Genomic DNA, 51,855 nt, shown 5'->3' on the forward strand with positions numbered 1-51,855 from the left:
TTGTCCAGACATTTATCAAGTTATTACACTCACATTGATTCACTTTTTCTATTGTAATCAAAAGAGCTCACATCATGTAAGTCAATAAACTGGGACAATTGTCTGCCATTACAGCTTGAAAGGTTATCTGTAATCTAATGCTAGTTCTGTTTTTTAAAAGAGTAAAAATGTTTGCTCGAAGTAACTAATGTTTGCTGCGATCTTGCCGATTTAAACCCCTACAGCGAGTGTCATCGCGTGAAATTTGGGGTGGACACGTTCAAAGAGAGAAGATTTGAAAGAGAAAAGTTTGCAGAATACGCTCATTGGACAACTTCATGGAGGAAAATGTTCCACTGACTCAACAGACTTTTAGTTTCCATCACTACCACACCATCAAATTTCAAGGGGATCTGAGAGCAACTAAATGAACACATTCCCACTGGTCAGTGCTTGTTGATTGATCTTAACTCTACAATTGTCTCATTTAACCTTTAAGAGATTAATAGAACATTTAATAAATGTGGAAGCATAACTGAAAGCATTTCTTTCTCTACTTTCCTACTGTTCTATACTGGGAACAAGGGTCATCTGCAAATACAAATACTGTTAGTAATGTGTTATTTGTTGAAAAATCTGTACAGAAAGACAGTTATACAAGTACCTTTATGTCCCTTAAAACAACTTTGATCTTCTTCCCAGTTGGAAAAGAACAAGGTCAGACTATGACATCTTCAGGGGGCAGTTTCAGTTATCCATCTATGTTGGAATACTCCAATTGGATTGGAAAAATGCATCAGATTAAATTGAATAGAACAGAACTCTGCAATCAAGTGAAATATTCCTCTGTTTTATGAATGATATTTATATGCATCCCAAAAGGTTTATCAAGGTGCGAAACTTTAAAAAAAACGGCCCTATCTCGGAAAATCGGATCTGAATGCTACGTTCATGGAAACTGGATATTGAGAAGTCTGAGGTGCTATTTGGGATAACTCCGACCGATGACGTAGAAGTGTTTTAAAATAATCTAGGAAATCGGAACAAATAAGCTTCGATTGTGAAAAATAGGTTTTCAACAGACATCCACGTAGCAATATGAATTCGGAAATTCAGGCAACATTCTTGAACTCCCACTTTACGAAATTATAATCAATGACGTCATGATTTGACGTCATGATTTGTCCTTTCCCAATTCTCGAATGATATCAAACGCGGCACAAGGGTGTTGCTAAAGTTTCTGAATTGTAATTCAGAGTTGGAAGACGGTTCGAAATGATTACCCAAGTCGAAGCTCAATCGCGAGTTTTCTGTCTTTAACACTGAAGTCGGTTTTCGATCTTCGAGTTGCTAATTCCGAGGTGTCTTGAATGTGGCAAGTGACAACCTGTCACTTCCGACGAAATATTTCTGTCAAGACCACTGTTATCAAGATGGCGTTACGGCCGGGATCTGGGGGAGGTGGCAGGTACTCCTCCTATTTCTTGACAGTATATGACAAACGAGTGCATTGGTTGTCGCACGGTATTCTGTAACTGCTTGAAACCCTGTGGTTTTAATGTTGGCAATGATAGGATTTATACGCTGAATGGCGAGAGGGGAATAAGCCTTGCTGTAAGGCGAGGAGGCAGGATTACTGTGTACCAGCTAACTACAGTACCAGACACAGACCGACAGCTAGCTAGCGATCTAGCTGTCTGTAATGACTGTGTCTCTACATACATTCTTTGGTTAGTGTTAACTTCGGTTGGGTGTATTATATCACACTTGCTGGTTATTGCCAATAATGTATTATAACTTGTATATACAGACGTATTAGTACAGCACCTAAACACAATAGCTATTGCGTTAGCTAGCTATGTAGTTAGCTAGCTAACGTTAGTTTGCTATCTAGCGAGTTGGTCAGTTGAGTTGTCATTGACACTGTATCTATTACTCGAAGTTAAATAGTTTGAAAACTGCCTGCTATGTTTGTACTAAGGGGATTAGTTACATTTTAGTACTTTCCTATTAGTACTCTCACCCGTTCTCCACAACTTCCTTGAATGAGTTTAGAATTGCTAGCCAGTTAGCCAGCCAGCTAGTATGGTACTAAGCTAGCTACTATTAGGGATGTGCATCGCTCTTGTCTTACACGAATCGATGCGTTGGCCCCCATATGATAAATGAAAAGTACTTTTAATTGTTAATCATACTCTGCGACTCAGTCTGATTAGTGGAATTAATTATTTCTATTCTATTTCATATTTATTTGTTGCAGTAACACATTCAGTCCATCAAAATGTAAATGTATTCCTGATTGAGCTCAATCAGCGGCTCTGCCTTTTTGAGATGGATCTCTAGAAACATAGAGAGGAGCCAGGCTCTGCGGGGTGGCCAGCACTGAACTGTTATTGTGGTTAACTAAGGGTTTGCACCTTGCAGTGTGCATTTTCTATTTAAGACATTGAGGTATACACAGAGCACTGTGTATTTCTTTGTTAATGTTGTTGACCAAAGTTATTTACAATGCTCAAGTTAGAGCAGGTGCCATCCTAATCACAGGAGTGCATAGCCTTGACTTCATGAAAAAGAGCACTGGCACAACTGTCAGCTCTACTGGCAATATAGTGTTGCTTTAATGAATAACCTGCTACAGAGCTTGCTTGTTAGCTTTCCACCACCACTCAGTTCATACTTTCCACTCTATGAAACCAGCGACTTAATACCTTTCTGTAGATTAGAAAAACGTAACGTGACCAAATCAGCCTTCATTGCCATGTCTTTGTTACTGTGACAACTGTGTAGCTAAACAGGTACTCTGCTGAAAGCTTGACATATGCGCGCACACAGGTTAATAAAGACATCTCCAGCTGATCAGTGACAAGACTGTTTACTAGGAAGTAAGTGTATGTCTTATTGACAGAACATGCTTGCACTATAATTTATGTAAACTAAGTTCATCAGTCAGATGTGTATTATATGAAATGGATTGTTCATTATTTCAGTGAAATACAAAACAATTCTCAATTTTACAGAAAGGGTGGCAACCCTTTCCATTATGGCTGTGAAATTTGTATTGGATATTGAAATTCTATTGTTTATGTTGTTTAGGTGTTGGTTATGCAACCAAGTTTGGCTAACATCATTTATTCTTCTGCTTCAGGTGTCATTGTATGAATTAATTTGCCTGAGACTGCAAAGTCAGTGTTTTGGTCAGCCCAGAGTGTTTTGCAAGCCAACATTAACGCAGCTGGAATGCTATTAATAAACATGCACGTGGTCATAGAAAATAGAACCTGCGTAGAACCAGGTCATAGAAAAAAAAGCCACATTGGTTTGTAACTATGTAATGTGGAATTTAACAATCATTTGACATCGACTGACTTAAGTGCATATTGCCTATACTAACCTACCTAGCTGAGTATACCCGTATGTTAAGAATTTGGGTCCCCGGCCAAACAGCCTTGTTTGACAGAATACGTTTTTCCACAACAGGACACTGTAAATAGGCACTTTACCAGTCAAACAACAAATAGAAAGCACCTTTTATTGGCCAGGACAGATTATTGGGGGCATTGATTGAATTCCACATATGGAATTACACTTGTTTGGACAACTTCAAATTTTTTCATGTATAGACTACTGTATTAATTACAAAATATTGATTATTCCAAATTAATAATATATTGGGACAGATATAGTTTTGGGTGCATTTTGACTGCCCTACTATCCACTGCTGATTTTAAGATTTCAAATCTGATGAAAATGGGCACTGTGATGTAGAAAGTAATTTATGCCAAATATCCTTTAAATTGTTACTTAATTGTTGTAGATTAAAGTGGGTGTGTTAATAGTGTTAAATAAAGAGTTTGTTGATTTTCCTGCCTCTATTCTGTCCATTCTGTCATAAATGGGCTTTTGGCTGAATCTAGTTGCCTTATCCCCAGGCTAGAATAACAATGTGTTAACTCCTCTTTCTAAGCTTGGTCATGATTCCCAGATATCTGTTTATCACCTAGCATAGATCTATTTCTTACCTCCACCAAAAAAAATCTTAAATCCTCCTGTCTCATACTAAAACCTATGTTTGTTTTTTTTTGGTCTGTCTTGAGTTCAACCCTCTGCTGTGTGGTGATTTTAAGCCCTGGGTTTCTGTCTCCCATCAGTTTATTTGGGACCTTGATGTAAAAGGCAATAAGAAATGATACATAGTTAGTGAAAAGTTGAGTCATGCTTACTCCTGCATAAGCTTGTTGATTGATCACAGCAACAATGGAGATGAAGTCTAGCCTCATGACCTTTTCATCAGTTACTTAGGCCTGAGCACAGCGATGTGAATAATGAATGTCTGCCTACTTCATGCCTTTGAAAAAGACCAGTCAGGTAACACTGATACTGCTCTTGCTGAAACCAAAGAGCCTTCGATTTGGTTTCAGAGTAGCCTAATGTTTTGTGTTGATGAAGATAGTTATTTCCCAGGATTTGGTGTAGTTTAGGACCATGCAGCAGTGAGATTTAGGGAATTTGTATGAATACACCCCCTATATAGAAAAAGGACAGTAGAGAATAATATTTACGTGTGTGTGAAACAAATTTGAAACCATACCACTGACCCTGCTGACTGGCATAACACTCATACTATAGTACGTTACCAGAAACAGTCCAGCCTGCAACTGGCTGAAGCGTTGCCGGGCTACAGGCTGATATTTTAGTGTAGTCAGGTGTCTGCCCTACACTCCGGTTCCAGTGGAGGGGTCTCGAAGGATGACTGTGGCATCTTAGGTTTCCTGTTTTGTACAAGGACCAGAAGGTAGTTGTGCATATGAACGTCTTGTGGATGCCAGTATGTACCTACTCTCAGAAATCCCAGTTTTGTTCTGTCTTTTTGGCCATACAGCTTTAGGGTATACTTTTGCTGACAAACTAACAAAGATTAAATGCAAACAGACAGTCAAGAAATGTTCAGTGGTTTGAGCTCATTCACATGGGTCTTCAGTTTAGTGGATGCTCTTGTGTACTGTAGACTTCAATTTGTGATACAGCCTGTACATGTGTAATATGCTAGGTTTCTGAGAGTTGCTGCATATGGGAGCAAATCATCAGTCTGCGAGGCATGTATACTAACCATGATTTAACATTTCTTTCATTGCTTAGAAAACAAAGAGCACCACTGCATCTGTATCATAAAGTGAAATAACAATAGGAGACAGTGGTACAGCAAGGTGAATCACATGTAACACACGACTGGTATCAGACACTGTCCCTGGTCACTTTGACTCCTAACTAGCTGATGAACTTCACTTCCTTACCACCTGCCTGTGGAATTGAATTATCTCCAGACATTCTCGGTGGCTTTGTATTGGGAATGGGGACACTGGCCAAGCTACAAAGATCATCTTTGCTCCCTCTATTTTTTGGATGCCTCCTATAGTATGGATCGTTTGTCTGTGATGATGTGTCTGTCTGCTGTATTGGATGGTGTCTTTTAAGGTCTTGGGAATGTTTCAACATTTTTGACCATCCTTCCTGTCAAATACTTTTTCTACCCAATGCTTTGCATTGTGTTTAATTGCATTATGACTATGCTAACAGTGGTTCATATTCATGGGATGGCACTTCTGCTGAAAACATTGACATGTGTTTTGCCTAGTTGGCCCATAGTGGGTGAAGGCCCAATTACACAAGTCCTGTGAAGTTCAAAGTCACCTTCACACTTCCATTGGAGAACCCTCTGTAAATGATTTGCACATTTCATGAAAATCAACCGAGCTTGTGCACCTAACCCATGCATACAGCCTAGACTCGAGACTGGGCATTGACAGCTCTTATGCTTGCACAAAAGATGTGAAGAACCATAAACTGAATTATATTTTATTTGTGTTTTATAGTGGTATCATTTGTTCAACCTGTCTTTATTATATTTGTACAAATCATGCTTTATAGTGTGCAGGCTACTGTACTGGTAGTCCATTGTACAGCTATTCCACTTAATCTGTGCATAGGCTATCCAAATCATTATAATGACCTATTATACTTTACCCTTTGTTTGAAGACAATTTAATATACATGTTAAGGCATCTTTTAATTTTCTTTTGCTTGGGACACATGATCATTTTGCATTATGAATCCTTAACCCAATCCTATATTACACTTATATTATTATGTTAGGCAGGACCATCAATGCGTTATATACACATTTTTAGTTGTTAATGTAAAGCTTACCATCATCATACAAATGCATAGTTTCTTTCCCAGCTAGAGTCCTTCCTGTTTTTGGTAACATTGCTGCACAATGGCGATACCCTTCATGTTGGAGGCAGAATACAGGGACGTCTCATATAGCGCCATATCATTGCATTCGTACGTTCCACACTGCTTTGGGATTTCAAGAAATTCTTTGTGCTGGTATGAGTGCCTGTGTAAATACTGGGCATGAGTTTGTGGCCCAACCCTACTTAGGTCAGACATTTTTGCTTGATGGGATGTCACTATTTACTTAATTTCTTTTGCAGTAAAATTATTTTCATATAACCATCCATTCCATATAAGGGAGAAATTGTACCTTAGGTCTCAGAATTGCAAGCCACCTTATGATACTTATGTGCCGATACGATATGTAGGGTCTATTTCGATTCTGACGATTCTATATTTATATATTGCTATTAACTGCATTATGTTTATTTAATTCTACCATGCCAAACAATTAAATTCAGTTGATTTAAACAAATACATATAAATATCAAAGATTTACAGATGTGTGGCTTGCATGAGGTTACAGTGCAACACATATTGCAATAACAAAAAACATTGCCTAGTAGTTTAAGGACTTAATTATTGTTAAATGATCAGTGCTTTTCTTTCTTTTTTTTACCTGAGTTTATCGGAGAAATCACAATAATGACGTTGCTAATGCATGAATCTAATTGGCTGGACCAGGTACTGTGTGAACACCTGCAGGCAGTTGCAGGGCCCAGGTATGCAAATAGCCCTGCTGTGTTGGTTGTATTAGTGAACCCTGTGAAAGGCTACAGCCTATACAGAACCCACAGCTGGTATCACTGCTAAACTCTGGGTTAATCCCTGTAAAGCTGTAGGATCTATCTGAGGGATAACTGGCGTGAGTCATAATGTCCCACACATTGCCTATGGTCAGATGGTCCAGGAAAACATTCTGTACACAAAATGAGGCCATTTGACATACAGCAATGCAGTCCACGAGAAGTTCTTGTCCATGGAGAGCATCCTGGTCATTTTAATGCACTAGATTATTTAACTTAAAATAAAACGAAGAGCATTATATGATTGTAGGAGATTAACCTATGAAAGCAACGTTTCCTGTCTTGAATGGCAAATTGATATTATTGTGCAAGGTTTATCTTTGACACGGTGGATAAAGTAACTTCTTGCTGTCGCCAATAGGACCCCATGTTCCTGTGCACTGCTCTGTGGGATAACTGGTTGTTAGAAATCTCTCCGGGGAGTCGGTAGTTATGTTGGGCAGTAGGTAGACTAACATCCTCTCCTCCTGCATCAGTATGACCACCGAGCCAGTGAGTCAGAGAACAGGCAAACTGCGTCATAGTGCCAAGTTGGCCGCATTCACTCTTTAGCCCCGTGTCTTGGCTCTGACGCAGTCTGTTTGAAAGTAGCCAATCTTTTTGTATTTCAGAACATGTTTTTAAAGATCTGCACAAGCTCAATCAAGACACATTTTCTATCAAATACAGCAAATAGACCACAGATGGTCATAACCATTAAAGGCATGGCGTCTGACTGTTATTAGCTTACTACTATGACAAATTACAGAGCAAGGACACCCTGGGAGAAGCGTTCCGGAACGGCTCTTGTCAGTGAAGCTCCTTGATCGATAAATGTTGTTTTGAGCAACAGCAACGTTTTATTGGATGAATTTTTCTTCCCGCTTGTCAGGTTTAGTGCTCATGGTCGATGCAATATTTATTCACGCATTCCCTGGAGATCAGTGAACTAGAACAATAAGGACGAGCACCACAGCATGGAAATGGGGTGAAGGCAGGGCGATAGAGATTCCTGACGGAAAACGACTTGACTAGGTTGTCACAACATCATACAGTTGCATTATTATTCTTTAGTGAATTTCAGTATTATCTGGACTGTGACAAATTCTGAATTTTTTTTGCTTGAGGTTTATTTTGATATGTTTCATTGACACTTCTTTGGTCTTCGTGTTGTCCAACACCACCAGCAGACTCCAAATTCAAACTTTAGAATCAAGATTAGAAACAGGCAACAATCTTGTGTATCCTCTAATGATGCAAATAAGCAAATCTAACAATGTCTAACAATGAATAACTGTGAACCCAATTGTCCAAATTCTTTTGGTAGATTAAAATGGGATGACTGAGTTTGAAAATGTGTAGGAATTCAAGAACATAAAATCCTTTCAACATTTTTGGAATTCCCTTTACATTTTTAGAAATGGGTTCATGAATAGTCCAATCTTCCTTTGTTAATGTGATTTATGGCCTACCATGAGTGGCAGTTGAATTATTTCTGCCAAATTTTTCCCATTATGCTGGTCTCTATGATAATTGACTTGTTTTTCCCCTTCTCTTCTGTCCTGCAGTTTCATTTACCCAGTTGGAGGGAGCCTGGGACCACCACAAGGTGAGTCATCCTTTGTTACCTAAGACCTTGTGTTCTACATGTGTGAATTGGAAATGTGCGCGTCCCAGTTAAGGGTATTCCACCCCTGACTTTCACTAGTCCACTATTTAGGGAGTAATGTTCTGTTTGAGGCTTGTCATTCAGTGAAAGAGACATTGGCTTGTTAGAGACCGCTACCGTGTCCATGCCATAAAACTAGTACTGTGATAGGCTGACCCTGACAGTACAGGAATCAGGAAGATAATACACTTTGATGTTGGAGCGAAATCCTGATCTGAGCCTCCTAAAAAAAAAGTAGGTTTTGTTTGGTGTTCGGTATGTATGAAACTGCATCTCACCCCAAGTGATCTAATAAAAATGGAACTTAAAAAACAGTTCAGTGAAAAGGTTGCACAGTCTGGCTAAATGGTGGCAATCTGGAGCCCAATTATGTTGGAGCTGTTGTATGTTTAGCATTGAGTTTAAAGTGATGCTTCTCAACACTTAACGCCCTTGTGTCAGTGGCTGTGTTGGGGGTCGTTAGATGCACCGCTGTTAAAGCAAATACTCATCGCAATGAATGGGACATTTGGTTTGGATGAGCCATAATAGCCCAGTATTGTGCCTGGTTAGAGCGTAATGTGCTAAATCATGGGGACCCTCCAGAAGGAGCATAACGTGCAAACACTCTCTTTCTATTCCCTTGTTCTCCTCGGTTTTGTTAGGTGCTGTCATGATACGTACCTCGCACGAATCTAACTTGTTTCAGGGGGGACTTTCAACAACACACTACAGTCCATTTAAGTTGTCCTTGATGTAGTACGTTATGTGTGGGCTTAGTTGCTACATGTTAGCCTTATGGTCCATGTCAAGTTTTGAACAATACCGGGGGGGCTGTTTGCAGAGCTTGTGATTGATTTAGCTGATTAAAGTCAAATGCATTAGTTACAATGGGTTTGAGTGGTGATCAGCACTGGCAGACTGATGCTCTGTTCCTGTGTAAACCTGGCTGTCTTTTGGTGCTGAAATGCATTGTTTTTGCTATTCTGGGAGCGTCAGTCCGCTGGCAGTAATCACAGCTCAACTACATGTTAATTGGTGGAGGTTTTTGGACTACTGATTGACTGTGTTCTGTCCAGGCATGATGCCTATTCAGCAGCCACAACAGCAGCCTTTCCCTGGGATGGTCCAAGTCCCAATGCAGCCCAGCATGCAAGGGATGATGGGAATGAACTTCAGAGGCCAGATTCCGCCAGGTGCCATCCCTATGCAGGTGTGTGTGTGTGTGTGTGTGTACTGGGATGGCATGGGCACAACATGTTACCCAACAATAAAAGGTTTGCAGTGTTATTATGAGCCAAAAGATGGCTAGACACAATCTCTCCGGTAATGCTACACGATAAGAGCGCATGCTACCGTAAGCTACTTCTGGCATTTAGACTAGACATTTAGGAGGAGGAGCACTTTTCAAGGCATTGCATCATCCCTGCTAATCCTCTGCCTTTATCTAGGTCTCTTTCCTGTATCAAATCACACTTTCCCGCTGCTGTTTTCCTTCTGGATTGCCTAGGAGCACGCCTTTCCAGTCCAAGCAATTGTAGTTATTTATTCACACTGTTATCCAGCTCTGTAGTTAAGAGAGTGTTTTTTCTAACTTGACCTGCTTTTCAATCTGTTTTTCTGTGCGTCACTGTCCCTGTGCGTCACTGTCCCTGTGCGTCACTGTCCCTGTGCGTCACTGTCCCTGTGCGTCACTGTCCCTGTGCGTCACTGTCCCTGTGCGTCACTGTCCCTGTGCGTCACTGTCCCTGTGCGTCCCTGTGCGTCCCTGTGCGTCCCTGTGCGTCCCTGTCTCTGTGCGTCCCTGTGCGTCCCTGTCCCTGTGTAGGGTGGGATGACCATGGGGATGCAGGCCCCTGGGATACAGTTCATGGGTCAGCCACAGTTCATGGGCATGAGGGCCCCCGGGCCCCAGTACACTGCTGACATGCAGAAACAGATGGCTGAAGAGCACCAGTAAGTGTCTGTCTCTCTCACTCTCTACCTGTCTTACTCTTTGCCTGTCTCATTCGGCCTGTCTCTCTTTCTCTGTGTCTCTCTACATGCTCTGTCTGTGGTTGGTTGTCGATGCTGTCTGTTGTTATAAAGCCCCTGTCTGTGGTTGGTTGTCGATGCTGTCTGTCTCTCTACATGCTTTGTCTGTTTGGTTGTCGATGCTGTCTGTTGTTATAAACCCCCTGTCTGTGGTTGATTGTCGATGCTGTCTGTTGTTATGAACCCCCTGTCTGTGGTTGGTTGTCGATGCTGTCTGTTGTTATGAACCCCCTGTCTGTGGTTGGTTGTCGATGCTGTCTGTTGTTATGAACCCCCTGTCTGTGGTTGGTTGTCGATGCTGTCGTTATAAACCCCCTGTCTGTGGTTGGTTGTCGATGCTGTCTGTTGTTATAAACCCCCTGTCTGTGGTTGGTTGTCGATGCTGTCTGTCCTCTAGGAAGCGTGTGGAGCAGCAGCAGCGGATGCTGGAGGAGGACAGGAAGAGGAGGCAGTTTGAGGAGCAGAAACAGAAGCTGAGGTTGCTGAGCAGTGTCAAACCCAAGGTGAGCCTCCCCCTCCTCCCCCAGAGTTGTGCCTGACCCCTAGACACCCCCTCCCTCCTGACCCTGCACCGTCCCTTCCACAGGGACCGATGGGGGCGAGTCGAGATGACGCCCTGGAGGCCATCAAAGGAAACCTCGATGGGTTCAGCAGAGACGCCAAGATGCACCCAACGCCATCTTCCCACCCCAAGAAGCCAGGTACACTCACCAGACCAGTCGTTTACCTCAGCCCCCTGTCTGGACCAAGCTTGACACTCCTGATTGACGGACTGGACAGCTTTGTCAGGGAGAGGCTGTGGCCACCATACTATGTCAGTAGCTGTTACACAGGACAGATCTGCCTGTATTTGTCTCACTCAGATGATATACCTAAAGACCAATGGGATGTTGTTGTCATTTATTATTTTTTTCTCTTCAACTTTACTTCCTGTGTCAAATGTTTCTTGTGCATTACAGAAGGTTGTATCTCCGCAGTTTCACACTAACCACTTTATTTTGTGCCGGTTCATCTTAAGATTCTGAATGTCTATTAACTGTGGACAATGTCATACGTATATTCATGTTATATTTATTGACCAATTTGCTTGGGAATCTGTAGTACATTTTCTGGTCGTGCACAGTGTTTTGGTTTCACTACTGTAGTTGTGCTCATGTTGTCCATGTCCCATCAATGTAGCCTGTTTCTTCTTGTTCTATTACCATCATCATGTCTCCATTTTTACAGACTCATCGCCATCCCACTCTTCTGTCACCTCTCACTCCCCCCCCCCTGCTTTCCCTGATGACCATGACGACTTTACTGACTTCATGCAGGGGCCTGTAGACGCTTCTTCCTCCTCCGCCTCCCTCTTCCCCTCGTCCCCCCAGGCCCATCCCCTGTCTATAGACCCAGGTGCTGGTCGGAGACCCTCCTCTGCCCCCCTCCCCCAGTCCCTTCCTGTCTCTGTGTCCATTCCCACTGCCACCCAACACTCTACTGTCAACTCAAGCTCCCAATCTGCATTTCAAGGTAACATTGTTTATTTTGCATTGACGTCATCCGTAGCCTTGCAGTAACACAATCTAAATGTGTTTATCACCAGTGCTACTATGATAGGCGGTACTGTATCTGAAGGTGTTGTTATGAACCCCCTTGCTTTAGGCCTGCTTCTAGTTCTGTGCTGTTTGTGAACGATGTTAAAACCACGTAGACCTTTAAATTAATGCACAGTACAAAGTAAACTACATACCAGAGAGCCAGTTCTGCCTTTAGAAAATATAAATGTTTTTCAAAATACCCCGCCATGTGTGTCTGTTCCGTCCATGTGAGGAACAGTGAGGAAGGCCTGGAAGAGTCTTGACAGATAAGTAAACACCAATAGGAGAGGACATTTTTGTTCTGCACCAAACAGCATCCCCCATTTCCTCTATAGAACTGTATCCAGAGCCTTTCCCCTTTCCTAGTGCTCTACACAGGGAATGGTGGGCTGTTTGAGATGCAGCCGGGTTGACTTGGGATCTCCTGGATCAGCCCTTGTTTTCAGTGTCCTGTGATGGTCCTGAAGGGTGCTCAGACAGGCCTGTAGGAAGGGAAACCGCTGAAAGCTGACACACACACATGCCGAAATCAGTTTAATCTCAAAACCTTTTAGTAGTTATTTGACCTAATTGTTTCTTATCAGTAATGAGCTGAATAAATGTAACGAAGATGCTCTGCTCTTTAATACTCCGTTACGGACACAACCTGAAAAGTGATAACTAACAGTAGCTCCACCAAGTTGTAATCATTTACAATATGTACAATTGAATGTGTGAAGCTAATAAAGCACTATATTTCTACCGTCCTAACTTGTTCTGAGTTTAGATTGGCACGCTAATTTCCAACTGGGAAGTAGTGAGTAATTCTGTTGGATACTAACTCCATCTACCCTCTCTACTGAGGAGGAGCCAGTAGATATGTGAACCGGCCGAATGAATAGTTGTGATATCAGACCACTGTGTTACTCCTTACTCACTCCTCTAGGCCCGTCCTTGGAAGAGAAACTGTTCTCCTCGTGTGATTTAACAGCTGAAAAGAAGGCCCAGGTTAGCTTTAAGCCCCAGAGGCTCCATGTACCCAACCAGGCTCCAGTCTCTGCCCAGTATCAAACCAGCACCAAGGCCCGGAACTGGGCTGAGGCTCCCGGGGATCTGAGTTCTGCCTTCACCGTGGAAAGGCCACCTGAAGCTCCAACACAAGCACCCGCAGCCCAACCCCCTCCTACCCAGACCAGTAGGGATGGTGGTGAGAGAAGCAACTGTTTATCGCTCTCACTTTCTGCTGCGGAATTAACACGCAATAACTGCTAAGCAGAGGGTCTGTTCATTTCCTACTAATCTTTTGGAAACGTTCTTACTCTTCATTAAAGCTGACGGTCGATGGCCCCTTGATACGTCTTTTCAGCAAGCTTGTTGCGTTATCACGACTTCAGACAATGTGATTCAACTGTCTCTGTCCTCTTTTAATTCTTCTACCTTTAAAGAAAATCATACTAGCCCTCCTCTGGTCTCTCAGATTGTGGTTGCAAACCATAGAGTTCTGATTATTTTGATCTAGCCGACAGATCTTCCTCTGGCTCTCTTGAGTGTCTTGTCTTCCAGACAGATTTAATTAGGCCTGTCATGCTGGACCCTAACTAGCCTGCAGTGCAGGGAAACTCTGTGATCTGTCCGGACATTAGTCAGAGTCTACAAACTCCTCGCGCCGTTTTCAGATACATGCTTGTAAAAAGGATCATTTTCCTACAGCTCTACACAATCCTACTCCACATTTTTTAAGTTTATGATGGATAGGCATTATTCCAGATTTCCAAGAGATTATTTCTGGATCTTTGGATTGTGTCTTCATACCCTGGTTATACAATGTGGAAGCACTTATGTCGTCCATTACAGTTGCAAATAATTTTCTATCAAACTTCTGGCAACATACCAGTTCCCTCCAGAATGCAGAATATGGACCTAGCTTGTAGACATACTGCATTTACCTCATCCCATGGGTTTTTAGTAGTGTATAGGTCAGGGGACTGGGATGGCCATTGCAAAAGCTTGATTCTGTGGTGTGTGAGACATTTTGGTGTGGATCTGGAAGAGTGCTTTACATCATTGTTCTGCTGGAAGCTCTAATGACCCAATATTATCTGACCATACAACCCGTAGTCTCATCTGGCCATAGAACCCTGTATTTGGCTGCCTTGTCATTGGCAGGGACATGATCAAATAATGAAAGGAACAAAGATGAAGTAACAAGTTTAAGTAAAATGTTGTCCACACGACGTTTAAATATGGATGTCCATCAGTGATTACTGACCAAATTTAAATAGCTTCAATTTTCACAAAAGCAATGTTGGCCCTGACAGTTATGCAAGGTTTTAGAATATTATCCAAACACTTTCATAGCTTTAGTGGCAGCCAAATGTGCTTCTATGAACAGTTAAGTCTTTGGTGTGAAGAGATACTTAAAAATATGCCCTGCGTAGACTCTGACCATCCAGTGCATCTCTGGAGGACTCCTGGGGGATTACCTGGCTACTGGTAGTTATCTTACTGAAGAACACTCATCCCTCCATTGATCCCTTGGTTTGCTTCCCTAATGGCTACTTATTCCCTATGTAGTGTAATGATGTAGACCAGGGCCCTAGGGCTCTGTCGGAAATGGACGCTGCGTGGACACAGTCTGAGACTGTCTCATTCTGCTGAGTGCTCGGGTTTAATGTGGATGAAATGCTATGCTTGAATTTACCCCTACCTACTGGGGCTTTAGAGCACTGTTATTCTGCATGCCACTGCTGCCTCTGCTGCCTGCTGTAATTGCTTTCATTTCTTTGTATTTCCCCTCAGTTGCTCACTGTTTGTCTTTCAGGCTAGAACTTCCTCATCATGAAGAGCGGGTTCATTTTATTAAGTCATTTTTATGGTCCCAGGCAATTGTGCAGGACTGTTGAGAACAAAGTAACCATTGCTGCTTTAGCGAACTGCCTCTCCGAGTGCACCTTGTTAAAGACGTAGTTACATTTTGACACTGCGTGACTTGATCTTCTTCCCCAGTCACTTTAAATTGTGGCTCCCATATTCATGACGTTGTTATTCCATCAAAATAATATCTTGCAGTTCATCTGACTAGGGAAGTAGGTTCATTAATAAAATGCAGAACAAACGCTTACCGAAAAAAGAACCTAGTGGTTACACAGACAATTAAAGTCATTTATTTGTTTTATAATAACCCAAATCCCATCGCTCTTTTCCCACTCAAAGTGTGTCAGAGTAGTTAGTTCTGGTCCAAGGATGTATACATAGCTCTATGAAGCTGTAGGACCCCTAGGATGTGATGTCCCCAGGTCAGCCTAACCCTACTTTTACCAGATCCCTCTGAGCCTAAAGCAAAGGTAATACACTAAGGGGACTATCGGACACATCCGTAGTGGATCCATGCACAGCTTAGATAACTGGATGGCAGGTGGGGAGAACAATCCTTTTTGTAGTCAGAAGTTTAATAAAAGCCGTCTCTGGGCTGTACCTGGCACTAACTGCCTGTTCAGGCCCTGACCTCGATTTCTGTGTCTGTGTTGCTGATGGCAGGTGTTGGTGGGTACCCTCAAGAGCACATCCAACCCATGGTTCCAGGCTGGCTCTACAATGACAGCCTCATCCCAGGTAAACGTCTAGGTTTTACGCTGATGACTACCTGTTATGCCCATGGTCTCTATTCAGTCTGAGTAAAAACGTATCTAAAAGTCTCAGGCAAGGTGGAAGATCGTTGCTCTCTTGAGCATGGCACCCTGTTTGCTCCTGTATGCTTCTATGGTAGTGTTTTCTAAATGACTGAAATACAAATGTCCATCAGAAAAAGGTTCCAGTTTCTACCCAATCGTTCTCTAAATGTCCCCACCAGAGATGTTCAAGAAGGTCCTTGAGTTCACCATGACCCCTGGGGGCATAGACACAGCCAAGTTGTACCCCATCCTGATGTCGTCAGGCCTGCCTAGGGAAGCACTGGGCCAGATCTGGGCCTCGGCTAATCGCACCACGCCAGGAATGCTGACCAAGGAGGAGCTCTACACAGTCCTGGCTCTGATTGGTGTGGCACAAGTACGCATTTTAATATCCCCCTTCCAATGTTACAAAGGGTTACAGTTTTTTATTTTATTTTATTAATACTTATTCATTAACAGTCAGAATCTTCCTGTCAGCAGGAACCATCCTTTGCTCTTATAGTTTCTTCAGGTAACGTAAAAGGGTTAGACCTAAAATCATAATTTATAGCACCTTACTTTATCTCTGTAGTTGCCACATGATCCTTAAAGGTAGTCAGTCTCGGCATGCAACGAGAGGGAGATTCTGCGTGAGTGACAGCGCTTACCCTATGCTCTGGTTGCTTGGTAGGACAGCGATGATGGCGTGACTGTGTGTTTGAGCTCAGGCAGCCAGGTGAAAGTTCCTTCTCTGCAGACCTCCCATGGAACAGCCTAGTTGCCCTGGGAATCTCATCTCCCCTGGAACGGCCAGTTCCCCTTTAAAATCCTCCTGCTTTTTGCCACACCGCCAATAATAACACTCCCTTATGTAAATACCAATGTTCAGGGTAGCAGCACTACTACGAGCTGGGTCCTCTATAGGGTGTTGAAAAGGTTTTTGAAGCCACCGGTGATGATGGTTAAAATGGAACTTTAATAAGCAAAACATCTCTGGCTCTTCCCGGATGGAATGGAATAGATATTGGGTTGGATGAAAAGAAAACAATATTTCCCACCTCGGTTTCTCTGTAATTACACACACACACACACAGCACTGTTGATTCACCGCGCTTCACCTAGGAGGCCCGCGTTTATGAAACTCTCTAGATGTCGCTCTGTATTTACACATAAAGCCCTAACTCAAATGTGACTTAGTGGTGTGCCAAAACCAATCCCTGACTCCCGAGACGCTGTCTGATGACTGATCCCCGTTCTTCCGTCCCCTGCAGAGTGGTCTCCCCGCTATGAATGTGGAGATCTTGAGCCAGTTCCCGTCCCCGCCGGTGCCCAACCTGCCGGCCCTTGCCATGGCTCTGGCTCCAGTCTTGCCCCAGCAGCCCATGATGACCCAGCCCCCAGTTCCTGTCACCATGGCCATGCCTAGCACCGCCCCATCGGTCATGACCATGGTTCCTCTCGCCTCCACCCAGCCCAACACTAACTTCGTCACCAACTTCCCACCCATCCAGGTACCTCGGCGAGCTGCTGTGCCAACCAGTCCTCTCTGTAATACATGTAAAAGTCGGTGACACTCTATGGCGTTTTTTTTAAACATTAGAAGGTTCTAGACCTGGTGGCGTGGCAACCTATGCTGCTAAGCTGATGGCACCAGTGCACATTTTGGTCATGCCAAATGTAACCTTAGTGCCAGAGTGTCCCAGAACTCTGTAGAATACCAGGTTAAGAATGACTGGCCATCTTTCATGTCTCATTCCTTTTCTGTACTGATGTGTTTTTGGATACATTTATTAAGACGGAATTTCATTCTTTTTTAAATGCGTTGGGGATTTGCATGCTTTCCTTGTTTATTCTGCTAATGAAGGGTTACAATTAGTTATTAAGGGATGTGGGTCAGGGACAGATAAAATGGGGGAAAGCGGGTTTATTTTAAATGCTAATTTAAGCTCTGTCTTCATTAGAATTTTGTGGATTCTGTGTAATAGAGGTTTTATTTACCAGAAATCACATTAATTTATTTAATTATGAATTACATGATTTTTTCAGTAAAAAATTTAATTAGATTTAACAGTAGTACATTTTTGTATTTATATTTTTTTTACCCATTTTAGCATCCAGTTTCTTTTAATAGATGTTCTTAATTTGATCAGAACATGTACTGCACTGATGTAGACTAGCGTGACTGTGTTACTGGCTTCAACCGACATGTACTGCACTGATGTAGACTAGCGTGACTGTGTTACTGGCTTCAACCGACATGTACTGCACTGATGTAGACTAGCGTGACTGTGTTACTGGCTTCAACCGACATGTACTGCACTGATGTAGACTAGCGTGACTGTGTTACTGGCTTCAACCGACATGTACTGCACTGATGTAGACTAGCGTGACTGTGTTACTGGCTTCAACCGACATGTACTGCACTGATGTAGACTAGCGTGACTGTGTTACTGGCTTCAACCGACATGTACTGCACTGATGTAGACTAGCGTGACTGTGTTACTGGCTTCAACCGACATGTACTGCACTGATGTAGACTAGCGTGACTGTGTTACTGGCTTCAACCGACATGTACTGCACTGATGTAGACTAGCGTGACTGTGTTACTGGCTTCAACCGACATGTACTGCACTGATGTAGACTAGCGTGACTGTGTTACTGGCTTCAACCGACATGTTGTTATTTATTACCCCAACCCTTATGCTAAACTGATTTGAGCTTGTTAACTCTTACTATTATCACTATGCAAAATGTATCCATAAATGAAACAATGTCTTATAAAAATGTCCCATCGCCTGGCATTTATAGGCCAAATGCAGCTAACACACCTGGCACAGCTCCATGGGCACATTAAAGCTGTGTATTGCCTAGACTACCTCCTCTTGTAAGGTCCTGCCATGGGGCCATTTACTAGATTATTTGATTTAAAAGCTTTCTGCTTATCCATTCTGTTTTCGTCTTTGATCACTTGTCCGTTGTCTATTTAGGGGACCAAAGCAGACGACGATGACTTCCAGGACTTCCAGGAGGCCCCCAAGGCTGGAGGAGGCGACCAGTCCTTCTCTGAGTTTCAGGGGGAGTCTGGAGGAAGCAGCTTCCCTACCACTACACCCTCTCAGCAAAAGAACAGGTACATTACAGCCTGGAGTGACTGATGCCTCATCTCTATTTACCTCTAGTTCAGACTACAAATTCTACATGGAAGTGGAGCTAAATACAACATCTCATTCAGGTATTGTATTCTACCGCTGATATTGGCTTATGTTGGGGTTGTATAACAGCTAACCCCTATGAGACCTACTGTAGGTTTTAGGGACCGTAACAATAACATGGTCTCTTAGTAGCTTGTCTTCAACACAACAATATGCCTCGCCATCTTTTAATGAATCCCTTTTCTGGACAGGGTTTATTTCTATTTCTTCTCAATCCCTTGGTGGGGACTGTGTCTCCCAGAGAGATGCCGCCCAAAGCCAATTATCTTGAAAGACAAAGCGAATAAGGATGAAAAGGATCTCACTACTGAGTGGCATTGTCCCATTCCTCTCCCCCAAAAATGCTTTGTTTCTTCCCTTATGTCTCCAGTTCCCCCGGGTCTCAGATCTCCGTCTAATTAAAAGGAGGACTTAAAAACCCTGGTCTGAATTGTCAGCTGGTCAGGATTGGCAGGTATATAAGCCGATAGCAGCGGTAGAAGTGCTCTTATAAACTATAATGATCACAGCAAGGTGGTGGGCAATATTCCACCTTCCCCACAGGCTGTTGATGCCTGTGTCTTATCAGGGGTCCAGTACTGTGGACAACCAGCATTAAATGGAACCATTGTAAATGTCCAATGAGGCAGCTTGACAGGTTTTACGGTAGAGGAAGAGGGTGCAGCCTTGACCCAGACTGCGTCTCCAATGTACTCTATTCCCTCTATGGTGCACTTCTATTGAATAGGGTTTTGGTCAGACGTATTGCGGACTACTGGCCTTTTGGGAAGGAGCAGTAGACTGAACATGGTTTCTATGTGTCTGCAGTGTTCCTTCCATGCTGACCCCAGTCACTGGTTCCTCGTCGGCATACTCTGATAAATACGCCGTCTTCAAGCAGCTGACTGTGGAGCCGCCCCCGGAGCCCACGCAACCCGCCTCAGGTACACACCCAGGAGTCACACCCCTCCTCTGGACACACCTTCACCACCAATCATCGCCGGCGAGTCCATACCACAGCTGACCTAGAAATTGCGTCTTGCCTGTGGTATTGTAGCACTGCACTTCTGCCTTCCTGCTTGCCAAATACGCTGCATTTTTACCGTACATGTCAAAAGCTTACCTGTTTTGTTGATGTTTTTTACGCAGATTTCGGCAGAGACAAATACAGCGTGTTTCGACAGCTAGAGCCACCAGCGGACAGGAAACCTGTAGGTGAGTAGAGCTCTCCTTCCTTCCTGTGTATTGGGGTGGCACCAATCATTTATTGGTCTGCTTGGGAGTTGACAGGGCCTGGGGACAGGGTCAGGATCAGAAGAAAAATGACAGGAACTGAGCCTGTGTCACAGGTCTCACAAACACACACGTATCCAAGCCAAACCCCATGTCTCCCAAGTCTCCTGACAGAGAGGGCCTGTGGGACTGGGCTGTGAAATGGTCCTGCACAGATGACGAAGGGGAAGAAGCAGACAGATCTTCAAAAACAGTCACTGCTGCCTTGTAGTAGAATATAGCTTTGATGACTTGTTTTTGTGGGAAGACAGAAATAGCAGTGTATTGTACCTACAGTGCTGTCACAAAGTAGGTAAACTCACTGAAAGGTATTTCGTGACATATTTGGACATTTGATGTTCGATTCCAGCAATATCGTCAGGGAAAGGAAACCTAACAAAAAACACTGGAAAATGCGATGTCCTTGTGCCTTAAAAGATTGTTCAGCCTTGTTATAAATAGCTTGTGTTACTGAACCAATACCTTCATGTTACCATGTTTCTTATAGCTGTCTATCATTCTGTTACATTGTCTAAGAGGAATGTATGCCCATTTGAACTTATAGAATTTCTTCAACTGTGTGATTTTGAAGATTGTCGCAAGATACACTACTTTGCAAAAGTCTGAGAAAGTTGTTTAGAACTAATTGTCTGAGGATAGTGCTTATATCCTAATAAAAGCACTATAACATTAGAGTTAATACAAATGAACATGAATACAATAAAGTAATAAGAAAGGTCTAGTCCATAAAAAAGAAACAGTTGAAGGAAATACAGGAGTCGAACATTTAAAAACAACGTGGAAGACCCAAAAGGTACCACAGGACTACTTGAAAACAAAGCCACCAAAGCTAATTTCTTCAGTGTGTCATGGTGATGGAAGCCAATGAACACACTGACTTTTTTTGAAGTATCCCTGATACAAGCCTGTTTCCCGCTGTTCCCTGTTCAGAACAGTTTCCGATGGGGACGGCGGCTCTCACGACTCCAGTAAGTTGTGCCTGAGTCTGATTGCGGTGACCTTTCTGTGTGCTGCCTGCCTGCCTGGCTCACTCTCCATAATGTCCCTGTTATTTCTCCCACAAAACGGCAGCGGGGTAACCAGCCACACCTCTGCACTGTCACTGCAGAGGTGTCGTAGCCCCTACAACCACACCTCTCCGTACACGCTTCTCCATTTGGTTTTCCGTAGCCCCTTTGTTGTGATTGAATCCAAATGGGATTTGAGAAGATGATTCGGTTAAAAAAAATGAACTAGTTGGAAGTAATTGCACATTGTTGGGAGGGCTGTCCTCTGACGTTCTCTGTCATGTCCTGCCCCAGCTGGGGCCTGACAGACAGGGTTGTGTGTGTGTGCGCGTGTGTGCTCTCTAGGATGTCCAGCTGTGTTTGTGCTCCTGCTGTTCTCTCACAGCGCTGTGTCTCTGGACAACGTTGCGGAGCATTTTACTGGACTTGCACCACAAGACTCCGCTCTGTATCCACGTCGTGACTAATCGGCCCCTCTGTGTGTTGTAGGATTGTCACGTGACCAAGTCCCCTGCTTACGGTGCCTGGTGTAACGGTGATGCCAGTGTCCTCTTTGGCTGGTGGCGCTGTTGAATTGTTTCTCAATGCCCTTCAGTTGCTCTGTTTGTTTTCACAGGGGAAGGATTTGCCGATTTCAAGTCTGTCAGCGTGGATGATGGCTTCACAGACTTTAAAACCGCCGACAGCATCTCTCCACTAGACCCTCCAGACCAGGCCAAGATGTTTCAGCCAGCCTTCCCACCTGCTTTTCCTATCTCTCAGTCTCTACCACAACTACAGCATCAACCGGCAGTCTCTCTCTCACAGCCTAAAAACCCGTTGAACATGGCTGACCTGGATCTGTTCTCCATGGTTCCGTCAGCCCCCGCCCACGCTCCTGCTGACACCAAGCCCGGCCCCTTCCCCTCCGTGGTGCTGCCACCTGGTGGGGCCAAGCCCACCGGCGGAGGGCCTGATGACTTTGGTGACTTTGCCCTCTTCGGCCCCGCCTCCTCCGCCGAGGCTGGCCCCGGCGGCTCTGCCGGGGGAGGGGACGTGGCAGCGTCCCAGGATGACTTTGCGGACTTCATGGCTTTTGCCAGCTCTGTGGGGGAGGCCAAAGCAGAGGACGCGAGGTCTGGGGATGGTGGCACTGGTGTGAGAGGAGAGGCCAACACCGCCTCACAGCTCCTCCAGCAGGGCTCTGACAAGTACTATGTGTTTAAGCAGATGTCTTTGGAGGGAGGCCTGACGTTTGACGACAACAAGGAAAGCACCGGGGGCTCCTTCTCTTCCCTGAAGAGTGAGGCCGACGACTTCGCCGACTTCCAGTCGTCCAAGTTCTGCTCAGCGCTGGGGTCCTCTGATAAGAGCCTGGTTGACAAGGTGGCCATGTTCAAACACGGAGGCAAGGAGGACTCTTCCTCCGTTAAGTCCCTAGACCTCCCGTCCATCGGGGGCAGCAGTGTGGGCAAGGAGGACTCTGAGGACACTCTCTCAGTGCAGCTGGACATGAAGCTGTCGGACATGGGTGGGGACCTGAAGCATGTGATGTCAGACAGCTCTCTGGACCTGCCGGGCCTCTCGGCCCACCAACCCCCTGCTGCAGGTGAGGAACTAGTGCGCCTCCTCTGGTGAGGCCACGCCCAGTCACTCATAGAGAGCCAATCATAGGCCTGGAGGTGGCCTCTGTCTCTGACCACCCGCCCCAGCCCCCCGTGCCCAATAGCACCCTAGTAAACCAGGGGTTAGACTTCAGGGCAAAGCATTGTTCTACATTCCCCAGATAACTGCTGAATCACGATCAGTCCAACACCACACACTATTAGCTTCTCATCCATTCCCAGTCCGATCGTAACTCAGTATTCATTTATTCACCTATTTATTCATTTCATATTTATTGATCATATTATGGTTCATTATTTATTAATAATTTGTTTTGCGTTTTCAGCACAGGCAGTGAATGGGGTGTGATGCATTCAGGCAACTTGACGTCAACACATGCCTTCATTGGCTGTCTGTGATAACATCGCCCATATCGCTCATCTCCTTAACGCACCTTCTGTCACTAACTGTATACTGCGGTCTCCCCGTAGGCTTCACTTTTATTCCCAATAAGCACCATTCTTCTTCGGAGGTGTTAAATTATGTTCAAGTTTATTACCAGTTTATTACTCTGCTACACTACAGACATTAGTGTCAGACGTTGCCATAAGCCATTGAGGAAAAGTTATGCTGTCTGGGTTGCATCCAGTGGCACCAAGTTTCTTGGACTCTTGATTGCTGAGGTGTGCATTCATTTAGTCTGACAGTTGAATAATTACGAGAAACGTCACATTAACACAATGCTGACACCGACGACTTGACTGGCGTAGTTTTAATGTTGTTACTGACTTTAACTTCATGAAATCGAGGTGTTTGTGGGAATGACTACAAATGTCTCCTACATAGACTGGAGTATTTTATATAGATTAATATATTTATGATGAGAAACCATATCAGTCATACAGTTTATCATATTGCATTGAGTGCATTGTATTGGTTGCTCGTGGGGGTGTGTGTGTGTGTGTGTGTGTGTGCGCGTGTGAGACTCATTGGTTCTGCTTTTCATTTGTACCAGTGACTTTTTTGTACCAGTGACCTGTGAGTGTCCATATAGTATTCCTTAGTACTCCTAGTGTTGGCTATCTATCTTCCATGGTGCTTTATTCCCACATCTACACACAGCACTACTAGGTCAACAGTTTGGCCGGGCTGTGAAGCCTCAAATGTATTGCTCTTCATTCCAGCTCTGTCCTAATCAATGGGAACACTACTCACATGCGTCCACATTTGCCTTCTTTTCCAGGCATTCTCCATATCAGCCCCTCTCCCCCCCAATGATCATCTTTTATTTACCAAGCATCTCGTCTTCTATGCCATGTCTCATATTTCATTGAGTGTGTGAGTGTGTGAGTGTGTGAGTGTGTGAGTGTGTGAGTGTGTGAGTGTGTGAGTGTGTGAGTGTGTGAGTGTGTGTGTTTGTGACATTTTAACGCCCATGTGCTTATCTTTTGGCATGATTGTACCTTGAGATGTGCTTATTGCCTAGGCTATGTTTTTTAACACTAGCCAATATATTAGTTCATTGGTTTGTAGCAGTTTGGGCAAAGGTGCATCTTGATCTAAATTCCATCCTGGAATTGACCATTTACATCAATGAAGAATAATTGTAATGATGCAGATTGCCTTATATCAGTTATATTGCACATCAGAACACGTTGTTCTCTCTGAGAGGATGACATGGAGCCGTGGTTACTGACCCCAGAAAAAACTGCAGCAAAATGGCCGTTCATATAACGAGTCAAGCAATGAAAACAGGCCCCTTGAAGCAAATGTCTCACCTAGTATTCTGACCCATGTTGTTGGAGAGCTCCTCTCAGATCTCCTATTGGAGGAGGAGTACAGTAGCAGGCCTTGGAGTGTGAAAGTGTCATCATGCTTGCTCTATAGTCAATCCTGGATTTAAGATAACCAACCTTAAAGAGACAGTATCTCTTCCCCCTGGGCTCCTTTGGGTCAGAACAGCTCAACAGGAAGCCTTTTCCTTTCTCTTTGATATTAAGGTAGGCCTATTTACAGTATGCTTACCTGTGGATCTATAAACAGGCTGAGAACACTGAGTTTATTGTTCCCCTTCCTGCCTTGGTCCTTTTCTGCTGCAGTGTGCTTGCCTGTTCAATTTGTGAAATTGACAAGAACATCTTGTAGGATGCCATTTTTCTGCATAACAGTATTGCAAGTTGTTTTTATGAAAGGAAAGAAAAAAGGCAATGTATACAGATTTAATAGTGTATTTTTATTACAGGAAAATAAATAGTATTTATTTTCAAACCTGATAGACTTCCTAATATTGTTTTAAACTGTGTTGTTTAAACTCTTGGGAGATTAAATGTATTGCTGTAAAGTTATTGAGGTATCTTAGGTTGTTAGAGGTTTACAGAATGTCTTGAGAAACCCTATTTAACTGTTTTAGTTATTGAATTTAATGAGAAAAGGGATACTGTCTCTTTAAATAAAAAATCTTGCTTGTGATTGGACAGGTTAACAGCGTGTTAGCTGTTTTGATAGGATAGCTGGCTTTGTTTGTTTTTTAATCACTCCTGCCTTGAACCTGTCCTTTTGTATAACCTGGGCTTTTCAAGTGTTCTGTATGAAATTATCTTTGAATGAACCAACCTGTTGCTTTTCACCCTATAGTACAACTACAGTGTGTCTTCTACTAAGATTTCCACATGTTAGTCTGTGAATGTGCCTTCTCATTCTGCATCTGTTCTTCTGGGAGTTTCTTTTCTCTGTTTGTTTTTCTTCTTTTTTTCTGACTCTGCATGCACTTGTATTCTAAATTATAAAAAATATGCTTTTAAAAGTGTTAGTTTGGCATACCTCTTGTAACAATAGACCTCACAGTATTTTGTGATCTTTCTCTTTCTCTTTTTCTCTCTTTACCCATGTTGTCGTAATAAATATTACTATTGGTATAGCTGAAATGCGTCTTATTTTCTCCTATCCCTTTCCTGAAAGGACAGATTATGATCTAGCTACATGAGGCTTACTACTACACAAGCTTCTTGTCAATTTCACAAATTGCTTTTTGCGTGCAAGGTTGTGTGTGTGTGTGTGTGTGTCTGTGTGTGTGTGTGTGTGTGTGTGTCTGTGTGTGTACGTGTGGAAGTGTTAAAATTGTATGCTTTTGTCTTCCGGATAATTATACTAGTCCTGCCCGTTCTATTACCATTTGAACACCGTTCTGCTTGTACAGTAGTGTGCCGATAGGCAATCAATATAGAGACAGGACTTCTCCACTCAACGGCTGACGTTGCCATGGCAATCTCCCATGAAACAGATTTCTTTATCACTCTTATTTTCTTTCTTATGCTACCAGAACTGTCTCCTAATAGTTTGTGCTACATTTTATTATATTTTTTTACACACTAAGGGAAAAACATTGAGTGGGGAGGTGTTGTTACTTAGCCTGTCTCATTTGCCTTAGATCTGTCACATCTTCAATATACTTCAGCCCCAACATCTGAGCCATGGCTGAAGGCATGCACTTCCTTAACATCAGAGATCTGCGAACACTACCATGGTTAATTTATAACACTTAAAATCAATTAAGGTGAAAGCTGTGTTATTTTCCCTAGCAATGAACCTAAACTCATTCTTGGCATTTTTACCTGTGCTTTGACATACTTGCATCTTGTTGTAAAGATACTTGTAAATTAGTATGCATTTAATGCCAGAACCATAATATGGCTTTTCCAGTATTTTTGGTGAAACACAGTGGTTCTCAAACTTTGATACTCTGACCTCTTCAGTCATTGGGCAATATCCAAAAGATTGTAATTTTAAAGCTAATTTCTTGCAGTGCTACACATCTTGCCCAGTTTCATGTGTTTTCATGTAATATCTGAGCAACTAACACTACCAGAGAATCAATGGCCTAAAAACATTAGCTGAGTTTGGAGTTCTCTATGGTCTTCACCTTGCATGATAGAAATAAAAACATGCTAATATACTTGAAGAGGAAGTTGGAGTTAGTACAGTCTGGGAGCCACTGGTGTAACATCTCATAGCTCGCCGGATGCTTTGTCACTTAGTCATGGCTGACAGACAAGCAGCTATCATTTCAGCATCCTATGCTTTTCCCTCTTGGAGCCACCGCCCGTGTGTATTTTGTGTTGTCATTACAGAGGGAGATGACATGAAGTTTGACCCCTTCGGAACGTCTGCGGTCAGCAGTATGGCCTGCTATGATTGGTCAGACAGAGAGGAGTGCCTGTCCAGTCAGGGCCAGGTCAAGAGGCATGCTGGCCTGGATGATGCTGGTTCTTCCTCTTTCCCTTCCTCAGCTGTAGTCCACAGGAAGGAGACGTTGTTCAGCAGCACAGAGAACATCACTGTCACACGCATTTCCCAGACTAAGATCACCACCTTCTCTACTGAGGATAATGTGTCAGCTGACAGCAAGTTTGAGGCCTTGGCTGACTTTGGCTCCGGTGAGCCGGGAGGTCTGGGTGGGGACGAGGACGATGACTTTGGGGACTTTGCCAGCACGGTGTCGGAGACGTCAGAGTCCCCCGCAGCCATGGTCGAGCCTGGCTCAGAGGGGAACCTAAACCAGGCCTCCGATGACTTTGGAGCATTCCAGGGGGACAAGGCCAAGTTTGGGAAGTCTGACTTTCTGAAGGCAAGTTCTCAGACCAAGGTAAAATCCAGCGAGGAGATGATCAAGAGTGAACTTGCTACCTTTGACCTCTCGGTACAAGGTAAGTCATTGCATCCATAGTCACTCCTTTCTCTTGTTGATTGTTATTGTATATTAATACACTATATTTTCTTCACTGTATATAAATACAGTGCTTCTCAAACCTGGGACCCCAGACATTCTCCAATGTTTTGTAGTTCTGAATCAGCACACCTGATTCACTAGTCAAGAGCTTTATGATTAGTTGACAATCAGGTATTCTAGCTCTGAAATAGCTAGCACACCTCAAAGGCCTGGAACGGCTGGAGGCCCCTCAGAATAGGTTTGTGAAATAATTCCTAGCTAGATTGATGTTCTAAATCCCCATCAGAAGGGTTTTCCAAACGTACGTTTCATTCATGCCTGCTAGTTCTGATTGAGTTGTGTTATTCAGATCAGCTGGTGCACTTGCGTTGACTCGTACTGGAGCGTCTATGGCTCATCCGGCAGCTCCGTGCACTGCTTTTGCCAGACAATAGATGGCAGTGTTGTGACCACAGCCCTGAGACAGTACAACACCGCCCCAATACACAACACAGGCAAATGGGAGGAATTTACAACCCTGAACATCCATGCCCTGCTGACATTAACCACGTTCGCGCCTTGGGGGTTCATTTTTTACAGTTATTGTCCTGTGTTATCTTTCATGCATAATTTACTGGCCTTTCCTACCTCCAATACGATGAAAGCTCATTTGCCATATATAGATTTCTCTTCCAGTGTTAAATGTAATTTGTTTTTCCTTGTTATTTCCCTGTCCTTATTGAATGGTAATCTGATCTATAGTAGGGGGGTGGATTAACGCTGTCATGCTGTGGGCAGGATGATGCATGTCTCTGTGGGGGGGTGATTACCTGGTTCACACAGCCGTCCAGCCAGCCAACACTGGTGGAATAGTTTGGGCTGAGCTCATCTGTCTGTGTGAGCGAGCCAAACTCCATGAATAATTCATACTTGCATTGGTTGCCGTGGTGCTGTTTTGTACATAATTATCGTTTGTTACAAATTAAGTGTTTGTCTTCTCTGTCCTTGTCCTGAAGGAATTAGCCACAACACAATAAGAGCTCAGTAAGAAGTCCCAATTACACCGTAGTAAATAAACAGGTGTATCTGGAATCAAGATCATCTGGAATTAGCCAGCATATCTAGGTTGAGAAAAGTGGTCATTAAAAGGGCATCTGTATGCCAGACGTGTGTGTGTGTGTTTGTGTATATGCTTTTTTATACTATTTCTTTATGTATGAAGACGCTCCCTTCTCTTTGCCTCAGGCACCCACAAGCGCAGCCACAGTTTGGGGGAGAAGGAGATCGGGCGCTCGCCCCCCTCCCCAGCCCCCGAGCAGCCCTTCAGAGACCGTTCCAACACCCTGAGTGAGAAGCCGGCCCTGCCAGTCATCAGGGACAAGTACAAGGACCTGACTGGGGAGGTGGAGGTGAGACCACACGGTCACTTCCTCCCTGACATATTAACTACCAGCTTGGCCAATTCTCCAGATACTCTGGCATTCAGTAAATATTGATTTAAGTAGCACACCACAGTGTCTTTTCATGGACTTAGCTAAGGTTAGCCCTATTTCTAGTCCATACCTAAGCGAGGGATGCCTGTCTCACATGAGGTGATAGTGTCTTGTGTTGATTTTCTTTTGAAGGTCTGTTTCCCTGCTGTGGATAAGTGCGTTGTAGTGGTGAAGCAGTGGTACCTTTCTGTAGTTGATCCCATTCATTTTTCAATAGGATCTTTACCCTGTGACAAACACTGTTCGCTTACAACTAGCTATTGCTCAGGTATACCCTTTGGTCATATGCAGGGCTGACAAATATGCCCCTTTCACATTTTCTCTGTTTGCATTCTTTGACATTAAGTTTTGTAAGGTGATAACCATATATAAAGGGAACCTGAGGGAGAAAATTAGTTGGCATTTATTTATTGAGCAAATATATGCCACGCTCAATGCCTCCCAAGAAAGATGTCTTCTATGCTAAACTCCTTTTATTTCATCTTTGCTTTATAGGTCCTGTCATTGCATTTTATTTGGGTCGGACTGTTCACTACTCTAATCAGAATTGTGAAATCTTTTGCTTTTCAGCCTGTCTTATTTGCTTGTGTTTTTTTAAATCATTGTCTTACTGCAAAGACCAGTTGCACTTCGGCATTATCACAATGACTCAACTGACATTCAGTATGGCCACAGAGCACAGTTTCTGGTTCCTTTAATGGCAGTTCATTAAGGTTCAGAAGCAGGAAGCATCCTCAAATGTCAACTTAAGTTTGCCAAAACACGCCTGTCAAGACTTGGAATAATGATATATGGACATTGTTGGAACTCTTTGGAAGATAACACCCTTTTTTTGTCTGGCGAAAACCTGACATGCCACAGTATTGACCAATTATTACATTAAAGCAGGGTGGTAGTAGTATGATGTTCTCAGAATGCTGTGATGTTTCCAGATTTGGGCAATTTTACGTCACATAATTCAATGTGGTAAGAATGTGACAAAAACTAAAGACTAAAGAAAAAACATTCCTAAGGAGATTTTCCATTGAACTAAGATTTTTCTGTACTTGGGGAAACTATTGGTTGGCCTTTTGGTAGAAGCCTTGTCGTATTTGTTTTGCACGCTTTTTACACCTGTAACACCAGAACTGTACCTTGTCGTTTCAGGAGAGTGAGCGCTATGCGTATGAGTGGCAGCGGTGTCTGGAGAGTGCCCTGCAGGTAGGACACTACCATGTTGTCCCCCCTCTTCTGTTATATCAATGTGTCTGTCTGTCCAACTCACTGTGCTGTCTCTGGCCCCAGGTCATCACTAAAGCCAACAACACTTTGAACAGCATCAGCAGCTCCACTGTCTGCACGGAGGTTATCCAGTCCGCACAGGGCATGGAGTACCTTCTGGGTGAGATACGCACACGCTCACGTCGGCCAACCTAGGTGTCCACGTCGTGTTAAACAAGGACTTCAGCTCTGGCTTATCTGCTGAGAGGTTGCCCGGCAGCGTTGGCTGCCATGTGGGTTCTGGCTGGTCCAGGTTTGGGGGCTTATCTTAGCACAGCATGACACATTGGGCTGCTTCCCAAATGGCACACTGTTCCTTTGGGCTTTGGTCAGCGATAGTGCCCTGTGTATGTAGGGTGCCATTTGGGAGGAAGCCAGTCTCTGACCTGACAGACGGCAGTGTTTTAATGAGGGACACAGGCTCCCATGCCCTGTGAGTGGCTGAGACCAGAACAGATTGTTTCACCATGACTCTTCTGAAAACAGACCTTAATAAGCCTTTGATCTCTCCGGTTCTCAACGGAGAACACAACTCTGTATCAATCACCATTTCATGTTAAACCTTTAATCCCTTCAAAGGCCAGATCTTCAGGTTTTTTCCCCCAGATGGCACTGGTGGCAATACGTTTTTGTTTTAGTACTGACCATCCATTTGAGGATAGTCAGTATTAACCCACGGTTGTGCTATGGTCTAGCATGGGGTTTATGGTGGAGGAGAAATGGGCATTAGCCATGAACATGAACGTATTTTAATTTTGACAAAAGAGTTCAAAATATTTTTTCTATTTGTGTGTGTTGTCGTTACTGGTACTTAACGTTTGAAGCATATGACTATATGTTGTTAGTTTACATTTACTTGTGATACAGTGGCCATCTGAATATGAATACACTAACTGGAATGTCCTCTCACTAAAGAGCATTTGCTAAATTCCAATACAGTTGTGATGCCGCGTAAAATGTAAATACTAACAGAATGCAACTATGTGCAATTCATTTAAACCCTATATTCAATAGGAAATTATACAAAGAAAACATATTTAATATTGAATCTGAGACATTTTATTATTTCCTGAAAATTGTATGCCCACTTTGAATTTTATGCCAGCAACATGTTTTAGAAAAGTTGGAACAGGGGCAACAAAAGGCTGTAAATGTTGTGTATTGCTAAAAAACTAAACCTGGTGTAATATCATGCAACTAATTAGGTCAATTGGCAACAGGTCAGTAACATGATTAGGTATTAAAAGATCATTCCAGAGTGTATGGGTCTGTCAGAAATGAGGATGGGGAGGGGTTCACCACTCCGGGCAAATAGTGCAACAATTTAAGAATAAAAGTTCTCAACATAATATTGAAAAGACTTTGGGTATCTCATCATGGTACATAATGGCATTAGAAGATTCAGAGAATCCAGAGAAATCTCTGTACGTAAGGGACAAGAACGAAAACCAGTATTGGAGGGCCGTGATCTTGGGCCCTCATGCAACAATGCATTAAAAACAGACACGATTCTGTAGTGGAAATCACTGCATGGGCTCAGGAACACCCCCAAAAACCATTGTCTGTGATTACAGTTTGTTGCTGCGTTCACAAATGCTAGTTAAACCTCTACCATGCAAAGAAGAAACCACACATAAACAAGACCCTGAAACACAGCTGCCTTCTCTGGGCCTGAGCTAATTTAAGATGGCCTGAGGCGATGTGGAAAACTGTCTGGCGAATAAAATTTACAAATTATTTTTGGGAATCATGGATGCCGTGTTCTCCGAAATAAAGAGGAGAGGGACCACCCAGCTTGTTATCAGCTCACAGTTCAAAAGCTAGCATTCGTGATGGTATGGGGGTGCTTTAGTGCATATGGCATGGGTGACTTGCACACCTGGGAAGGCACCATTAATGGTGAACAATATATACAGGTTTTGGAGCAACATATGCGGCCATCCAGACAATGTCTTTTTCAGGGAAGGTCTTGCTTTTTTCAGCAAGCCATTACAACAGCATAGCTCCGTAATATAATAGTCCTGGTGCTAAACTGGCCTGCCTGCAGTCCAGAACTTTAAGCCATTGAAAACCTTTAGCACATTATGAAATGGAAAAATAAGACAAAGGAAACCTTGAACTGTTGAGCAGCTGAAATCCTATATCAAGCAATAATGGGAATACATTTCACTTTCAAATCTACAGAAATTGGTCTCATCAGGTCCCAAACACTGACTGAGTATTGTTAAAAGCAGAGGTGATGCAACACAGTGGTAAGCATGCCCCTGTCCCAACTTTTTTTGGAATGTGTTGCTGGAATCAAAATCAAAATGGACATGTTTTTTTCCAAAATAATTAGTAAAATAATTTTCTACTTTTGGTATGTCTTGATTTTTTGTCTCCTAAAAATGTAGGATTTCGGGATTGAGGTGCTGAATAAAAGTGGCCTTTTATTGTGGCCAGCCTGAGGCACACCTGTGCAATAATCATGCTGTCTAATGAGCATCTTGATATGCCACACCTGTGAGGTGGATGGATTATCTTGGCAAAGGAGAAGTGCTCACTAACACAGATTTAGACAGTTTGTGCCTTTTGTGTACATAAAGTCTTAGATCTTTGAGTTCAGCTCATGATAAATGGGGGCAAAAACAAAAGTGTTGCGTTTACAATTTTCAGTGTATGTGGTCTCAGTCTAGAGCCTTGAATGGCTGGTGTTCTAGTTACCTTTATACCCTCTTGTTTTTATGATACATCTTTAAAAGGTAGGGAACCTTGATACATTTGGTGTTTTTTTCCCCTTCCCTCTGGTATTTTACCCGGCACTGCCAACATTATCCCAGGCTGGTCTCATGATTGGTCTTCAGAGGGGGTTTCAGCATATCAGAGTATAGACAGCTTGGTTTTTTATTGTCTGGACACGCCTGAGAGGAATGAAATTGCATGTTGTATTTCACATGTCTAAACTTAGCTGATGTTTGAGCTTGGGGACAGAACTGCGAGCGGGTGTGTTAAGGTGCGTTGGGGTTGCGTGTTAGTAACGTGGTGTGTTTGTGTGGCAGGTGTGGTGGAGGTGTATCGTGTGACCAAGCGGGTGGAGCTGGGAGTCAAGGCTACAGCTGTGTGTTCCGAGAAGCTGCAGCAGCTGTTGAAAGACATCAGCCGCGTGTGGAACAACCTCATGGGCTTCATGTCTCTGGCCAACCTGGCAGTAAGACAAACACACACACACACACAAACCTCTCACATGAAAGATGTGGGGACGGAGGGGGGCGAGGACGTGGGGACGGAGGGGGGCGAGGACGTGGGGACGGAGGGGGGCGAGCAAGTGGGGACGGAGGGGGGCGAGGACGTGGGGACGGAGGGGGGCGAGGACGTGGGGACGGAGGGGGGCGAGGATGGAGGGGGGCGAGGACCTGGGGACGGAGGGGGGGCGAGGACCTGGGGACGGAGGGGGGGCGAGGACGTGAGAGGAACGGTGAGGACGTAGGGGGGTGGGGACGGTGGGGGTTGGTGACTGAGGGGGGGCGAGGACGTGGGGGCGGAGGTGGGTGGGCACGGTGGGGGTTGTGGACAGAGGTGGGCGAGGACGTGGGGACAGAGGTGGGTGGGGATGGTGGGGGTTGGTGACTGAGGGGGGGCGAGGACGTGGGGGCGGAGGTGGGTGGGGATGGTGGGGGTTGGTGACTGAGGGGGGGCGAGGACGTGGGGGCGGAGGTGGATGGGGATGGTGGTTGTGAGTTTCTCCAAAAAAAATTCAATTATTAGTAACCCTAGAATGTCATATGAAGTATCTTCCCATTATATTAATAATGACTCGCCGGTCAGTAAAAATGTAACTTCAAAAAAACATGTTGATCATAAACTACAACTGTGCCAATTCATCAGTGTAGTGATTTTCTATTCTCAGTACACCTTGTCTTCATTTAAATCAAAACCAAGCATAATCCAAGTCTCTCCAGCAACAGTGTTGGCCAAACCCTGTGGAGAAAGGTTCTAGAACATGCCAAGATGGTGTGGCTGAGAGGGCACAGAGCCTGTGCATGCAGTAATGTTTTGTCTGTCTGTGTGTACAGCCTGATGAGAGCTCGCTGGACTTCTCCTCATGCATTCTGAGACACGGCATCAAGAATGCCAAGGAGCTTGCCTGTGGGGTCTGCCTTCTCAACGTGGATTCACGCAGCAAGGTCTATACATACGCATGTACAGCCACACTCTCACAACACAGCTACTCTATAGACAACATACTGTGGATAGTGAAAATCCACCCAGCCCTTGCAATCTTCACATTGCGCAGACTTAAAATGTAATCCTTAGAGATTTATATCTATCCTATTTAAGATTTTTTCTATCCTCTCTCCCAGTAGTGAATGTACCTTTAGGAACCATTACAGCTTTATGGTAAAACTTTTAGGGAAATACGCTGTATATCCATTGATTTAGTCAAATTTACTCACTCTTTTTTTTTTGCCAACTTAAGGGCCTTTTTATACCATAACAGCAAACGTTAGCAAGGCAACATCTTGTTTTACATAATCACTTACAACATGTTTCAGGTGATTTTTACATGGACTGCCTGATAAGCCAAGAGAGGGTTGTGGGCTTTTATCTGAAGGATAATAATTATAGCTACTCAAAACAATCATCATTTCATGATTTGTTTGGGCATGACAGCACACGCAATGACACTAGTCCACGAAGGAGTTTTGAGGTGAATTATGCTACGGTAAAAAAAATATAAAGGGTGTTCAGTGTCTAATTTTTTTATTTAGCAATGTGATGCAATGGAGATTCCAAATTAATGTAAACCATTTTCAAACTCTTACATTTCTAGAAAATTTACGTTCTGATGGTGTCCCAATTTGCTATTTGGCTACTGTCAAAATGGGACACTCCAGTCATTTAATGGAGAATATATATTTATTACATTAGTTTTAGTTCATGCATGCATTTGTTTATATTCCTGATAGTGAGCTTATCTCCTTTAGTATCATAACCCATCCGTATGACTGGTGCGGCATCTCGAGATGCTGATAAACCAGCATTATCATTACACGGGCATCTTGTGCTGGTAACAATAAACCTGCAGAAAAGGTGTTCTGAAGAAAATGTTTTCTCCCACAAAACAACACTGGCACACATTAAGTTTTGAGGGTGCATTCAGTTGGCATGCTGACTGTAGAAATGTCCTCCTGTGCTGTTGTCAGAGAATCAAATGTTAATTCCTTTTCCGCCTCCAGTGTCGTTTTAGACAATGTGTCAGTACGTCGACAGGCCTCTCAATATTTATTTAGATACATTTCACTTTGGTGACATTGCATTGCATAGATATTATAAAGAATTAAGTTAGTTGACAATTCTTTACAATACAGGATTAAGTGTATTGACTCAATAAAAGTTTCTCAATTTGGCAGTATCACCAGAACAAATGTATTCTCAACACAATTTCTGTTTGAAGAAGAGTCACTCATCCTGTGTTTAATTTTTATTTATTTTGTATAATGTAGTAGAGATCTTAAGTACTTTAAATAGTGTCATGATGCACATTTTCTGAATGTGGTATTACTATACTCCCTATAGTATTACCGTATAAATATGGTAGTCAGCATACTTAATATTGACCATATTAGCCTCATACTACAATACCTAGTATTTCAAATATTTTGGTTTCACATGCCTCAGCAGTGAAACCCAAATGAATGCTTAAAACAAGTGGAAAGGGAATGTTTCTTTTGACTGATTAACTTGGCAATGTTCTATTCATTGGCACAAATGTGCTGGGGAAAAAAACATTTCCGTTCCACTTGTTTTAAGCATTCATTTTGAGTTCATATGTATGCCATGTTTTCTAGCTTTATTCCCCAACACCTTTACTGTAGACAGAGCGGATGATTTGGAGTGGATTATGGCTTTACTCTGACATACAGGCCAGGAATGTGGAGGGAATTCAACGTTGGCCATCCATTTGTATTTTTCCAGTATGGTGGCAGCAGAAGCATGTTTTCACTGAGACCCCCTTTCATCATGCCGAAATGGTTATTTACGGATTTCCAAGTGTATCAGCCGTTCAACCATATCTTCATTCCAGCCCTGAGATGTCCACTCATCCATCCTTCTTGCTGTGTATATTATCACCAACATTTCCTCTTGCAGAACATCTATCCATTCTACCGTGGTGTCTCGCTAGGGAGTCTCAAACTGCAACAATTTGGTTGAAATCTAGCTAGAAATAACCTTTTTACCCAAGAGCACCGTGGTATTTCCTATTGACTACATCCCCCAACAATACAAAATGCCCAGTCCAACCTAACCCTGATATTATGCCACTGTTATTGTAACTCAAAAAACAAGCAACTGATGGAAAGCACCAAAACACATTATTATTATCATTAATAATAATAATTCATTATTTAGAATAATCACAAAGTGCATTAAATAAATAAATATAAAATAAAAAAAGAAACATGTTTATGAACAAAAAGCCTTCCTATATAAGAATGTCTTCAGGCCTGTTTTATGTAAGTCCAGAGTCTGTGGTGACTTCAGGTGGTTTGGGAAGCCAATGCAGAGATACCAGGATGGGGGTGATGTGGGTATATTCCCCTACTCTCATCAGGATCCTGGCCGTGCTGTTTTGGATGTATGAGTCGGCATATGTGGTTCAGTGCCCCATATATTGAACACTATTTCGGTAGCAAGAATGTTGAATAATAGTTAACATTTAATGGAACAGATTGTGTCCATTTTTGTTTTGAAGTGTATGATGCCATGGTATTAGGACCTTAAAAACTCATAGCTGTCAAACATTACCATAAGTTCATTTGGGTCATTTCCTCATGCTTCTTATGGTTCTTAAGATGAACTTCAGTAATTGCCTCAATTCTTTTGAGACCGTGCTGCAATTAGTTGGTTGTAATTGTCTTCATACACCTTGATTCTTGGCAAATATTTTACCTTCATAATTTATGTGGGATGTATTTCCTACATTCTCTCACAAAAATGTATTTTGGCTATAAAAATGTGTATTGTGCTGAATAGCTGTGTAGGATAAAAAAAAAATTCTCTAAATAAACGTTAATCAGTGAAATGTGAAGATTGCAAGGGGTTTGTCGACTTTCACTAGCAACTGTAAGCATATTTTAATTCTGTCCCCACACAATCCCGAATGTCAACAAACCCAACATCTGTTGAACCATTTGATAACTCGTACGTGCCAATACATTTCTAAAAGTTAAATGAAATCCTCAATCCTTTTGCCATTTATTTGAGTTGCTAAGCTAGTGGTTGACGCATGACTAAATTATTGTTTCTTTGACTTTGAACAATTTGCAGAGCAAGGAAGAGAGAACTATTGGACGTCTGTTTAAAAGAGTGAGGCAGTAAACAGTCTACTGAATCTCATTTCACTCTGTCCTACTGGGAGCCTGGGGGCAAAATTCTCCACTGATAGGCAGAAACAGAGGGGTGCCAAAATGACAGGACACTTCTCCTCACCGCTCTCTCTCACGTCACACTCACAGCCAGTGCCAAAAGAAACACTGTCTCGAGGTCTGGCACATATGGGTTAGAAATGACTAGGCAATCTTATTTTACCAATTTTCAGGTCACTCTTTATGAGTCTTAGTAGTGAAGGAGATTATATGTTGCCGTTTAAGAAGTGTCAGGATAGCCTATTGGTCTACAGCAATGGGCCTGTTGGTCTACAGCAATGGGCCTGTTGGTCTACAGCAATGGGCCTGTTGGTCTACAGCAATGGGCCTGTTGGTCTACAGCAATGGGCCTATTGGTCTACAGCAATGGGCCTATTGGTCTACAGCAATGGGCCTATTGGTCTACAGCAATGGGCCTATTGGTCTACAGCAATGGGCCTATTGGTCTACAGCAATGGGCCTATTGGTCTACAGCAATGGGCCTATTGGTCTACAGCAATGGGCCAGGAAACCAAAGGTTGCTGGATCAAATCCCTGGGCGGACAAGGTAAACATCCCTGTTGTTCTGGCCCTGAGCAAGACCGTTAATTCTAATGGCTTGCAGGGCATTGCTGTAAATATGTTAGTAGCATACTTACCTGGTAAAATAACAGTCAAATAAAAGTGTTTTGGGAAAGGGAGATAACAAAAGAAATGTAGAGAGAGGATGTGAGAGGAGTGGTTGTCATTTGGGCATCTTGGGCTGTGCTGGCTGTGTTGTGGGAAGGTGTCTGGGGCGGTCTGTGAAGCATGCAGGAGCTCTTCACCGTCGTGAACTCTGGTTTCCAGCCCCTTTCACTTTACCACTATTAACAAGTATCTACAATACCCATCCATACCTTTTTATTTTTTAACTACCTAGCTTAACTCATCATTTCAGTTCTGCTATCTATTTTTTAGATGTTTCACTCTTTCCAAATCCTGATTACTAGGTGTCATATTGGGTCAATGAATAGTATTGTTTGACTTTGCAGTCCGCAGGTCCAGATTTCTTTGATTGGTACTTGCCATGCTCCTGTGCATAATTTAGCCTGAGATGGATTGATGGGTTAAGGGAAAGTGTGGTTGGCTGAGAGAGATGTGACTGGACTGGACTCTGACAGCCCATGTGGCTCTGATGCTGTCATCACAGGTCCTAATAGATCAACTGACAGCCTTTCTCATTCCCTCTCTTTCTCTGTTTCTCTCCGTCTGTTGTATGGTGAGTCAGGCAGATTATTATTATTTAGCATACCCCTGACGTCAAATTAATAATCCTCTTTTTAATTATATTTTTAGCCAGAGGAGCATTTGTAAGAAAGCATAAAAGCTTATAGAGAATAGCATCCCCTTGGAGTATAATGAAATCTGGATAGTGTTTAAATGTAGCAGCCTGTGCTGCTAATGGCATTGACCTTCAGGGAAGAGAACAGGTGGGTTCCATCTGTCAACTTGAGGTAGGTGTGTGGTAATGGTGGTTATGGTGTCACCATGGAGAAACTCTTTAGGTTTAGTTTGATTCTCTTTGATTCTTCTGATTCAAACCTGGGCTTTATCTTATCTAATGAAACAGCCTAGAGACCTGCCTCTGCTTTTCGTCCAAACATCAACATGCATTGAGTCAGGGATGGACAACCGCAATATGTGTCCTAATACCACATTTAGTCTGAGTTTTGGGCAATCATCTGTCCTGCCCTGAGAAATGTGTGGTGTGACAACCAATGACCGGGTGTTGGTTAAATCACAGTGCAACAGTCAACAGTAGGTAGTATCTAGGTCTAACCATGCTTACTGGAACACTGCAAAAAGCCATGAACTCTTGAGTGATTAATAGTGAAGTACTGTATTTTTATTACTTTATTTGGAAATAGTCCAATAACATTAAAATAGGTTTATTTGGTGGTGGCTACCTGATGTATTTTCAAACTGCACAGTATTTATCTCAAGTATATTGCCATGTTGCCCATCCCTGTTTGATGCTTGTTGGTGAATTAGGTATATAATGGTAGGGTGGTACTTCAGGTCCTTTCGCTTTGGGGCTCTTGTAATATTCAGGTGATCTGTTTCTTTGGTGTACCAACACTGTTCTTTACATACGCCTAGATTGATTCTTAGTTACTGCAGGTTTCAGTTTGCATACCCAGGAAAATGCTTGAAACCAGGAAATGCTGACTCCTCTTGTGCTACTTACAGGCACTGGCAAAAAACACTGACAAGAGGTTAAGGGTAAGGGTATGCTTCTCTTATTAACACTTCTTAAGCAGTAGACTGTAGCCTCTCCCTTGATACATGACCTTCCTTGTATTAGCCGGTTGTCTTGTCTGCGGCTTTGTAGCATAATGCGCATCACCCTCCCTTTGGTTTCCTAATGCAGGGTTTTTAACCTTTACATTTCAATTACAAAGGTCACCTAGGATTAATCATGCGCAACCATTTATTTGTTTTATTCCTCAAATGGTTCGACTCACCCAAGCATCTGTTTATGTCTGCAAATCATATTGACGTCTGATGGGTAAAGTGCAGCTCGTGGTTTTGCAGAGATGTATTTGATGGAATCGTGGGGAGAGACTGAACATCTGGGTTGAAAGGTGAAGATGGAAGCATAGGAGAAGAGGGTATATGCACAGGGCTGAATTTAGACATCATAGTCCTGAAAGGAAATCTGCACTATTACAGGATAAAGTAGGCTACTATGTAGACCTTACTCCGGTGACACTCGCCAGTGATGGCTCATGTACTTGTGGTGAAATAGCTCAAGATAAGCAGCTATGAAAAACATTGTTGCTCATCTTTCAGCAGTAGGCATTTGCTTTCCAAATTGTAGCCTGCACATTTTGTGTGATTTGTATTTAAAAATTCTGGAAAGACAAACTGACCACCTCAACTAAATCTAAAAATATAATCCCTTGATGGTCCCTAAATGACAGTTCCCCTTTAATTCAGTCCTGCCAGCTCATTAGTTTAACTGTGAAATTGGCTTATTGACAGGTTACACTGAAGTCATTTAGCAGACGTACTTACAGTTGTTAGAACAAGCCCTTGTGATTTCATGTTTATGGTCACAAGTGTCGGACTTGCAATGCAGCCCAATAGTTTTTAAATCTAATATATTATTAGTATTACCATCATTATTCTTGTGCTTTTGTATGCCTCTTTGGCTATGTACTCCAGCCTTGGTAAGCCCCTGCATTAATCCAACCATGGAAAGGCCTTTGTGTTCTCTACGTTCTTTTGGCTGTCACTCTCCAGCGTTCCATGCCCTGTAATATAGACTAAATACAGGTTTGAGGAGCGAAGTGGGATGAGGCACATAAGGCAGATGGAGAATACATTGTGTCTGTGAAACCTGAGTGTGTGAGAAAAGGAGGGTGTATGTTTGAGTGTGCAAGAAAAGGAGGGTGTATGTTTGAGTGTGTGACAGCTTTAACAGGTGTTCACAGTAGTCGTTCAGTAAATAGCTTGTGAGCAGGTGGTGAGGTATGAGTGTACAACTCCACGTTGTGGTTTTCTAGGTTGTACAGTATAAGCATCGCTCTCTGTCTGTGTGGGAGGATGTGATTCACCACACATGACTCATTTCTCTTTCTAGCTTCGTCTTAGATACTTCACCAGGAATGCAAACTCTTAAACCTCACAACAAATACATTAACATCTCCTCTTCAACACCCAACTGCTACTACCAGCTGGGCCCATCTAAATCCAAGCGCTGCCCCTCTTCATTTTCTCAACGGCTATATTCAGATGTTATGTGGGAGTACCATTCACTCAGTAGGTTCAGCTAACCGTGTCAGGAGGACAGTCTTTAATCAGTACACAGATCACCACAGTGAGTAGGTAGGTTAGCTACCCATAACACCCTGCTTGTTTAGTCTCATTATTTAGTTCCTGTTGATCATGAATCTGTCGGTTTCAATTGCATTCAGTTTGTGCTAGTCTGATTAACTATTCATTAGAAAACAGTTTGACCTAACATCACCCCCGTTTTTCTCTCTTTGGACCATTCTGCCAGGCTTTTAACTCTGAGACGGACAATTTCAAGTTGCTGTACGGAGGTCACCAGTATCATGCCAGTTGTGCCAATTTTTGGATTAACTGTGTGGAGCCCAAACCACCGGGCCTCATCCTGCCTGATTTGCTCTGAACACCATACCCAAATGGCTGGACCTCATCCTGCCCGACCTGCTCTGAACCACATACCCAAACGTCTCATCCTGCCCGACCTGCTCTGAACCACATACCCAAACGTCTCATCCTGCCATCCGACCATGGCACTGAGTTATCAACACTGGCAATGTGCATCAGTCAGGCCCTCAGCCATTCACCAAATCACCTCTGATCTTGGGCTGTGAGCACACAGAGAGACATCAGGAGTCTCTGGAATCCTCTATTTATTTGCCTTTTATTCTCTCTTTTTTTCCCTCTCCATGGAACTCTGTGTCCTTCAACCAAGGCAGTAGTGTAGAATCTGCTAATTCGTACCAATTCCAGGCTTGGCAAAAAACGAAGCCTATTATGTATCATAATGTATTGTAAGATTATACTGTATAAATGGTGAAAATATAAACGACTGTCTTCACTACTGTAGAATTGATTAGAAGTTCCAGGTTGGCCCTTATTTCTGCATACAGTATTCAGACATAACCAATGTTTTGGGATGGTAATATGAATAGGGTAAGGAGTACATCATTTGTCTATAATGCACTATTTTTGTGACTCAATTCCGTATCAAACATTTGAAAATGTGCAATATAATGATGATGAAGGCTGAAGGAACTTCTAGACAAAATGAAATGTAAAGTTATGTAATTTTTCTTGTCACGTGTTTGGTAGTGGAGAGGCTGTTGTTTACCTACGTTATTTTTTTGCTTTCTTGATCTTTGTCTTTAATCAGGGATGTGGTACATCACACTGCTGGGACTGAATCACTTTGATGGTCAGGTCTCTAAAAGAAGACTCCGTGGCTGTTAACATTTTAATAGATTTCTAAAAAACTTTAATTAAACATGCAAAGCTTCACTGCTCTGCTGTCTTGAAAGGCAGTGATATTTGCCATTTTAAGTATTGTGTGACATTTACTGCTTTTGTATTGTTTGATAGGGGCTGCTTTATCACAATGAATATTAATGTAGTATTTGAAAATGTTAGAGACTTGAAAGGCAGTCTTAATTCTAAAGATGGTTGCTTGTGAGTGTGGTTATTTTCTGTATTGCTGTGGTAGTGTATATACACTCATGCTAATGATAGTGATGTTTCTGCAGATCTAAGTCTTGAATTAAGTCAACTGTGATTATGAACTACTATTGCAGCAGCACTTTGTGTGGATTACAGAATAATAGTTTTGCAGAAACTGTCATGTGAAGAGATTAAATTTACATAAATAAGACATTGATGGATTAATTACGTACTTATTGTGGTCATTTATTTATTTAGGCAGGGAAATTGTGCAACAAAGGCAATGTCTCAATTCACTGGGGAAAGTATGTTTATGTACCAGTTTTAGCTAACCACTTATTAGTTTCTACACAGCGAAGACGCGTACATACTGTAGTCAAAAGTTGTGAAAACCATTGTAAAACAGCAACAGCAATGGTTAAAATGTGGGTACAAAGTTGCTGTATTTTCCTACTGACACTGGCCACACTATGTTTTCTCTGAGTTTGTTGCAGTGGTGAAGAGCTTTCACAGAAAATGGATGTTGGACCAAAGCTGTTCTCACACTGGAAATGGTGTTAAACCTTAAGGGTTGTGTAGCATGCATGTGTGATTGCAATCTATAGAAGGGTATGTAGTGTGGAAAAACTGGATACTGAAGATGAATGCAAACAATGTATATTTATAGGGTTCAATGGAGAAAAACTGTCGGCATACAGGAGGCCACTGTGGGGGTGGGCTAGCCTGCTAGTCAGATCAATCTGCCCTTCTCAAGGCGTCTAAACATTAAGTAACTTCCCTTTTCAGTCTGCCGTCCTATACTCTCAAAGCAGAAGGTTATTGGAGGGTCTTTTTGGGGTTCTTCACATTGAATCAGTTTCATTCAGAAATTTTGTATATTTAGAAATTTAACCTACAGTCCTCTCAAGTATCATGTTGCAAAATACCTTGGATCAGTCCGGTGAAATGCGTGAGGAAAATATAGACGGCATACTCAAAAGTCGTTTATGTATTTTGAGTTTAAGTCACGTCTTTTTACATGAGTGTAATTTGCATCCATAAATGGCAGGTTATTTATAGCCTATATAAGCTAAAGAGTAAATGGCCCAAGACAAATTGTTGTGAGACCCCATTGTAAAGTTGACAATATAGACATTTTGATTAATTCTAACACTTCTGTCAATAACAGAATACTATTCTGTCTACTCTCAATTCAGCCCTTGGTCTTTCCTAAATGTTATTAGAACCTTGCTTAGAACCAACTTCTGTGGTAAGATGTGGCAGGTCTTTTGGCCACAAACACCAGAGGTGTGTTTTGCATTAAAAAAGGGATTATTTTGCTGAAAATGAAATGGCATAGCATGTTTTGCTAATCTTTACCAACGTTGGGCACTACACTATAACTACTTGACTTACTGATATTAACTGTAATTATTGTGTAGATACATTCTCTACCCACATCTAGTGCCTGAGGTTAAATAAACCTAGCCAGCCAACCTGTCTACAAAGAGCATTGGAGTGTAGCTTTCGATGCCTAATACTTGTGATATTTTTTGCAATGGAACATGACTTCATGTACCTTCAGAGTTTTTTTGTAAGCTACTCATAATGTGCTGCAAGCCAACCTCTGGAACCCCAATTCTCTCAAAACCTTTTTTTCCAGGGGATGGCAGAGCATGGCTTTATTCTTCTGGGGAACGTTTGCCATAAAAACATATTTCTATTAAAAACATTTTATTTTTTACACTTTCTGTATGTTAACTACTATCATCAATCAGTGAATTATTTTAACATCGTCGTAACATTTCTATTTTAGGATGCTGTTCTAAACAAGTATATGATTAAATAAAAAAGGGTATTTGGCCTTTTTCATCATAATGAAATAAAAGGTATTTTCTAATGCCCTTTTTACATCAGCCGTAGTCACAAAGTGCTTTTACAGACATCCATCCTAAAACCCCAAAGTGCAAGTAATAATTAAGCTATTATTAACGCACCCTCATAACACAATTTATTTTTAAGGTATGTATAAGATTAAAATCTGATATATGGCTATTGTTTGCAGTTAGTGAAATGTATCATACTGTTATTGGGAAATTCATAAAACTGTTGGGGTCAAGTAATCATGGAGTATTGAGTAATCATGGAGTGTAGAAAAGATGAGCATTGCTTTCAATTACATTTTCCTACATTCCCTGTTACCACACCCTACCACGCTTGTGACCATCATAAGGAGAACCAAACAACACAGGTTCCTGAGAGTCAGGATCTATAAATTGGGGTCATAATAGCTGATAGTTCCACCCACTCAAAGGTTAGAGTCAATTCATAGGAGTGCATTGGGAAACGCTATGTTGCTGATTACGTGCCTTACTATGGTTCCATGAGGGAAGCGTCGATCCACTCAGCGGGACATCTTCCTGAGGGATATGCCATGGAACGCCACTGATCCAGAGATCAGGGTTTGAGAAACACTTTCACAAGGCACATTATTTTGTTAGTTTATGCAACTTTACACAGAATACATGCCTGGTTATCTGACACGCGTTAGTCTGCATTGACTGAGAAGCATGAAAAAAATGTACTACCTAAATTTAAAATGTTTCTCAGGTTCATACAAGATCCCTCTTTATCCCATTTTAGTTCATGCCTTTTAATTTTTTTTAAGTGCAATATAAATTGCATCATTGAAGACGTGAGTGTGTCCCCAAGTTGATTTAATTGGTTTATTGACCCCCACACCACCCTCTGGAACACACCACTTTAGTGTCACGAGACAATGGAAGGCCCTCGAAGCGAGTTGGTATGATTGAGGGAATGGTTTGAGATTCACAGACTTTCATTATTTGTTTAGGACAGGCGTGTGTGTTCTCCATCCATTTTATCTTTCACCACTCTGTAACTGAACATCCTGCAGAAAATGAATTAATCTCTGTCCTCCATTCACAGTGAGCTGCCACATCAAAGACAATTAGAAACGGCCAAATCAATGACTGGAAAAGGCTGTGTAAATGAGCAATGTAGACCTACCCGTTTCTCCCCATGTATGTCCTTCTTTATGCCTAGTATTGTCTGCAGGGATGTGACTCAGAGGATAACCTCAGGATAATGACTCTGGAGAGAGGAGTGAGTGCTACCCTTCTATATTGACCCCTATTTGTCACCCACAGGCAATTTAATATCTTCTGCCAATTGTCAGCCGCTGTACTGATTCAAGTCAGGTTTTTCCACACCTTGTACTGAAGTAATTGTTCTTACCACTGGTCTCAGTGTGGATTAGTTTAGTTTTTGTCTTTAATTTAAAAAAACATGTAAACATGGTCATTAGCCATGTATACTTGGTCATTAACAAAGCGTTTACAGACTAATATAGGTCAAATATCAGCCTATGCAGTAGTTTTGCTTATTTTATTAAATGTAAATATTAAAGACCTTGATATTTGTGGAAATAGTAACACTAAGTGTAGAATACCTTGATTGAAAGACACTTCATGGACTTTAAATTACTTTCCATTCAATTATTATATTATTATAAGAAACCCCTGTCAAGCTAATAATGGAATAAGTATGAGCCCTGTAAGAATACACTGACAACATTTATTTAAGCTTTAAATTCCAACATGTATTCGAGTTTTAAATATTCCTTAGACGTCAATGGGTTTCCTCAGGCCATTAATTACATACAACATAGAGTACATTTAGGACACTGCTCCAAACAACCAAGGGAGGACCATGAATTTAGAGCTCATCAGTGTGAATCTGTAGAGGAATGGACAGATGAGTCAGAGATGTACAGAGGATAAAATCACGCCCAGTCAAGCGCTCACTGAGAAAGAATGACTTATTTCACCCCCTGATTAAACTGAGATGCTTCAAGGTCAGTCATGCTCTCGCAGTTTAACTTTGAAGCATTCTTTTACTATGTGACAGTGTAGACTTTCGGTGATTGGCGTACAAAATGTTTCTGATTCTTTTCTATGAAGTGATTGTGCCAAATTGTTTTGGAATGAAGGAACAAAGAAACAAGTTTCCATGATGGACAAATAGATTTTGGGCTATTTATCACTCAGATAATTTTGAACTCCGTCTATCATTCAGGCATGCAGTGCATGGTGTCTATTTATTCGTCATCTCCCTCTCCCAGCATAGTTTCCACCTTAGCCCTTGCTTACCACAGCAACGGAATACTGTGCCCAGGCATTGATTCAGTGTTAATATTCATCACCAGCAACATTGCCCTTGGTGACGGTTACCACGGTTACTGTAGTTTTCATTTGCTGTCAAATTATTGTCATATAATACCCGCCCCTTCCTCCCCCATGTGAGGATTGATCGCTTCAGTTGCTAAATAACTAAAATCTAAATGTAAAAGAATCATGGCAGCAGGAAAATAAACTGAAAGCTGTTTTACTTAAGTAGGCATAACAGGTAGAATCAGACTGTTTACAGTACAGTTTATACACAGTATTGATGTAGTGTTTTCTTCAAGTTCAAAGCTATTGGAACAGGAAGGTTTTCAAGACGGTACCTCTAACTACTACAAATACTATGTTTGTAACACATTACATGCTTATTTACATCACTTGAATTTTCTCATATTTCAATTTAAAATGGAGGACCATCTTAGAGAGAAATCCGATGTAATTCTCGATGCAACCTTTAGAGCTCCGCAGAACCTAATAAGAGCAGGCTGTTGTGAGCCTGTTTGCCAGTCACATCTTCCTGTTGACAGGAGGCTAATGACATGTCATCCAAGTTCATCATAGCAGTTTGTTCTGGATGGCCTCCACAACGGCACTGCTAGTCAGTATACTGCCTCTGCTGTTCGTGGTGATATCAATCTGCTTACTGGTTCCTGATTCATGGTCGTATTCTGCTGATGAAAAAGGTATTTTCTAGTTTGGCAAACCATGAGAATCAGAGACTTGCACGCATTTGTTTTCTATCCAAATGTTTCCATATTTTCATTATCCCCTAATTGTAAACATAATCCTAATATTAACCCTTACCCTAACCTTAACCAAACCCTCATCTCAATAACCTGACCTTTATGCTTAATACCTAAATCCTACACAAAAAACTAACTCCAATTCTAACTCTAAGCCCAATTGTAGGTTTTACCATTAACTCTAAAGTCGGGAAAACTGCTTTTTTCCTTTTGGGGACCAAATTATCTGTTTATACTATTGATTTGGGAACTTGTCCTCAGGTATAGTAAAACCAAGATCACACACGCACTCCTTTGCTCCATTGGGGCAATCAAAAACATTCACTAATGTAACATAAGTGCACATTTGCAGAATCAAATGGCAAACATGCTTATTCAAAGAGCTGTTAATCTTTCTGTTTAGTACAATAAAGAGCAAAAAATCAGGGAAAGTTGGGCTGGTATTTACAGCACCAGAAAGGTCGGGTGAAGCCTGATGCTTCTCTTGGCCTTTTCCAGGTATGATTATTTTAATTGGAACAGCATAAAAAAACATACAGTATTGTACTGAGTGACTAACCCAAATGGAATGTATAAATTGGGTCACTCCTGAATTTTCATTTAGTTTGGTCTTTCATCTGATGAAAGAACAAGCAGTATCTATCCTTAATGGTGTTAGTAGTGTAAAACATTTGGAAGATGTGTGCTGACTAGTTCTCTCTGGCTATGCCAAATGTCAGTGCAGAAAGTTGTTGTTACATCTGAAGACTTCTTTTTTGTAACATCAATGCTCTGCGTCTCAAATGAATTTCTAGGTGGTCCATGATCTTTTGGGCTCACTTGTTAAAATGTATTGAGATTTTGCCTCAGATAGGATTAAACCAATGCCCGAATGTTGACAGTATGTTCTACCAATATTTTTCTTTTGCATTAAATCCCTATCCAAGGTGAAATCCAGATAGAAACAGTTCACAGGTTGTACTTTCAGATCAACCTATTAGACTCTTTAAATCACAAAGAAACACACAGCAAAAGGTTATATTGGGATGTGCATTTTTAATTCAGCCATGAAATGATTGACAGAAAAGTTAGAATTATCTTGCTACAGAGAACCACTTTAATTATTCCAGCCTTTGTTGGCATGGCTGGGTAACAGCTTAATTAGGAAAATACTGCAACGTCTAAACTATTTGTCCTGCAAACCTAAATGATCCTGTTCTGTATATTGCATCTTTATTTAAACGCTCTTAATAATAATCCTCAGAAATGTTTCTTCCAAATGAAATTGAATATCACCATGAATATTACTCTGAATATCTCAAGGTCATTTATAATCAACTGATATAACATTTTCCAACACTGTTGATCAATACCTAACATTATCAAATATTTTAGTTTAATTGACAGCAAAGTAAATATATATATATATATATATATATATATATATATATATTATATATATATATATATATATATATATATTATATATATAAAAAATTAGTTGTTACTCTGATTCAGTATAATCTCATATTTACAGGGCACAGTATAACTTCTGCATAACTGTTATTTCATTTATTTTGATACTAATTTTGAACACAAGCATGAGCTAACCCCATTTCCTTGTTTATCATTGCCCTGGGGAAATGAAACTAAATGCATGTAAGCTGGGCCTAATGTTGAGACCCAAGGGTGTTATAAACTTGCTACAGTAATATTTATATTTTATTAAAAATAAATATATATATATAATATAAAGGTCCATCAATGACAGTCTATACATTCCACCCCAGAAAATGTAGGTCCATCACTGCTTTGTCAAAGACAATAAAGCACAGAGGGACATACTTGAATTTGTCTAATAAAAACTAAAATAATGTTCAGTAGAATTAATACACCCCCATTGAGCCCAGGCATGTCTGGCTATATTCTTACTAAAGACCTCTTTTCACTTAACTATAAATATCAGGTAAAAACAAGAGTTGATCTTTATCACAATATTTATTTTTATACTTCCCAATTTTATCTCTTCTCCCCGTTTTCATGGCCCAAGTGGATCGATATGTGTCCTTCATTGCACATTTCACCAAGCGGTTCTGCAGCGCATGACACTGCTCAATCAAACAAGAACTATCTGGCAGAAATGACGCCACAAGTGCTGGAAGTTGGCATGGGCCCTCTGCAGGCCCCAACACAAGACGGTTCTCCTCTTAACAGGGTTGTGATGTCCTGAAACAGCGTCATAGTGCACATTTATAAATTGGGTAAAGTGGGTCCTGCACTCTAAAAAGAACAGGTTTTTGGAGTGTTCTTTACTTTGAAACTGTGGGGGAACAGCAAGTTCCTCAGGAAAAAATGTCACACACCAATAACCTACCTGCTCAAAAATTAACCCCATAAAGTTTTCTGGTAGAACGATGAGAGAAAAAAACATTCATGAAATAATGTTAATTGGATCATGTGACTTGTCCTCAAATATCAACATCATTAAACAAGCACTTGACATATTGGAGCCGTGTACTAAGACAATCTGTCTAATCAATAGATGTTCCCCTCATCACTCAGATTCACATTATATTCTGCCTCCCAAATTTGCCTTCTGCTGCTATGCTTCTCCTGCACCTTATTACGTACTTACAAGAACATTTAGTTTTTAGTATTACTAACATTACAGCAAGGTTCCGTTGTGTATATAGCTTTTTATGATGAACGGGTCCCGTTAGTGGTAGTTCTGTGATAACTCTACTTTAAATGTTGAAACGTTTAAATGTTCACACTCCTAGCTAGCAGAATCTGTGGTATATTGAAGCAATAAGGCACAAGGGGGTGTAGTGTACGGCCAGTATACCATGGCTAAGAGCTGTTCTTAGTCACAAAACATTGTGGAGAGCCTGGACACCGAGCTTAGCCGTGGTATATTGGCAATATAACACAAACCCCTGAAATGCATTATTGTGATTATTATTGTGTATATATACTGGTTACCAACACAATTAGAGCTGAAAAATAAGCTGTGATGTCATACCTGCGGTATACAGTCTCATACCATGGTTTTCAGCCAATCAGTATTCAAAGCAACTAGTTTATAATAGATTGTACACTCACCTAAAGGATTATTAGGAACACCTGTTCAATTTCTCATTAATGCAATTATCTAATCAACCAATCACATGGCAGTTGCTTCAATGCATTTAGGGGTGTGGTCCTGGTCAAGACAATCTCCTGAACTCCAAACTGAATGTCAGAATGGGAAAGAAAGGTGATTTAAGCAATTTTGAGCGTGGCGTGGTTGTTGGTTGAGTATTTCACAATCTGCTCAGTTACTGGGATTTTCACACACAACCATTTCTAGGGTTTACAAAGAATGGTGTGAAAAGGGAAAAATATCCAGTATGCAGCAGTCCTGTGGGCGAAAATGCCTTGTTGATGAGGTCAGAGGAGAATGGGCCGACTGATTCAAGCTGATAGAAGAGCAACTTTGATTGAAATTACAACCGAGGTATGCAGCAAAACATTTGTGAAGCCACAACACGCACAACCTTGAGGCGGATGGGCTACAACAGCAGAAGACCCCACCGGGTACCACTCATCTCTACCACAAATAGGAAAAAGATGCTACAATTTGCACGAGCTCACCAAAATTGGACAGTTGAAGACTGAAAGAATGTTGCCTGGTCTGATGAGTCTCGATTTCTGTTGAGACATTCAGATGGTAGAGTCAGAATTTGGCGTAAACAGAATGAGAACATGGATCCATCATGCCTTGTTACCACTGTGCAGGCTGGTGGTGGTGGTGTAATGGTGTGGGGGATGTTTTCTTGGCACACTTTAGGCCCCTTAGTGCCAATTGGGCATCGATGAAATGCCACAGCCTACCTGAGCATTGTTTCTGACCATGTCCATCCCTTTATGACCACCATGTACCCATCCTCTG

General features: G+C 42.1%; 1 protein-coding gene across 13 annotated transcripts; it reads left to right on the forward strand.

Moving 5' to 3' along the window:
• The first annotated feature begins 1,321 nt into the window (after positions 1 to 1,321).
• On the forward strand, positions 1,322 to 43,243 carry synrg (synergin, gamma). Of its 13 annotated transcripts, none has more exons than XR_003777427.2 (25): positions 1,322 to 1,447; positions 8,567 to 8,607; positions 9,726 to 9,859; positions 10,475 to 10,602; positions 11,078 to 11,183; positions 11,267 to 11,381; positions 11,908 to 12,192; positions 13,186 to 13,446; positions 15,777 to 15,851; positions 16,090 to 16,286; positions 17,161 to 17,400; positions 18,877 to 19,019; positions 19,909 to 20,024; positions 20,230 to 20,295; positions 21,997 to 22,968; positions 27,092 to 27,667; positions 28,915 to 29,078; positions 30,309 to 30,362; positions 30,447 to 30,543; positions 33,461 to 33,609; positions 34,475 to 34,585; positions 37,731 to 37,769; positions 40,040 to 40,072; positions 41,436 to 41,680; positions 41,856 to 41,945. XR_003777427.2 is itself a non-coding variant. In XM_029114797.2 (24 exons), the coding sequence occupies exons 1-24, from the start codon at positions 1,350 to 1,352 to the stop codon at positions 41,985 to 41,987; spliced, it is 4,338 nt and encodes a 1,445-aa protein (XP_028970630.2). In that variant the 5' UTR covers positions 1,325 to 1,349; the 3' UTR covers positions 41,988 to 43,243. The 13 variants fall into 13 exon arrangements, 9 of the variants coding, with proteins under 9 accessions (XP_028970630.2, XP_019903401.3, XP_028970639.2 ...); XR_004575999.1 differs by having other exon boundaries at positions 41,436 to 41,672; positions 41,856 to 41,929; XR_003777429.2 differs by lacking the exon at positions 37,731 to 37,769.
• Positions 43,244 to 51,855: the final 8,612 nt, after the last annotated feature.

The sequence above is a fragment of the Esox lucius genome, chromosome 1 (genome assembly GCF_011004845.1).
Source record: "Esox lucius isolate fEsoLuc1 chromosome 1, fEsoLuc1.pri, whole genome shotgun sequence".
NCBI lineage: Eukaryota > Metazoa > Chordata > Actinopteri > Esociformes > Esocidae > Esox > Esox lucius.

What these genes read in the sequence shown, in the direction of transcription:
- synrg (XM_029114797.2), top strand. Translation starts at nt 1,350, where the DNA reads ATGTGGCAAGTGACAACCTGTCACTTCCGACGAAATATTTCTGTCAAG. An exon ending in TGAGCAGTGTCAAACCCAAG is followed by an intron (nt 11,184 to 11,266) that starts GTGAGCCTCCCC and finishes TCCCTTCCACAG; the next exon opens with GGACCGATGGGGGCGAGTCG. An exon ending in AGCGGACAGGAAACCTGTAG is followed by an intron (nt 20,296 to 21,996) that starts GTGAGTAGAGCT and finishes TTGTTTTCACAG; the next exon opens with GGGAAGGATTTGCCGATTTC.